The sequence below is a fragment of the Adiantum capillus-veneris genome, chromosome 30, assembly GCF_014529385.1.
Source record: "Adiantum capillus-veneris isolate H3 chromosome 30, ASM1452938v2, whole genome shotgun sequence".
Taxonomy (NCBI): Eukaryota; Viridiplantae; Streptophyta; class Polypodiopsida; order Polypodiales; family Pteridaceae; genus Adiantum; species Adiantum capillus-veneris.
In genome coordinates, this window is record NC_140960.1 from 100,212,579 (window position 1) to 100,273,526 (window position 60,948).

General features: G+C 42.8%; 3 protein-coding genes and 1 long non-coding RNA gene across 4 annotated transcripts; 2 read left to right on the forward strand and 2 right to left on the reverse strand.

Moving 5' to 3' along the window:
• The first annotated feature begins 24,807 nt into the window (after positions 1 to 24,807).
• On the forward strand, positions 24,808 to 26,152 carry LOC147418502 (uncharacterized). Its single transcript, XR_015187264.1, has 2 exons — positions 24,808 to 25,044; positions 25,143 to 26,152. It is a non-coding gene; the product is annotated as an uncharacterized LOC147418502 (long non-coding RNA).
• A 16,211-nt stretch (positions 26,153 to 42,363) lies between these two features.
• Positions 42,364 to 44,522, forward strand: LOC147418503 (non-specific phospholipase C2-like). Its single transcript, XM_086506645.1, has 3 exons — positions 42,364 to 43,748; positions 43,859 to 44,038; positions 44,153 to 44,522. Exons 1-3 carry the CDS (start codon positions 42,587 to 42,589, stop codon positions 44,422 to 44,424), a joined length of 1,614 nt encoding a protein of 537 aa, XP_086362771.1. The 5' UTR covers positions 42,364 to 42,586; the 3' UTR covers positions 44,425 to 44,522.
• A 286-nt stretch (positions 44,523 to 44,808) lies between these two features.
• On the reverse strand, positions 44,809 to 48,570 carry LOC147418504 (uncharacterized). The gene has a single exon (XM_086506644.1). It carries the CDS (start codon positions 47,511 to 47,513, stop codon positions 45,159 to 45,161), a length of 2,355 nt encoding a protein of 784 aa, XP_086362770.1. The 5' UTR covers positions 47,514 to 48,570; the 3' UTR covers positions 44,809 to 45,158.
• A 15-nt stretch (positions 48,571 to 48,585) lies between these two features.
• LOC147418505 (uncharacterized) lies at positions 48,586 to 51,854 on the reverse strand. The gene has a single exon (XM_086506646.1). It carries the CDS (start codon positions 49,964 to 49,966, stop codon positions 48,596 to 48,598), a length of 1,371 nt encoding a protein of 456 aa, XP_086362772.1. The 5' UTR covers positions 49,967 to 51,854; the 3' UTR covers positions 48,586 to 48,595.
• Between the last annotated feature and the right edge of the window lie 9,094 nt (positions 51,855 to 60,948).

Here is a 60,948-nt window from a genome sequence, read left to right on the forward strand (position 1 = left end):
CCTGCAATGACACCATTAGCTTTTTCTACCAAACCATTTGATTGGGGATAGTAGGGTGTACTGTGACGATGTAGAATGTGAAGTTCTTCACAGACTTCTGTGAGCAATCCCTTTCTAAACCCTGGACCATTATCAGAAACAATCTCCAAAGGTGTGCCAAATCTACAACAAATGTGAGTGTAGACGAATTTGCTCACTGTCTTCTCATTTACCTTTGCCACACTTTGTGCTTCCACCCACCTAGTCATATAGTCTACAGCCACTAGAATGTAGAGTTTACCATTTTTTGTCCTAGGCAGAGGACCCATAGCATCAATGCCCCACTTTTCAAACGGTCCATTTGCAAGCACGATTTGCCTTGGACCATAAACCAATCTTCTATTCCCATTTACCTGACAATTGTGACAACTTTTACACCAATGTTGGACATCCACATGCAGACTTGGCCAAACGTACCCCGCAAGCAAAATCTTCTTCACAGTTAATTCTTGGGCAAAATGACCACCACATGCTTCTTCATGCAAACCTTTTAGAATGGCTGGAATTTCCTCAATAGTTGGTACTCTTCTGCATACTTGATCCCTCCCTCTTTGATAGAGGGAGCCTTCTAGGAAGAGATATGCGCTTGCCTTCTTCATGAGTCTCCTCTTTTGAGCCTTCGTGAAGTCTTGTGGAAACTCGCCCTCCAAAATGTAGCTAATAATGGGAGTCAATGACTCCAATCCCTGGTATCTCGGTTGCTTGACAGTTGATGCCACCATGATGACCTGCACTTCTTTCTCAACACATGTAACTACTTGCTGTGCAAGTAAATCGGCATCTTCATTCTGTTTCCTAGGAATATGATATAGTTGCACTTCTTCAAATTGATTAAACAATCTACGAATGGCATGAACTTTTGTCCGTAAGCTTTCATTCTTGCATGCCCAAATGCCTAAAATCTGTTTAACAATGAGAAGTGCATCTCCCTTTACCATGAGGCGTTGTATCCCTTGGCCAATGCACATCTTCAAACCATGAATTAGTGTGTCGTATTCTGCTTCATTGTTGCTAGCTGAACTTGGTAGATTGAACTTCTCTTTCATGACCACCTCTCCACTTGGGTTGAGCAACACTAGCCCTCCCCCTGCTTTTCCTGTGGCTCGACGAAAAGCTCCATCAAAGAACAAGGTAAAAGCATTAGGAATACTTTTTGGTGGTGGTAATGGTAGGGTCTTTACTTCAGGCACCTTAATCTCCTTTTCATGCACCCTATAAGTGAGAATCCCTGCCAATTGTGCACGCACACTATCTTCTACCTTGAAAGAGTATTGAAACTCTTGCAACTCCATAATCCACTTTGAGATCCTAGTACTAAGATTCATTTGAGATGACACCCAAGGGAACAAATTCTCTGCAGTGAGAATTACAAAAGGTTTTGGTAGCAGGTAGGATCTAAACTTTCTCACCGCAAACATGAGAGAAAGCATCATGAGTTCTGCTTCTGTGTAGTCTCTCTCCAAAGCATTCATGACCCTACTAGCAAAGTAGATGGGTCGCATCCTTGTACTGTGGGGATCTTGTTGTAGCAACACAGCACCAATTGTTTCCCTTCCAACACTAGAGCTAACAAAGAATGTGTACTCCCAACAAGGAGTCATGAGTGTTGGTAGCTCTGACAAAATGACTTTAATGTTACAAAAATACTCTTCAATCTCATCAGACCATGCAAATTCTACTTGTTGTGTTAACTTTTGCAAAGGATGAAGCAACTGCGAGGCTAAGTGAATGAAGCGTGACATATACTTCACCTTCTGAATGAAAGAGATGACCTCCTTAAGACTCTTGGGTGATGGTAGCTCAATAAGAGCCTTTGCCTTTGAAGGATCCACCTCAATGCCTTTATAGGAAACCTTGTGACCAAGCAAGATCACTTCATCCTCAGCTATGTGACACTTGTCGGGGTTGAGTTGACCTCCCATGTCATAGAGCTTCTTTAAACCTTCTTCTACCCTTTGTAGATGCAATGATTTTGAGCTATAAATGCAAAAATCATCAATAAAAACCCTAATGGACTTTCCAAAGAATGCTTGAAACACCATGTTCATGAAGCGTTGGAAAGTTGCAGGAGCATTTGTCAGGCCAAATGGCATGACTCTAAAAGCATAACAGCCCCAAGGAGTGATAAAGGTTGTTTTCAATTGATCCTCCAATGCGATACCTATTTGAAAGTAACCCGAGTAGCCATCACACACAGTGTACTTCTCATGACCAGCTACTTCATTTAGTATCTCATCCTGAAATGGGAGGGAAAAGTGATCTCTTTTTGTTGCCTCATTGAGTGGACGGTAATCCACACACACCCTCCACTTTCCGTTTTTCTTAGGAGTGACAACAACCGGAGAGACCCACTCTGAATTCTCCACTGGATAAATGAAACCTGCTGCTAGAAGCTTTCTTACCTCCTTGAGTAAAGCCTGCTCCTTGATGACTCCTAGCCTTCGTAGCTTCTGAGCCTTAGGTGTGGCCTCTGGCTTCAACTCAATTTTGTGTTGAACAGCATCTACTCCACGCACATCGGTGTAGTCTTTAGCAAAAAGCCTAGGAAACTTCCTTAGCACACATTTGAACTCCTCTCTTTCATTCTTTGTAAGTGTTGTAGACAACATACCTTCTAACATTCCTTCATCTTCCACCTTTTGGTTCTCTTGGGAACCTACCTCTTCCAAACCTCGAGAAGAGGTCTCCTGGTTGTTTGGCTTAAACCTTACCCCCATGACTTCGATGGAAGACTCCTCTTCAGTAATGCTGCCGCTACTTTCTTCTTCTGAAGTGCTATCGGTCCAACCTTCTTCCGTCTCACTTTGAGATGATTCTTCATGGAGCTCCTCTTGGCGTTGCTCCTTCATGTCAAAGACAACCTTGTTATGATTGTCATTCCTGCAAATTAATTTCCCACTCTCCCAATCCTGCAAAGCTCGCATTTTCATTAGCCATGGTCTTCCTAGGATAAATGGGTAACCATTTCCCTTGGTAGACATGACATAGAAATCCACTGCCTTCTTAATGCCAAAGGCCTCCACAAAAACATTTTTACAAATGCCTACGCACCTAGCCTTGCTATTGTTTGCCATCTTGACCCTAATTTCAGGTGTCTCATGGATGTGCATGCCTAGTTTTTGCATGAGTCCCTCTGTCATGATGCAAATTTGTGCACCCCCATCCACTAGACCTTTCCTAACCAATCTTCCTTTGATGTAACAGTCTAGCACCGGTGTAATGTCCTCATTCATTTCAGCTTGTGCAATTTTTACAACAGGCACACTCTCTTTTACGTTTCTCCTAGTGCTAACTGCCGTTGTTAAATCCCTCCTAACTTGTGGACATAATGCAAGAAATTGAGGCCATGAAATATCAGGACCCTTACCTCTCATGTCTTCCAACAAGTTGTACGGAGCCATACCATGTCCAAGAGGGAAGTCTTGGAGGTTGATACGACGTCGAGTCCTCTTGGTTTCCTTGGTTCCCTTTGCCTTCTTGCCTTGTCCATGGTCACTCTGTGATGTGACTCCTTCTTTCTCTTTACCTTTTCCTCGGCCACGCTTAATTCCATTGGCTTCCATGTCAACCTCATTTGAATTTGTCACCTCTACCACATGCACATTTGGATCTGGCAAAGGTGGAACTCCTTCTACCCCTTGTGGAGGTGGTCTTGGTCCATTTGACCTTTGTAGAAGCCTTGGTTGTTGACCAGCTCCTTCTCCTGCATTCATCACTGGGTAATTCAAGTTAGGTCTCCCTGGCTCCCCACGGGGCCAAGGACAATTATACATCCCATGTCCAGACTCTCCGCAATTCCAACATTGCAAGACTCTCCTAGTTCGTGGCTCTCTCTCTTCTGACTTCTTTGCTTGTCCCTTTGGACCTACAGCTTGTGCAAGGTGAATTGACAGGCTGCTTAAAGATTCATTTAGCTTCTCAATCACTTCAGCCGTTACATCAGGAAGCTCCCTAGATGTTGATGCTTGTGACTTACCTTTGGGTCTAAGAACTTCTATTGGAACCTCTCCCCTTAAGCACTTGAGTTTCCTATACTTCTCAGCAGCCCTAGTTTCCGCTGCATCAAAAGTAGCAGGTGCACCCGCCTCAACTTTTACCTTAAGGTCAGGAAAGAGTCCGGCTATGAACCTCTCCTTCTTTAAAAATTCTGCACCATCACCAGGGTTAGCAACATTTCGTATCCATAGAGCCCAAAGACGTAGAAACTCTTGCTTGTACAAGTAGTAGTCATCTAAGTCTTTTTGCTTATGAGAAACAATGTCTTGCCATAGTTTTTGAGTGTTTTGGGGATCAAAGAAGTATCTCTTAAAACGATTCAAAACTTCTGTGTAATTCCCCTTAACTTCCTCAGGCAAAGAGTCAAACCAAGTGCTAGCATCTTTCCTAAGGACCACCTCAAACATTTCTACACGTTCTTGATCAGTTATTATCCTCTTGATACGGCAAGACATCTTGAAATTTGCTAAAAATAATTCTGCATCCTCTCCAGGCTCTCCAAAGAAAAGAGGATACCCAGACATTTGGCGTTGGCTTTCCATTGAATTGATTTCAAAGTGACACCCGTTTTTGTTTTTCTTTCTTAAAAGGATTTACACAATAATGTTTTATAGCTTGCAATCTATTCTACAACAAAATAAAGATATTCACATCAAACGACCTATGATAATCAATAAGAGGTAGAATGACAGGGTTTGGTGATGCGAGAATTTCTCCTACTCTTTGGGCACCAAACATGAACACCATACGTTGTTGAAAATGGATTTTCCTACTAATTGCAATGTTTATTCTAATGTGTGGAGTGAAATGGAAGGGAAAAACCTTTATTCCTGGGCCATTATCCATGGCCTATGCATGTCCTAATGCTTAAAACAAAACAAAAATATAGACATCCAAACTAAGGTCGTACCTAATGAGAGGCAAAATAAAAGGATTTACTGAAGCGTTTATCTCGGCCAACCTAAGAGGACCTAAAATTCTACGAATGACACGTTGAAATTGCAACTTAGTACTAACAATTATGTGTACCTTTTGCCTTGCAATGGGAATGAAGGGATCATACAAATTCTCGTGATTCATGCAAGCTACTTGATTATGCTAAAGGTTGAGCCTTCACAAAACATACACAAGCCTGTCCTCGGTGGGGGCACCAATTTGAGGCGGTCCGGGGCGGGCAACAAGAAGAGTGGCCTCTAGACACCCTTCAAGGCTCCCGTGCTGCTCAATGGGGCTGGGGCACAACACAACACAAACCAAAACAACAAACCCACAGCCAAATCCCAACTACACAAGGGGCACCACCTAGTTTAAGAGCGAACTAGGACGCAAAAGAGGAGAATCGTTAGAGCAACCCACAAACAAGCAAGGAATTTACACTAACCCTAACACCAATGGAATACTCTCACACCCTAAAACACGAGAGAGAGAGAGAGAGAGAGAGAGAGAGAGAGAGAGAGAGAGAGAGAGAGAGAGAGAGAGAGAGAGATAGTGCTCGGGCTGCTTTGAAACGTATCGGCAATGATCAAGCAAACACAACTATATATTTAAGAAAGAGAGAGAAAGGGGGAGGGGGTGCTTGTTGCATTAATACCTTCTTACAAATCTGTCATTACAAATCAAAGTGAAATTAGTATCTGTTCAACATAGCTTGCGTAAATTTCACCACGACACATCACAAGAAAAGCCACCCCAATCACTGTCTTAAAGCCAGGGGAGTCCTCTCCACCCTGTCGCCCTCTTACAGTATGTGGGATTTATGGCTAGGTTGATGACAACACCAGAGAACAAGCTATCAAGAACTTAACAAAAAACACCAAGACACTTACGCATCATTGTTTTCCATTACTTCACGTTGGAAGGGAGACAAAATATCCAAGCTTAGTCCAAATCCACCCTCCTTGATTCAGCAAATGTTGGGCTTACACTAGTAGGAGAAATGATAGATTTCCTACTCTCAATTGAATGATCACTCTCTCTCTTACAATGGCATAGAGTTCCCTTGCTAATCCCCTATTACAACACATGCACATGCATAAGACAATGAGCTTCCACTCAAGAGCTCCTTCTAGAGAGGTTGAGCTTGGCTTCTCAAGCTATAGCATAGTGCTCTTGCTTATGGCTCCCCCTTTGTGCTAGCTACACCCTCCTTTTATAGCAATTTTGAAGGCTAGGGTTACTCCTCTAACCATGGTTGGGTTAGATTTTCAGCAATTTATCTAATTTCTTTTGCTTGGAATTATCAAGAAGTTGGTGAGGAAAGAGAGAGGAGAGAAATGGAGGTGATAGGACTTTTCATAGTGGGTTAGTGTTAGTAGAGTTAGTATTAATTTACAAATGGAGTTGGATATTTACAATGGGAGTATCCATGTAGGATACAAATAAGGAAGAAAAAAACTCTTAAGAGGTAAGAAAAGGTGGCTTTCTTACAAGGTTGATGCTCCAAGTGTCTTGAGTAGGGCCGATTTTGACGCTTGTTGACGGTCCACTAGCTTTGACGGTACATTTCTTCTCCACTCTTGACCTTCCTTGAGAGACAAGGTAATTGAAGCTGAGTAATCAACCACCATGATGCTGTCTTTTAAGAGAAGAGGATGAATTTTGTGGTTTTTTTATAGATATGGGTAAATTGGAGGAGGAAAAATGAGACTAGGTGGTCAATTTTTGAATGGAATTGTGTGTGGGAGGTATGAGTTCACCATGGTTTCTCTTATTCTTCAAGGTTGAGGAGAAGGTGAGTAGTGTGCAGAGAGGAGTGGTGAGAAAGATGGGGATGATGAGTGGAGAAGTGTGTGTGAAAGAGGAAAATGATAAAGTGGAAGAGAGAGTGTGGCTGCATAGCATGGGAAAATTGGGGTCCACTAAAAAAATCATAGCTCACAGCTCGTAGCTCAAAAAAATATGAAAAAATTTGAGGCAAAAGTTCAGCCCACGAGCTACAACTTTTGTTTGTATCACCTTTTCAAATTCGGAGAGCAAGTGAACTTTAAAAATTCAACAAAACCGACCGTTTTTTTCCACTGCACAAGGTCTTTGTGGGGTCCTTCTTTGGATGATTCTTTTGAATACCTCCAAGAGTGAGCCCTCCATAGTGCATGTATGCATGCCACCTACCCTTGACCTTATTTGGTAGGTCTATAATTGAAGATATTGTTGAGATTAGGATATAAGTGAATAGTACAACTAAGAAAATCAAATATTGAGGAGTCTAAAAAATATGTACATGTCAAATATAAATAATATAGGTGGAAAAATATAAAGGGGTCAAAATAAATCTCTCTCATTATAAGTCTACCATAAAAAGATAAATATTTTTGGTGTTCTAATTTTTTAGAAAAAAACAAAATAGATGTAGGAAGGGAAAAATCAAAATAGTGAAAAAATATACACATAAATAAAACTAGTTTTTTTGGATTTTTGTTGGGATGGAGTTACACAAAATATAAGAGAAGCTTACATGAAAATATTTCTATATGGAATAAAGAGTATGAAAAATGGTAAGAAAAAATTGTGGTAATGGTGAGGCAATGTACAGAGCATAAATAACACACACCTACGTAGAAATATTTAAATAAATACCAAAATAATTATGAAAAAATCTTGTATTTAGGCCCTATATACAAAGAAATATTTACATACGCATGGGCCATAATATACTTATATTTTTTATATTTTTTATTTATTTTTATTTTTTTGGCTCAACTAGCCCAATGACTAGCTACTTGAGGGTTTTTGAAGAAGATATGGGAAAAGTCCCGTGACTCACGCACGCCTATGTACAGTGAAATGGTAGGGATAGCCACAATGTTTGGGTGATTTTGGTAGGGTGAGGTAACTCATTGTGGCAATTACAAAGAGCCGAAAAACGGCTATCAACAGTATTTGTATTCACTTAGGCGGGTATTGCTGGTTTTGTAGCTTTGGGAATTGATTTGGTACTAGCACTTAAGCATGGTATTTTTTTTCCCTTAAACTTCGTGGTTGGACTCAAGGCCTGGCTTATATCCGCTAGGGCTCCTTGCTACTTGGTTTGCTAAAGAGAAGTATAAGGTAAGTGGTATACAAATTGTCAGATGATTTGGAGTCCTTATACCTTGATGGGTATCTAACCTAAAAACAAACTTAAACGAGCTTGATGCTTTGCAAGAACTACAAATGGAACCTTTATATAAAAAACCTTCTTGTGTAAACTTCATATGGTAGAATTTTCATAACTTATAAACTGATAAAAATATAAAAAAAGAGGGGGGAATTATGACACTTGGATAAGAAGGGGTGATGGCCTTCTAATCAAAATGATATTCTTTTACTAGAAACTTTGGGATTAAAAAAAAAAACTGAAAACATTTTTTACATAAATACTATGGATTAAGCTTGTAAGTTAAAAAAAGTTTGTAAGGTGGACATGGATAAAAACTGGTATAGTCCATTGATACCTGTAAAACACATCCAAGGCTAACATATTTGTTGTCTTGTTTGGATGGAAGCAGGTAAGGACTCTATCTTATCTTTGGAAAGTTCTTTTGGCTTTAGCAAGCTGTCCAACACTGGATTACACATTCACCTACGCTTGGGGAGTTCTTCTTTTATTTGTATACTGGAATGGGGCCTCATTCTTATAAACATTGTATAAAAATACTTCTAAGACCGAGTTGTTTTTGTACTTATCATTTCCTTTTTTCTAAAGCCAGTTGTCTTTTGAATGTAAAAAGTTCAATTATGTCTTATTATTTATGGTAAAACAGCTACACACACATCCTAAACATAAGGTTTTTTCTTTTTTTAGAAAAACCGGGATGTTGGCTTTGGAAACTAATTCTATAACTTATCTAATATGGACCCACAGTCTATAATCCCTTGATTGGTTGACTGGTGTTGGGTGGTCCTTCATACACTATTTTTCTGGTCTCCTGCTCACGACTATTATAGTCTTTGACTTTGTCGATTTAAGGTTTGCAGGCCGAATCCACAATAACTGATCTCATTTATGTTTACATATTTTCTTTCAGGACCACAAACCTTTTAGAATGACAACCCGCATGAGTGTAAAACACAGCCCTGAGAATCATACAAAGATTCTTGAGCAGATTAAGTTGTATCTTAAAGACCATAAACCAAAAAATTCTTTGGTAATTAGAACCAGACCCTTCTTTGCTAGAAAGGCCAAGGATTGTATTACTTACTATAGTAAGTAATCGTAACCTCACTAAACTTTTTTGATATATTGCAGACCCTTGCTCTCTCACAAGGATTGGAATTGACCTCTCAGCCCCTCTCTGTGGTCACGTCTCTTGTCCTCATATGTATTAACAGCTTGGATGCTTCTCAACTAATATATGACTCTCTCTTACCACAGACAAGAAAATGTCTATCTTGCACATGTTATCTTGACTGGGTTAAAGTTTTGGCTACCTTAGACAAGGACTCCAAGGAAGGGTGAATTTGATCTCCCAGTACATAGCCCAACTTTCCGTACTCTCTTAACAATACCAACAAGATCTTGCCCTATTCTCTTTGTCTGGGGATGATCTGTCTAAATTTTTGAGGAACCTGTGCGGCTTCAATCCATCTTTGTTTGTACCCCGGCTACCCCTACTATCCCTCAAACTGGTGATAATTTTACAGGGATAGTGCGACTCTTGAATCAGTCAAAGAGTTTCAGAGTAATCTTTGTTCCCTCAATGACTCTAACCTCTTGAAAATGGTGCCATAAATCTTTAAAGTTTTTCCTTTCTTACATGTTAAACAGATTGAAATCGAGTCTTTTGGGGTGGACCATCAGATTTGGGTTTTGCCCAACAAGGCTTTCTTAGCACCTATTTTAAGTGAAACCTGGGTGTACCTTGCCAACCTCTGTGCCTCTACTGTCGAAGACTGCAGACTTAAAATCTTAAAAGGTGGACAATTTCTTGATAAAGGAGAGCTCATCAAAGCACCCTTCAATCTCAATCTCATTGGCCTCTACATCCGCACAAAAGGGAACATGGTGTTTGCTAAAAGTAACCCGGACTTCTACACAGAATCCATTTGGAATGTTTTTCGACCCTATGTTAAATGTACCTGCAGATTTCTTGACCCTAAAGCCTCGTGCGAATCCAACATCATGTGGTTTGATCATGCCATTTGGTTTATTCTCAACCATTTTGACCTACTCTTCCCAGAAAAACCAGTGGATTTTCACATCTCCCTTATTTGCTCTTGGTTGGGCGGCCAAACTAAATAGATAGTAATTGCTCAGATTGCCTTTAACATCTTTCATGGATTAATGCTGGATATCTTGAAGGAACTGAAATATGATGAACCTGGAATCTACCTAACCACTTCTGCTAACTACAAAGGTGTAAAGATTTTGACTAGCTCACTCAAAACATGTATTGATGAGGATGATTCCTCTGCTCTAAAAAGACCCAATACTCTTACTACCCCCAACTCTGTCACTTCTTTTTTAACACCTAGCTCTTCCTCTAACCGGGGGAAGTCTCGTACATACACTAAGGGAAGAGGCAAAAACTCCCCCATCAGGAATTTTCTTGAAATGTAATCCTTGGTGGAATTGCAGGTTACTACAAGCCCTTGCAGACGAAGGTTTCTCAACAAAGTAGCTTTAAACCAAGGCTATACCTACGTACATTGTCTCTTTCACAATGTACTTCTTGATTGGATACAACCTACAGCTCTTTTTTGTGAGTGCTTTGACCTACTTTTCGGCAATCACAAACTGCTTGATAATGTACTCATTGGTTGGATGTATCAACAACCCATAAAAAACTTGGTTTACGGTAATGATTTTCTTCGGCATGAATTAGTTCCCAAATGTACATGCAGTCAATTTACCACATTTTGCAAAAACTTTGATACATATGGTATGCATGTTTGTACTTGTGATCTTAGCATTATTGAAAATATCAAAATACAAAGAATGGCCAATGGGCTCAATCACATACCTAACTCTCCCAAAAACCCTTAGCTCGCTTTATCAGCTGTACTTAGCTGCCTAACTGACCTTGTCAGGTCTCTCCAATTGGAGAAGACAGTCCTACTGGACTCAACAAAAGTTGTGGAAGAATGCTTCTTTCAAAAAATATCAAAAATTCCTAGAAAATGGTTATCCACTGATAACTCCTGATTAACAACACAGCTTGCTCTTGATTTTCAAAAAATATCAAATAATTGGTTCATAGTCGGGTTGGATAAAAGCTCTAATTGTCCCACTCTTATCTGCAAAAACCTAGCTTGGAATGCTGCCCGCGATCGGGTTTTTGGGAAAGAATTTATTAGAATTAACTCTTTCTTATAAACAGTTACTAGTAGCATCTCAAGACACTTAGAGAATTTAGGCTATATTTTATAGGACAATAAACTACCAGTACTCTTTTCCACCTATAAGATATATAAACATAAATTCAGATGGATATCTGACGCTTCTAATGGTATCTTTAATGATATCACCAAGGATATCACTCTATGCCTTGATATAATATTAGTTGAGTTTGAACAAAAAATCTGCCACGACTTTCTACGAATATTGTACAACCCTTTCTGGATAACAAAAAACTCTACTGAGGTCTCTCTTAACCTCCCTAAAAAAATCTTCCAAATTTTTTCAGTAGATATCACACAATGTTATGAAAACATTCCCCTTGATGGGGATCTTGGCCCTAAGAATGCTCTAGCCAAGGTTATGGCTTTCTCCAATGCAAGAAAGAAGAGTATTTTCTACATATCACTTTCCAAAAAACCTAGGTGGTTAAAAAATACTTACTCCGTACACCCCTTACACTTCAACGAAGAGAAGCTTTGTCGTTACATCTCATGGTTTCTTCATAATTGTACTATCCTTGCTGGTGGACATCATTTTAACCAATGCCTGGGCATCCCCATGGGGTTCTCCTGTTCCCCACTTATGTGTAATATTTACCTGGCCTTCTTCGAATAAAAATGGTTTCTCAAAGCAGGAATAATAGGCTTTCACTGTTCGAACATACTTACGAATATATGGATGACATACTAAGCATCAACACAAAGGCATTCCTTGAGAAAATCTACCTTATATATCCTCACTGCCTAAGGATTGAACCTACTTCTTTACATGAGTTCGTAACACCCAATGGGCCTTTTTGCACTTCGGTACAGTTCCTTAACCTTTCTAATTCCTTCATATTCCTTGTGTTGGAGGATACGACCTAAGATATGTGTGGAAAAGAGGTCTTCTTAAACTGACACCTTTGGAGTTCATTAAGAGGAATAGTAATAGGCCTCACAAAGTAGTACTTAGCACTTGTATCAGCCTGCTATATTTGATCATCTACTCTTCCTCCAACTATCTCCTTGCCTGGGAGGATATAAGATTACTAACAAGAAAGTATTGCCGTAATGGCTTTAGTAGAAACCAAATAGTCAATAAAATTATACAATCTCTTACTTAGCATGACTGGCCTGGGTTACACTTTAACCGTAAAAATCTTATTTCTCTAATAAGGTAGTAGGCCCATTCACAATGGGCCTACTATCGACTCATTGTGTTTGGTGCTTGGGACAGGGCGGGTACACACACACACACACACACACACACACACACACACACACACACACACACACACACACACACTGTATTACTTAAAAAACCCTAACTTATTGGACACATACTTTCTAAGCTTCATTATGTTGGGTCTCCACCATGGGACTTGGCCCTTCTGAGATACAAGTAATACATTTTGGTAAAAAAAGGGGGCGGTTTACTGCCTTGGGTAACATAGGCCGTGAAGGCGCTAGGGTAGTTCTCTCATACTGCATTGTAGGCGGTCTTGTAGGCGGTCTCGCAGTCTCGCAGGAGGGGGTCTCTCCACTCATGGCGCTCTGCTCATTACAACAGGATTGGCGGCCTTTCTCCTTCCTCTATTTAAAGAGGTGAGGGCACAACTCTGCCCCTCACTTAGCTTGGGTTGTTGTTCTGCTTGCATAAAGTAGGATTGTGTGTCTTTCTTACATTGAAGTATGGAGCTCGCAACACAAGTTACTCAGGCTTTCCACTCTACTCAGGCATATTTCTTTGCATACCTACTTTTTTAAGGGGCATTATCATTGTTAAAATGGTGCTGTAGCAAGTTTTGATAAAGTGGTTCTTTATGTGGATTTTGCTCTGTATAAACAAAACCTGGTTAAGGTCCTTTTTGGTCGGTGAGTATATATGGTGATGGTGTTTTCGCATGGCTTTGACCCTTCTACTGGGTTTTGGGTTGTTGTTAACACTACGTTGTTACTGTTCAAGGTGGTTTTGGGGTATAAGTATACCAGTTGTTGCCGTTTAAATTCTTTGTAAAAGCTTTTTTTTTTTGGGATTGCTCTACGTTAACATTGGTTTTTTTAGGGGTTTTGCTGCCGCTTGACTTAGCATGGTAGTACTCTGTCGATAGTATCCGTACATACTATGGGGGCTTACTGAGCATTAAAATGTCTTGTGATTCACTTGATACTGTTGCTTTTTCAAAGGTTTTTTCATCACTATCATGAGAAGCCTTGATAGGCTCTATATATTGGTTGGCTATGGGTACATACATGGGGGGTGGTGTTTTCTGTCCTACTGCGCATTGATATTGAATGTTTTAGAAAAAAGGGTTCTTAGGGGTGTTGGGCCCGGTTGCACACCGTTGCAGTACTTGGTCTTTACTTTATTGATTGGGTTAGGATATGCTTTACAATATTTGTATTCACTTAGGCGGGTGTTACTCCTTTTGTAGCTTTGGGAATTGATTGGGTACTAGCACTTAAGCATGGTATATTTTTTCCCTTAAACTTCATGGTTGGACTCAAGGCATGGCTTATATTCGCTAGGGATCCTTGCTACTTGGTTTGCTAAAGAGAAGTATAAGGTAAGTGGTATACAAATTGTGGGATGATTTGGAGTTCATATACCTTGATGGGCATCTAACCTAAAAACAAACTTAAAACCCCGGGGCGATCACTTTTTAGAATGTGTATGCTATCACGTGCGTTAACCGGAGAGGATTATTAAAAGATCAAAATGTATGAAAATGTATACATACAGAGGGGGGTGGGGGTTTTTTAAATAGGCACGTAGTGTAAATATAGTATGTATATTGAGGTATTATTAATAACCTCTTGAACGCACGTGATATAGGAAGCTTTTGATAAGTGACCGCCCCGGGACTTAAACGAGCTTGATGCTTTGTAAGGACTACCAATGGAACCTTTATATAAAAAAAACTTCTTGTATAAACTTCATATGGTAGAATTTTCGTAACTTATAAACTAATAAAAATATAAAAAGAAGAGGGGGGATTCTGACACTTGGATTAGAAGGGGTGATAGCCTTCTAATCAAAATGATATTCTTTTACTAGAAACTTTGGGATTCTTAAAAAAAAGAGAAAACATTTTTTACATAAATACTATGGAATAAGCTTGTAAGTTAAAAAAAGTTTGTAAGGTGGACATGGATAACAAATGGCATAGTCCATTGATACCTATAAAACACATCCAAGGCTAACATATTTGTTGTTTTGTTTGGATGGATCCAGGTAAGGAGTCTATCTTATCTTGGAAAGTTTTTTTGGCGTTAACAAGCTGTCCAATATTGGATTACACATTTACCTACTGCTTGGGAAGTTCTTTTGTTATTTGTATACTGGAATGGAGCCTCATTCTTACATTGTACAAATATTATTCTAAGACCGAGTTGTTTTTGTACTTATCATTTCCTTTTTTCTAAAGCCAACTGTCTTTTGAACGTAAAAAGTTCAATTATATCTTATTATTTATGGTAAAACAAAACACACACACACACACACACACACACACATGGCAACAGTTTCACTTTGCCATTATAGAGTAGTATTTGTAGCCTCTCTTGGAGGTCATGCCATGATGGATGCCGAGGTGTAGATTCTCACATGTAGCCCTCAGTACAGGTGATAGGCCAAGAAAGATGATACTCTCCACAAGCAATTAAAACATTTTTCTTTGGCACTCTGTGTAGGGTGACTAAGCTATTGTTGGAAGTGGCGTCGCTTGCTACAAAGAACAAATAGAAAGAGAAGAAGAGATAGTGTGTGTGTATGAGAGAGAGAGGGTTGAGAAGGGTGGGGACTCTAAAAAAAGTAGGTGTCTACAGCGAAAATGGGCATCATAGAACTCAAAGAGCCGTTACACTTGTCCGTTTGAAATATTGAGTGCCTATCAGTTCTTGAATCATGAATTCTAAAGCTAAGAGCAATGAGAGTAGCTCTGCATGCAGGCCCCCTAATTGCATGATGGTTGCAAGATATACATACTATTGTAATGCTGCTATTTGCAGAAAAGGTGAGGGATAGAGGTAGCTCTACCACTTCTCTCAAAATCCCTGTAAGCCGTCGGAGTGAGGATTCGCTAGCACGTGGTAAAAACACTGGCTTTGCCATTATACTGTAGAGAAGCCACTTAGTCACCAGCCAAGTCGACAACTTTGTCACTAGGCCTTGCAAGGTCATGCACTATAGCTGGAAGTTAGTTCCCACCCAGTTCAAGTGTTTCACATTCGTGGAGATGGTGGGCGTTTTCTTGACTTGAGTCTCTTCTTATCGTCATACACATGTCTATTTCTTCCCCTTGCAAGGTCATGCAGTATAGCTAGAAGTTAGTTCCCACCCAGTTCAAGTGTTTCACATTGGTGGAGATGGCGGGCGTTTTCTTGACTTGAGTCTCTTCTTGTCGTCATACACATACACATGTCTATTTCTTCCCCTTCTGCTTCTACTTTGGTCCCAGACCGCAACACCCATTCAAAACCCATGATATGAGCCATGCTACATCCTCACGACACACACCTGTGTCTCCTCATTATGAGGATGCATCCATGAACCCCGAATTTAGTAGCCCATAGTCGATGCAATTAAAACATATGTTCCAAGGCTTGTTGAGTATGTTGATGCGAGTAAACCACACAACCAAACCCTCATTGATTTCATGGCCTCTAATAACACACACAAACCCCACACATATAGCAAAGTTTGGCCAAAGTCATTCTCAAGACTTCCGACAGAGGATATTCTCACATGGCTCGACCACTTCGCTAATGTGGCTGAATAACATCTATGGAATGACAATCGCAAGGCTATGGAAGTACGCACTCTTCCTGAAGGAGTGGCGGAAACCTGGTTCGTGCAACAAGGTGACCAAGTTAAAGGTGAATGACACATACTGAAGTCTCTACTAATTCAAAATTTTGCTCATCAGAACATTACACAATCTACATTGCAACAATTAAATGCTTTAAAACAACAACAACATGAGCCTATAGTGCAATTTGTTGTGAAGATGGATCAATTGATGATAAGGGCATATCCGATGATGTCAAAGAAAACGAATTTATTCTTCTTATGGCCCCGATTGCATCATGATATAGCTTGAAGAGTGTGGGACCATGGTCCCACATCATTCCATGTAGCAATTTAGATTGCTTAGCGGATTGAAGGTAAACACCAGACACAACCCCACTTCTCCCTACACCAACATCAATGACCAGAATCCCTCCAAAACTCCCAACCCCTATTGACATAAATGTCGAGAATACTCAACTCCACGAATGGTGCAACCTACCAGATCAAGACCCACAGGGCCGTCCTCGATGTTTCTCTTGTAATAACTATGGTCATATTCGTAGGTATTTGCAAGAATTGCAGGTCATGCCAACAGATTCAACATGCTCAAATTCAAGTTAGCGACTCAACTACTTTGGATTTTCTACCGAAAAACATCTAGACGGGTGGTTGGTGGAGGGCACCCATCTGCATGTTCAAGCTGCATCAACTTCCAGCCGCACGGTGTGCTCGCCTATAATCCAACTGGAAGGCACATCTCAAGAGGCCCTTGGAATTAGGAAGTACAATTTTGTCTATCAGTCACAACTTAGTGACTCAAGTAGGGTTGCACACAATAACAACCACTCCAATCTCTGTTTTGTTTGGAGATAATAAACAAACTTACCATTCCAGCCAATTAGTTCATTGCACGTTTAGGATTGCACAATCAGAGTTCACACACACATTTTATGTTTTACCTCGCCAACTTTTTCCAATCACCATCGATTGCTGCGATTGATTTGTGATAGTTTGAGCACGATTGCAATTCAACACCCACCATCTTGTTTTACCTAATACATTACCAATTCCATTGATGTACTCGCAGAAGGGTCCAAATTTTGTGCACACACAACATGCACTAGTGGATGTCACAACACACACTCAACAACTCCGTAATTTACTTCATCAATTCCCCTCTTTGTTCAACAACCCCATCTATCCTTCAACCATCAATTTGCCCACTACTCATTCAATTCGAACCAGGGATGCACGGCCCATTAAAATGGTGACCAGACGGAGGTCACCCAAGGAAATGGTAATCATAAATAAAGCAGTACGGGAGATGCTTGAGAAAGGCATAATCATACCCTCTTGTAGTGATGGGGCTTCGGAGCCACATCTGGTAAAGAAAGTTAATGTCTCATATAGGTTTTGCATAGATTTTTGACCCCTCAACAAGGTGACCATGCACAATCTCTACCCCTTGCCTCGGGGGATGATTTAGTTGACCAATTAGGCAAATCCCATTACTTCACTTCCCTCGATCTAGTCTCGGGGAAGATCTTTTTAAGCCCACATGCTGCACACAAAACAACATTTAGAGCACCCACATGACTCTATCATCTTACACGAATGCCCTTTGGGCTATTTGACACTGGTAGTACTTTTTAGTGGACAACAAACTTTATCTTCTAGGATCTGATTCTACAAGGTGCCGTCGTAGTCTATATGGATATTCTCATTCCTTACGGCCACATGGGTTCAACATGAACGGATTATCCACGAAGTTCTCAATCGAGTGTAGAACTACAAGCTCCAATTGCAGCTCACAAAATGCAAATGGGGCTCCACTAAACTCAAATTTCTCGGCTTCATTGTCTCAGGTGAGGGTATACAAGTAGATCCCTCAAAAGTACTTGCCATTCAGAATTACCCACCCCCGTCTAATGTCAAGAATTTTCAAAGTTTCGTAGGGATGGCCAACTTCTCACTTCGTTTTGTTCCTAACATACACACCCTCACCACTCAACCCAAGAAGCAAGATGCGGCCGACTGGTTGGCATACCTGCAACAAGCCCAACCCCTTCTTTGCAGTGCCATTCGATTTTGCTACCCCGAAAACGGATCTATGATGATGATCGCCGAGCAGTTGAATACCTTGACAATGCTTCAATAATGTTGTATTACCCAGTTCGTCGCCTCGGGCTCAATGAGTCTCTTCTCCATCGTTGGATTGGACCTTACAAAGTCTTGCAGCGCCTTCGCACCAACACCTACTTCCTGCAACGCCAATCAAATGGCTCCATCACCACAACCCATGTGATGTGTATGAAGCCTCATTATGCTCCCATCTACCCACAAGTCTATTACCCCGGAGTTCCCAATTAGTGGGGAGGTGTAGAGAAGCCGCCTTATCATCAACTAGGTTAGCAACTTTGTTACCATGCCTTGCCAGGTCAAGTGCTACAGCTAGAAGTTAGTTCCCACCCACTTCTTCATGTAACTCGATATTGGGTATAAACAGAGAGGCCTCTGCCGAGTGTAAGGAGAGGTAGTTGTGTCGAGTATTGTTTTTGCGCCCATTTCAAGTATTTCACAATACTATATATATATATATATATATATATATATATAATATGGATCTAAAAATCATTGCATGCTCTTGAACTGGGATTCTCTCTCTCTCTCTCTCTCTCTCTCTCTCTCTGCAAGATGTGGCCAAAGGTTACTTCCATTTATAATTGGATTTGTAAGTGAATCTGCTGCCACTTTGGGACACAAAACAGGCTACACTTCAGTGCTTGAAAAAACTTTTTTGAAAAACTTGAAAAACCTACATATGAGAGATGCAAAGAGGTAAATTGAATGTATTTGAAGGCTTTTACCTAAATTTCTCAACACTTTGTACGTGTTTTATCACTTTCAAAATTAAAATCTAAGGCAAATCTCAAAATTTGCAGGTGGGATTACGCTTATCCTAGGTATTTTTTAGCACCAAATGGGTTGTCATTTTATAAAGGTAGAGTCGGCTGGAGCCTCGTGATTCGCGATCCTTCCCATCTCATTGGCCCAGCTTGCATGTTTACCTTACCCCGCTAGAGTCCACACGAGAGAGAGAGAGAGAGAGAGAGAGAGAGAGAGAGAGAGAGAGAGATGGCAACAAAATCAAAAGCCTGCGAGAAAGAGAGGGCAGGTAATTCGACCCTGCTCCTTTTGAGGAAGAGAAAGAAAAAGAGAGAGGCCCAGGCCCCACCTGATGAGCAGCTGAGCCCACTCGCTGCCAGAGAGAGAGAGAGAGAGAGAGAGAGAGAGAGAAGTAGGAATCCTCTTTAGGCCACCGTATGCAAGAACTCTCTCTCTCTCTCTCTCTCTCTCTCACACACACACACACACACACATCACAAGCGTATCAAATGTCTTCTGCTATTTCCTTGCTCTAAAGTGTTGGTAACACTCAATCACACAATAATGATGGGGCTTGGGATGAGTAAAGTGATGTGAAAGAACTATACAGTTGCTCACGAGACTCCTCGCAGGCTTGGAGAGCACCAGGGCTAGAAAAATACATTTTTCCTAGCCGATCAAAATAAGGGAAAACTTGAAATTCTTCCGGTTTTCAGGTCAAAATTTGAAGCTTTTGCCGGTAATTACACTAAAACTTGTGTAAATTTGCCGGTTTTCTTAAAGGCAAGCTCAAAATCTAACCAAGATTTTATAATTTCTGCCGGTTAAAATACACTAGACCCCGGTTTTTTTCTAACATTGGAGAGCACACGTGAGCTCTCTCTCTCTCTCTCTCTCTCTCTCTCTCTCTCTTATAACATAAGCGCAGAGAGATTGTATTAGATAAGCAAAAAAGTTACAGAGGGCTATTCTGGCAGGCATAGCTCATATACATCATACTTCATGTCCTTTAGATCCTGAATCCTGATTACAATTAACCATAAGGAGACTACTCTTGAACAAAAAGAGACTAGGGCCCATGTCACATGCCCTAACCATCCACCTCTTCAACCTCTGCTTGAAGCCTTTCAAAGTAAAAGTTACCATCCCGGATCCGCCACTCCAGATGGGCTATCTCGATGTCCAGTTTCTTCTCCCACTCATCCCTGGTGAGCTCTTTGTCTTCGAAAAAGATTACAATTGAGGAACCCGCCTTGAGCTGGTTATAAAAGTAATGAGAATCCTTTAGAATATCCTTCTTCGTTCTGTAGAGGGTCACCTGATCATTAGCAATCTTCATGTCCTGCACATTGGGTTTTCAGACTAGGAGTCTGGTAAGATTTTTCAAATAAAGTACAATTACGCAACCGCCAAATCATCCAGAGAAATTCTGCCCTTGCTTTGTTCCAACATACACTAATGATCCCCACATAATCACCTAGAATCAACTGTTTTCCATGATGGAGCAAAACCTAGAGACTTTGCTAATGGGGCGAGTAACATTTTATTAGAGGGACAGGCTACAAACAGACGGCCAATGTCCTCCACATCTTTATAACATCTACAACAAAGACCTGTTCCTAGATTAGCTTGGAGAATTCTCTTGCCAGTCCATATAGCCTTATGTAGTAGAAGTCAGAGAAGGATGGACTTCTTCGGTTCTATAGCAGAAGACCAAATATTTATGGACTTGTACTCCCATTGTTTGGGGGAGTAATTAACTTGCCATCGCTTGTTCAGGGTTAAATGAAGAGAAGATTGCATGGGGGAATAATTCCTAGATGGATTCTGTAATTTGAACTTGCCTGGCCAGATAAAGGCTCTAAGATCAAGAGGAGAAGGTGTTTGAAGGGTCCAAGTGAGCTCAGTTGGGAATAAGTTGATCCTGGAACGGAGTAACTGGAAATCCCACGGTTGGACTCTGTACTTGAGAGACACAGCAATGTTAGACAGCCAATCCCAAGACTCAGTATCCCAAAGTTGAGACCAAGTCTTTAAACCTTTTTTGTGAAGGGTAAGAGCTTTCCTCTGGTCCTGCTGATTGACAGAGGGGAGTTCCATGCAAGGCCACCAGATGGAATCATGGGGGGGAAGTGAGTACCTATGTTTGGATAGAGAGTTAAGAGCAAGCTTGCTCCTATGCTTGTTCGAAGCCTGGAATATAGATCTGAGCATGTCAGAGCTGGCTGGGAGGACTCTTTTTTTTAATTAAAAAAAAAAAAAAGACTGAAAGGGGCAGGTGAGACCATCCTTTGGCATCTTCTAACCTGAATTGCTTGGCCTTTCTGAGTAAAAGTCTTGCCCATTCTTCCTTTCGGTTGCTGGAGAGCTGCCACCAATAATTTGACTCCCATCTTATCAGCTTTAGATTGAGGTCTTGAATGCCCAACCCTCCTTTGCGTTAAGGAAGAGTGCACACATCCCATGCAACCTTAGCATTCTTGCGAACAAAGGGGTCGCACGCCCATTAAAAAATCCTACAAATTTTGGATATCCATAGTAGATGACAGTCGGCGGGCCTCCAACAACCAAAGAAAAACAGGACATAGGCATTGAGAAAATGGTTGATGACAACCACCCTTCCAGCCAAAGAATGTTGGAATCCTATCCGTCTATTCAATTTGGCTCGGAACTTGTTGTTGCAGACCTAGTCCCACCTGGTTTTAAGTGGGACACCAAATCCCTTGGGAACTCCAAGGAGCCTGAATATTTCCCCTTCTTTCAATATTTTACACCCTATGTTATCCAGCCACCTAGGTAGAGATTGAGTTGAGAAGACTCTTGTCTTGTTGTGATTAACCTGCGAACCTGAAGCCAAACAAAAAATCTTCATAACATTCCAAAATTCATAAAGTGAGGATTCATCATTAGCCAGCAGAGCATTCGTGTCTCAGCGAATTGAGACAAGCATTGTTGGTCCATAGCACTAGGGAGAGTGATACCTTTAATGAGCCCCTTGCTCATCCTATCTTTAACCAAGTAGTTTAAGGAATTTACAGCAATAGCAAGTAATAAAGGGGCCAGTGGGCAGCCTTGACGAACTGTTCTAGCTAGATCAATACTCCCAATAGACTTCCATTTAGAGACACCCTAGCTCTTGCATTACCAAGCAGAGTTTGCACAAAGAGAACCATCATCTTGCCAAAGCCCATTGCTTCCAAATAGCTTAAGATAAAGGACCACTCCAGTCGGTCATAAGCTTTGTCAAAGTCGATTTTGACGAAGATGAAGTCTTGTCCAGACTCTGTAGCATGTTCAAAGCCCTCCCATAATGCAATAACAACCTCCATAATCTTCTTGCCTTTGATAAACCCTTTTTGCTCAGCTGAGATCCATTTCATCAGGAGGACACTTATTTGGTTAGCCACTACCTTGGCAAAAATCTTGTATGCTATGTTGAGCATGGTAGATCTGCCTTGACTCCTCTCTTGTGCAAAAGTTTGATGACCCCAGTGTTGATGGAACAAGGGGGAGCTTTGTGGGCTAGAGATTCCTCCCATACCAATAGAAGGAATGGAGAGAGCACTTCTTTGAGTTGCTGATAGAATTCAGCTGGAAGACCATCTAGCCATGGAATCTCGTGTGGCTTCAACCCCTCGATGGCTAAGTAGATGTCAGAGATAGATAGAGGAGACTCTGCTAAGGAAGCAGCATGTTCAGGGGTAACTTTGACTCTGCAAGCGAGAGTTTCAATTCGGCTTCCACTGCTTCTAGAGGGAGCTTCTTGGGAGTGCTGAAGAGGGCAGAAAAGTGGCTCCTTACTAACTCGAGATTTTGAGTGTGAGAGGTTACTGGGATGGGGGAAGAGAAGAAGGGGACTTTTTCTCGGACATTCTTCTTTCTCAGGGATTTGAACATTTCTTTGGTAGGTCGATCCACTTTCCCAGCCCACCAATGCTTGAAGAAGGCTGTTGAGTGCTTAATGATCACGTCCTCCTCATGTTGAATTTTTTGGCGAGTAGTAGCTATGAGATTCTGGATGCCCTCATTCGGGGGAGATGCTTCAAGAATAGACAGTTCTTCATAAAGCGAGTCCCTATGTTTTCTCCTGATTAGAGCCACTTCCTTTCTAACCTGGATAAGCTTGCTTTGTGTGTCCTTTACTGCTTTGCTCCAGGCGTGGGCGGGCTTAGAACAATTCTTGCAAGCATGGGCCCATATTTAACTAATGTCTTCTTGGACTGAAGGTCGTTTGAAAAGACTCGAATCCGTGTGGAACGAATTATTTCTAACTTTGGATTCTTTGTCATCAATGGTTACTACCAAGGGATAGTGATCAGAGATGCAAGTGTTGTACCTGGGTTTAGCTTTAACCCTAGTAAAGGAGTTGACAAGAGAGATATCCATGTAGCATCGATCAAGTCGAGTTCCTTGCTAAATTGTCCGAAGCATAGTTTTGCCAAGTAAAGTCACCCGGGGATCCCACATCCCAGAGTTGGAGCTTTTGTTTGAGGGATTCCCATTTTAGAAGCTCAGCCCCTCGAATGATTTGACCTAGGGCCAAGAACCGGTCATCCAGAGTTTCAACCATGTTAAAATCACCCTCTAAAATAGTAGGTCCTTGAAGGAGAGCTAAGTCGGTCCATAGCTTGGTTTTGTCAGACACTGAGCCTCCTGCATAACAACATACCAACCTAGCACTTACGGGTGAGGAAAGAGCAACCAAACACCAATTGAACCCAGAATGAACAACCAATTCATTGATGTTGAACTCTTCTGGAACACCAATGGCGCAACCCCCAAACACGTGCGTGTGGGAGTCAACCACCCACTTGTGGACCTTGGAGACACCCTCTAATGCCTTAGTGATCTCATGTCCAGTAGTCTTGACCTCCTGAAGCATAAGCACGTTGAACCGGTTGTTCTTGAACCAACTGGCAATTTTCATGACTTTGATAGGGTCAGAGAGGCCCTTTACGCTCCAAGAGAGAAGCTGCCTGATTGTCTAGGTGGGGTTTGGGCCACACTAGCATGATTATGTTTGTTATCCCGAAGGACTTCCATAGGAGAAGGCCCTGATGTTGGTTGAACTGGAGGGTAATCTTTCAAAGGGATATTCTCCTTATTCAGAGCCGGAGGGACTTCATAGTCTAGCTCATTAACTTCCTCCTCTAGCGTGGAGGGTTGGACTTCCATGTCGGTTGACTGAGGGTTTACTTGAGCTTGGGTAGGAGGAATAAACTCACCTGATTCGTCCGAATCAGAGTCAACATAATCCTGAATAAGGGCCAATATGGAGAAACGGTTGTGCTGTTGGGACTTACCTTCGGGGTCTTGCTTTTTGGGGTGAGCCTGTTTAGCTCGAGTATGGTTGGGCCTAATAGGAGCTTTACCTCTGTCATTAGGAGGATGGCTTTCTTCCTGAGCCTTGGGGATAGGTTGAGTGGGCTGATGAGTTGATTGGGGTACTTTAGGGGTAGGTTTAAGGGGGGCATTCCCTCATGTAATGACCTTTCTTGCCGCATAAGAAACAAGTATCTGGAAGATACTTGTATTCAATAGCCTCGTCTAAGACTTCTCCGTCGTCTATATTAATTTCTATGTAGGAGGGAAGGTTATCTGGGTGGGAGATATTCATTTCGACCAACACCTGAGGGTGCCAAGCAGGGTTATAGAAGTCCTACCTTGGTCTGCCCCCCCGCCCCCCCCCCCCCGCCCGAACCCTACCTAGCTTGCCTGCTATAGGCCCCAAGTGTTGATACAGGTGAATAGAAATTGGAACCACCGTTGTAGATAGGAAAAAGGGGGAGGGGAATCTTTGTGGGTAGGCAAATGGGTAAGAGAGAGAGTTTTCTTCTCTGAGAATCCATGGCGTAGCGCGCCCGTGCCACCCGTACCTGCCTGCTTCAGGGCAGGATGTTCTCGCCATCATGCGCACTCACTCCCTCTGTACTGCCTCATGCAGCCAATGCATGGGACCCAGCGAATGTGCTCCCTCATCGTACTTCCCTCCTCCTCCCCAATGCTCCATTCTACCAGTCATCACCTGTAGGGTATGTAGGACCTCAACCGTTTTTATCTTCCTCAAACCCTCTCATATGCAAAATTCTCCCATCTGAACTTGCTGACAAACTCCTTCAAGCTATTGCAGCGAGGTAGCAGCTCATATCCAGCCACATTCAACATCGGCATGGCCCTAGCATGGTCCCACGAGCGTCAAGCTCAGGTCGTGCAGTTGCTGCAGGAGCTACCAGAGGAAGCTATGTCTCCCCGCCCCTGACTTTCACCCCCCGCCCCCGACTTTCACCATGGCCACTGCCCAGAAATTGCTCATGCAGGCGATGGACAACCTCTAGAAGGTAAGCCTTCGATCATGTTACCCTCCGATCAAGTCAGAAAGGTCGAAAGGGATCTAGAGAATAGGGCGTTAATAGGGTTTCTTGCTAGGCCTCGCCCCCCGCTTCACACTTTGAAGACCTGGCTAAAGCACCAATGGGCCTCTAGAGGTATAGAGGTGGAGTCAATACAGTGCTTGCCGCGCAATCATTTTCTGTTTGTGTTTAGAGAGGCTGCCATGGCTTTTCAAGCCCTGACCTCAAGACAATAACGTATAGATATGGAGTCCTCGCCTCGGCCATGCTTGATATCAATGTCAAAACTCTAGGCATGCTGCACTTGAGGAGACTACTTTAATATTGCAGATCATCAGGTGGGTGTCTCACAAGGTCAAGCTAAAGTCTTCCCTCAGCGCTTTGCAGAGAAGATGAGTGAAGAAGCCTCCAACAATATTTGACATTGAGTATCTATTATGAAGGTGGACGAGCTTCTGCACAACAACCATCTGCGCTTCCTCGACAAGGCGCTCATGATGATGATGATTGGATGGCACGACATGCAAATGAGGGGGAGCAACATCTAAGTTTTGAATTGAGTTACCACTTCCTTCAAAATTGCTACTGCTGCATCCCCAACACACTTCCTTGAGACCCTTACCATCATATCAAACAATGCATGTTGCATCGCTGATAGCAGCTGGCTTTGAATGCATGTATGCACATGCACCCCCACTTGATTGTGCTCTTGCCTCATATAATTTTTGCATTATGTATGTATTCTGTCCACTGTATTTTTTCCCTATTAATGCTATATAAACTGACCCAACCGATGGCTGCCTCCCCATAGTGAAGGGATGGAGAGATGGGTGTTTTAATCAAAATGGTTCCATCTAGCTAGAAAGGAAACACACATGCACAAAATATCCTGAGTAAGAAGTAGCCATGCGGGAGGTGACCAAGTTGCCTGCTATCCCCGAACTTTTTTCTCACTGCCTTCCTTCCCTGCGATGAACCATCATTGTTGTTTTTGGTTGCCTCACTATGTAGCCAAAATATTCGCCACTTACACCACCCCAACCGAGCCTCATCAGCCTTTCTCCAAGAGCTTGCTCCACTGTGTAGCATAGGCTAAGGGTAACAAAGGAAACATTGGGGACAGACATGATGGTAACCGCCCGACAATGTCTGTAGCCCAACATTGGGTGCTAGCTTGCAGCCGAGGGAGGCAACCAGCTTAGAGTAAGAAAGCGAGAGAAATACCACTTCCACGTGGGGTTTTCCACTCTCAACAAGGGCGAAGAGAGACGATCTGTTACCATATACATGTGGTAGTGATGTATGTGAACACACTTAGGACCGTCGGGGCATTTTTTCCTCACTAGGAGCTTTTTTCCTCCGTGCGTTGTATATACGCCCATTCATTCTAGGGCTATATATCTTTACATTGCACACTAAGTAATACACTCTTTGTTATGTGCCTTGAGCTTCCTTTGTCTTCTCCAAGCTGTGTGTGTTTTCCTGCAACCCTAATTCCAACAATTAGTATCGGAGCAAGTTGCATCCTCCCGGGCTTAGTCGTCAGCAGCTCCAGCACACACTTGCTCACTTTCTCCGATTTCGTGAGCTTTGGCAAGCGTTTGTAGGTTGACAAAATTTTTGGGAGAGCTCGTCGAGCTTAGTCTGCTCAGATTTCTGATTCAGGCTCAATTCGGCCTCCGTTTCGACTACAGGTAGCATTGTACATGCTATCTTGTCATTTTGTGCAGAATTTCTATCAATGTCATTTTTTTCATAACAGGTCCCTTACAGTCTTCTAGGGTTTGTGCTTTGTTCTCGCTTCATTTCTCCTTTTTTCGGGCAGTTTTCACATCAGGTGCAACTTTTACCATGGCTGACAACAACACAGATGTGTTCAAGATGTTTGCTCCTTAGGACAGATTGGATGGAGACAATTATCCTATGTGGGCTTACATGAGGCAACATGTTCTTGTGTCAAAGGGCGTCTGGAATATTGTGCAGTGCATTGATGTACGTCTTGGTTCTGAGGATGTAGGTGATGTTGAGAATGTTGCAGGTCTTGCTGCAAGGATTGTCAATGTTAGAGTTGTTTGCCTACGACTGAACAAGCTCGCTGGGATGTAAAGGATGCGCAGGCTCATGCGTTGATTGTGTTGTCTGTGTAGTGCACCATTACTTCTCACATTTGTTCAGTGAAATCTACAAAACAGCTTGGGATATTCTGGCTGGTCTTTATGCAAGCCGCAATGAGGCAAATATTGCATTGTTGCGTAAATAGCTGGAATCGAAGATTACGCATGTAGAAGATGATATGGACACTTTCCTTGCTGGTGTCAAGGATATCAATGAGCAACTTATTTCTATAGGTAAAGTTATTTCAAATAGTTTTCTTGTGCAGGCTGTTCTTGATGCCTTGCTAGACTCTTACCAGACTTTTGCTAGTACTTGGAGCCTTATGATCCAAGGAGATCCTGAAGTTGTCAAGTTTGATGCATTGTGCACACTGCTGTTGCAAGAATCACTTTCCAGAAAAAACAGGACTAAACAGCGAGCAGTTGAATAGGCTTTTATTGTTGCTCAAAGAAAGGGTGGTAATAGCAATGTAGTCACTTCTTATGGTTCTTCTGCGAGTGGAAAATCACATGTTTCTAATGCTTCTGTTGGCAACAATTCGTTTTGAAAATTCAGGTGATAAGGGCAAAAAGAAGATGCGTTGCCATTATTGTAAAGCTAATGATCATTTGATCAAGCAGTGTCCTAAGTTGAAGGCCAAAGAGACTAAGAAGAAAGAGAGTGGTTCTACTGCAAATGTTGGTTCCACTACAAATGAAGCTATTGTCGAGTCTTCTGTGAAAGAAGACTGTGATGCTGATGTTGATGCAGAATGGGCTTTTAGTGCATAGAGTACCTATAATCCTATTGTCCATGATGCATGCATGTCAATTGCTACAGATTCACATGTGTGGTACTTTGATAGTGGTGCTACAAAGCACATTACCTCACATCGTGATTTGTTCACCTAGGCTTGAGACAATGTCTCATGGGAATTCAGTTACTTGTGCCAACAATGCCTCTTATCTAGTTCAGGGAGTTGGAAAGATTGTGCTTACTGCTGCAAATGACAGTTCTTTTACACTTGTTGATGCACTTTATGTACCTGGGATCAAGAAGAATCTTTTGTCTGTATTTGCACTTGCTAGACTTTGTCTTGTAGTAAAATTTGTGGATGATAGATATACAATACATGATCTCAGTTTTGGTGATGAAATTGTTATATCTGGCATTTTATGCCTTGGGTTGTATAAGCTCACTTTGTATGACAAGTGTGGGCAGAATTTTGCAAATGTAATTGTGGATTCAAAGGCTATTTCAGATGCAAAACTTTGGCATGCATGTTTTGGTCATCTAAATTTTGCCAGTTTGCTGCGTTTGCAGAAACCTAATATGGTTGCTTTTTTGCCGCCTCTTGAAGCACCTGTCAAACACGTTTGTGAAGGCTATATTTTGGGTAAGATGTAGCGTTCCAAGTTTCTAAGGGATTGTTCAGTAAGGGCCATATGTAGGTTGCAGCTTGTACATAGTGATGTTTGTGGGTCCCTGCAAACTCCATCCTTGGGCAATTGCCTTTACTTTGTGACTTTCATTGATGATTACTCCAGGCATACATGGGTATTTCCGCTTAAAGCGAAGTCCAAAGTATTTATTTGCTTCAAACAATTATGACTGAAAATGTCTCGAAATGTACTATGGGCATTCTCCGTTCTGATCGAGGGGGGGGAGTACATGTCTCATGAATTGAATGTATTTCTGGCTAGTCCTGGGATAAAATACCAATGTACAGTGCCTTATACGCCTCAACAAAATGGTGTTGCCGAGAGAAGAAACAAGCCACTTACGGAAATGGCACGATGTATGGTCAAAAGTCAAGCTTTGCCACATTCGTTTTGGCTTGAGGCCATCATGTATGTCACTTATGTACTTAACAGGTGTTCTACAAAAGTTTGCAGTCTATTACTCCATATGAAGCATGGCATGATAGAAAGCCTTCTATTGAGCACATGCGTGTTTTTGGTTGTTTGGCATATGCTTTGGTGCCATAAACGCAGCGCAAAAAATTTGATGATAAGATTGTCAAATGTATTTTTGTTGGTTATAGTTCTGAAAGCAAAGGTTACAGGTTGTATCATCCACAAACAAAGCGTATCTTGGTCTCACAAGATGTTGTGTTTGTGGAAGATTCTGTTCAGTCCTTACTATCATGCACTAGAGACAATAATGTCAGCTCACAAGACATTTATGAGACTCTGTTGCCTCTTTTCAGTGGTGGAAGTATGAATGCAAATTCCAATGAGGCAAATGTACAACCTATGGGGTTTTTTGAAAATATTATAGATCAGTCTATTACTGATGTAGATGTACATTGTACTTGATGAGGAAAGGGTTGAAAATGAGCAAGCTAGAGGTATGCCAAAATGGCAAGTGCATACATTGCATGACAGTAAATTGGATGCACCTTTGTCTAGTCGTACTCGTTCAGGCTCTCGCCATGCATCTTATGCATTAGATTGTTATGCTTGGGCTGTGTCCAACTTACAAGATGTTGAGGAACCTCTGTCTTTTGATGAAGCATAGAATTCAAAAAATTGGATGGAAGCCATGCAATCAGAATATGATGCACTTATAGAAAATGACACATGGACTTTATGTAATTTGCCTCCTGGCAAAAAGGCCATTGGTACAAAGTGGGTTTATAAGTTGAAACGCAAGCCGGATGGTGAGATTGATCGCTATAAGACTCGACTTGTTGTAAAGGGTTATGCACAACAAAAAGGCATAGATTATGAAGAGACTTTTGCTCCAACTTGTAGTATGACTACTGTGAGTTTTCTATGTGCATTGGCAACTCATTTTGGTTGGGATGTATATAAATCATACATTGTTACTGCTTTTTTGAATGGTGACATATTTGAGGAAGTTTATGTAACGCAGCCTCACGGTTTTGTCAAGAAAAGACAAGAGGATAAGGTGTGCAAATGTAACAAAGCTTTGTATGGGTTGAAGCAATCTCCTCGTGCTCAGTATGAGAAGACTGACACTCATTTGGTCAAACGAGGCTTTCATAACAATCCAATAGAAAGCACATTGTATGTCATGCGTAAGGACGATGTATTTATCATTGTTGTTCTTTATGTGGATGATTTGTTGATCACTGGTCCCAATGAGATACATATTAATGAATTTAAGGCTGATTTGAATGCTACTTTCAAGATGAAAGATTTGGGACTGTCGCATCATTACATAGTCATACAGTTTAAGCAGTGTGATGGTGGTATTGCTTTGCATCAGAAAAGTTACATAGAGACATTACTATGTAAGTTTGGACTTGAGGATTGCAAACCTATTGCCACTCCCATGGAAACAGGTCGAAAATTGAGTCTTCGTGATGCTGGTGATCTTGCAAATGTCACTCTTTACCAAAATGCTGTTGGATGCCTCATTTATGTATACGACACGTGGCCGGATATTCAGTTTACAGTCTGACATGTCATCAAATGTATGCATAGCACAAGGTCTAACTTCACAACTACGGTTGAGTGTGTATGGCTCAGACGCCTTATGGCTGATTTGGGTGTTGGACAGGACACTGCCAACATTATCTACACTGACTGTCAGAGCGCATTGGCAGTTGTGAGGAACCCAGTTTTTCATGCTCGCACAAAGCACATTGAGGTGCATTGTCACTATGCCAGGGGGAGGCTCTCAGCAGGAGAGATCAACTTGGCTTATGTGCCAACACAAGACAACCTTGCAGATATTTTCACAAAGGCATTGTCTCCTGAGAAGTTTGAAGCTTTCCGTAAAGCTTTGGACTTACTCCCCCTTGTGGACTGATTATGTCCTCATGGCATTGCACTTCCCTTTACTCATGTGCCAGGTCTCATTCACCGCATCACTCCAGGGGGGGATTTGTTACCATATATATGTGGTAGTGATGTGTGTGAACACACTTAGGACGTCGAGGCATTTTTTCTCTCACTAGGACGTTTCTTCTCCCGTGCATTGTATATATGTCCATTCATTCTAGGGCTATCTATCTTTCCATTGTGCACTAAGTAATACAGTCTCTATTGTGTGCCTTGCACTTCCTTCGTCTTCTACAAGCTGTGTGTGTTTTCTTGCAACCCTTATTCCAACACGATCGGCTACGACGGTGGAAGCTGAAGTGCGATGATATGAAGCCCCTGCATGTGTAGCCAGGTACTCCCCAACAAGGCCTGAGAGAGAAAAGCAGGGAGTTCAACAATCAGTTTTGTGTGTGTGTGTGTGTGTGTGTGTGTGTGTGTGTGAGAGAGAGAGAGAGAGAGAGAGAGAGAGAGAGAGAGAGAGAGAGTCGCCTTAACGATAGTTGGGGAAAGCGTACACTAAGGCCATAATATAGCTGGAAAATACAACATCTACATCATAAATGGAGTACTTATCATTGATAGATTCAAAGGTGACGGACTTGATGATTTCTACTTGCAGATCCTCAAATTTGTGCCCACCTTTCTATGTAGCCACCACACCCTTTTTCCTATGGTTGAGCTTGCATTACTACAAGTTGATGAGCATCATTCTCCACGGCCACAGGTGGTGGGTGAGAGGGCTACAACAAAAACCGATCTCAAAGACATTGCTCTCAACACAGCTTCAATTGAAATTCATTGTAATCCATCAACAAGAGTAAACTTATAGTTAGTTTAATACCAAGCATTTGGGACCTTCTAGCATTGCTTAGTAGGTGGGATAGTCACAAAGTAAATACTGCATAATATGTAGGAGCTACATATTGGTAGTGGAAAATTATGTTGATAGAAACAAGTGGCTCATGCTTAAAGTGATGCATCTCTCTTGCTCTCACATGTTGCTCAGAGCTTCGAGAAGAGGAAAACATTTAATTGCACGACCTTGCACGACCTTGCAGCAAAGGCAAGACATGGCCTCGAAATTGCATGTAGGTGGGTCACAAGGGCTATTTGTAGCAATATGTGAAAAATAGGCCTCAATGCTTTGCTTATTTTTGGTAATATAAACTCTAAAGGATGTAGTTGTTTCTTGATTTTCATGCTTTTAGATTACTTCATAAGGATATAATTTTGTATTTCAACCCGGGTACGCCATGATGTGAAAGCATGGTGGTGTATACCTTTTGCAAGGTACTCCCCCAAGATGTACTACTATCTTTTTATTTTCTAAGAGAGATGGCTGTGTGTGAAGGGTAGCAATGCCATTGCCCTACATCATGACTTTGGATCAGATTTGATCCACATGGAAATGGAGACATAATAATTCTCTAGTGTCCTATGAAAATTAAAAGAGAGAAACATACTGAGCAAAATGGCTTGAAGGGTATGATCCACTCCTCCAACACAATTTTGAGCATTTAGCGGTAGTCATTGTCTTTTGTTTCATTAGGAGAACATATATCCATGTATATTTACAAAGCTTTAATCCACTAATCTTTGTTAAATTCTATGATGACCGAAGTTGGCTAGCTTCTACGCCATGTCTATGCTCTCCATGCCTCATAAAGCATTGGTCCCTACAACTGCTACTCACGAGATTTCTCTCGCTAGGCTCGTGATGACAATCCTTTGTTTTTTTTGGTTTCCCAACACCAATAGCGAGTCCCACCAGTAGTTTGCACCACCCCACCCGACCACCTTGAATAGTCTCATATGCTTTTAGCCAATAGAGCTGGCCCATTGGTAAGAGCAAGTGAGACCCGTCGGAGGTGGGTCACATGAGCTCGTAGAGGGGGTATAGACAAGGTCCTCAGATAACACTATCGAGAGTTGACACACTTGGTTGGAGATAAAAAATGGAGACACGAGGCAATAGGTTCACTTTGCAAGTGATTATAGAGTAGTATAGATGGATGTTTTCTCACTTTCAAAATTTAAATTTATAGACAAATCTCAAAATTTATAGGTGGGATTACAGTAAACCTAGGTTTTTTTTGAGCACTACAACACTAGTTGGGTAGCCATTTTACAGAGGTAGAGTTGGTCGGAGCCTCATAAGTTGCAATCCTTTCCATCTCATTGGCCTCTCTTACATGTTTATTTTATCCTGTTAGAGTTTGCATAGAGAAAGAGAGAGAGAGAGAGAGGGAAATACAAGCTCTCTCTTTGTATTTCCCTCTCTCTCTCTCTCTCTGTGTCTATGTAGTGAGCAAGATTACGCATGGGCTATTATGACCAAGGACATGATTGGCAAAGCAAAACTATTCTCTCAAGGTGGCCAATGGAAGCCATGGAGGTGCACAAGAAGTTAATCACCCCTTGGTGGTCCAGACTTAAACCTGGAGGAACAACATGCGAGTTAGTACGAAGTGTACTAGAGCTTTGGAGGTGTTGGAGTGGGGAGAGCTAACTAGGTATTTCCAAAACTCTATTAACCACTCGTCCCTTTGGCTCTCTAAATCAAGAAACACACCGTTGAACCCTTTTTGAGAGATATAGCTAGAAAGATGAACAATAAAGGAATCAAACAACTGGCCCCTTTTTGGGACAACAATAACAAGAGATGAAAAGTGATAGACCAGCTAGCTTCCCACGTCAATCTCATTAGAATAGAAAGATTGATGACCATCAGTGTTTGAGAAGGGCTATAAAATTATTATATGCCGATGTGTGAAACCAAGTTTGAGTGGAAAGCCTAGTGCTGGCCAAGAGCAGTCACTTTCATAAATCAAAAACCAAGGATGTCTACCTCACTCTTGTGGCATGGTCTGATTAGTTCTCCCCTCTTAACAAGCAATGGGGTAAACAATGATCAGAGACAAGATGAGGGTGATTGCAAATAACATATGGTTTCCACAATGGCCACTGGCGATGAAGTTCTTTATACGGAAGGTATTATGGGAGGCTTTGCCGACATGAGTAAAAATCCATGCCAGAGGGAATGGCTTGGAGAGATGTTCGGGCAGAAGATGGGTTGTTGATTGCTCTTTGTGAGGCCTGATAGCATATCATTGTAGTCTGATATCCCTCAAGGCTAGACACGAACTTGAGGTTGCTGTGTACATTCATTTTGGAGATATAAAACATCTACATAATATTGTGAGTTTGGAAAAAAAAAAAAGATGAGCAACAACTAACATTTGTCCATGGTTGAAGCATGCCAAGCCTATATATCAAAGTAAAAGCAAATGATTTACAACGTGGACAAGAAACTAAAAAGTTTTTTTTTTTTTTTGCCCAAACTCACAATTGTGAGTGATTGTCTTATAATGACACAAAAAATTACAAACCAGCCTCAAGCTCAAACCGAGCCTTGAGTGACATAAGGTTACATCAGAGCTTAGTCAAACCAGACGCCCAAACCTTTACAAGGCACGGCTCTACCGGAGGGCGAGGATCTCACCCTAAGCCAATATTCATCAGAGTTATATCTTTTACGTACCACATAAGTTATCCAGCCACAGAGAGGTTGCTATGAAAGACACGACAGTTCCTGACCTTCCAAATATTAATGAAGAAACGATATCTGACAATTTGAGTACAGATTAGAAGTGCAAAACTTAGAAACTGTTTCCTGTTGGAATTAGGGTTGCAGAGAAACACACACAGCTTGGAGAAGACGAAGGAAGCTCAAGGCACACAATAGAGAGTGTATTCCTTAGTGTGCAATGGAAAGATAGATAGCCCTAGAGTGATGGGCGTATATACAATGCACGGGGGAAAAAACCTCCTAAAGAGGGAAAAAATGCCCCGGCGGTCCTAGTGTGTTCACACACATCACTACCACATGTATATGGTAACAAATCCCCCCTGGAGTGATGCGGTGAACGAGAGCTGGCACATGAGTAAAGGGAAGTGCCATGCCCTGAGGACAGGATCAGTCCACAAAGGGGAGTAAGCCCAAAGCTTTGCGGAAAGCTTCAAGCTTCTCACGAGACAATGCCTTTGTGAAAAGATCTGCAAGGTTGTCCTGTGTTGGCACATAAGCCAAGCTGATCTCTCCTGCTGAGAGCCTCTCCCTGACATAGTGGTAATGCACCTCAATGTGCTTTGTGCGAGCATGAAAAACTGGGTTCCTCGCAACTGCCAATGCGCTCTGACTGTCAGTGTAGATAGTGTTGGCAGTGTCCTGTCCAACACCCAAGTCAGCCATAAGGCGTCTGAGCCATACACACTCAACCGTAGCTGTGAAGACTGCCCTGTACTCAGCCTCACAACTCGAAGTGGCCACAGTAGGTTGCTTCTTGCTCAACCATGATATACATGAACTGCCAAGCATGAAACAAAAACCACTTGTGGACACTCGCGTGTCAAAACAACCAGCCCAATCTGAGTCCGAAAAAGCATGTAAGTCTGGCGGCAATGATCCCCCCTTGGGATAAAACAAGCCAAGATGTAAAGTGCCACTAAGGTAGCGGAAAATCCTCTTGACAGCCTGCCAATGCTTAGACCCTGGGCTATGCATAAATCTGCTGACCTGCGAGACTGCAAACTGAATATCTGGCCTCGTGTTGCATACATAAATGAGGCAGCCAACAGCAGTTTGGTAAAGAGTGACATCAGCAGGATCGCCAGCATCATGTAGACTCAACTTCAAACCTGTTTCCATGGGAGTGGCAATAGGTTTGCAATCCTCAAGTCCAAACTTACATAGCAATGTCTCTATGTAACTTTTCTGACACAAGGCAATACCACCATCACACTGCTTAAACTGTATACCCAAGTAATGATGCAACAGCCCCAAATCTTTCATCTTGAAAGTAGCATTCAAATCAGCCTTAAATTCAGCAATATGTCTCTCATTTGGTCCAGTGATCAGCAAATCATCAACATAAAGAACCACAATGAGAAATACATCATCCTCACGCTTTACATACAATGTGCTTTCTGTTGGACTGTTACGAAAGCCTCGTTTAACCAAATGAGTGTCAGCTTTCTCATACCAAGCACGAGGAGATTGCTTCAACCCATACAAAGCCTTCTTACATTTGCACACTTTGTCCTCTTGTCCTTTTATGACAAAACCGCGAGGCTGCGTTACATAAACTTCCTCAAATATGTCACCATTCAAGAAAGCAGTAACAATGTCTGATTGATGTACATCCCAACCAAAATGAGCTGCCAATGCACATAGAAAACGCACAGTAGTCATACGACAAGTGGGAGCAAAAGTCTCTTCATAATCTATGCCTTTTTGTTGTGCATAACCCTTTGCAACAAGTCGAGCCTTATGGCGATCGATCTCACCATCCGGCTTGCGTTTCAACTTGTAAACCCACTTGGTACCAATGGCCTTTTTGCCAGGAGGCAAATTACATAAAGTCCATGTGTCATTCTCTATAAGTGCATCATATTCTGATTTCATGGCAGCAATCCAATTTTCTGAATTCTGTGCTTCATCAAAAGACAGAGGCTCCTCAACATCATGTAAACTAGACACAGCCAAAGCATAACAATCTGATGCATAAGATGCATGGCGAGAGCCTGAACGAGTACGACTAGATAAAGGTGCATCCAATTTACTGTCACGCAAAGTGTGCACCAGCCATTTTGGCATACCTCTAGCCTGCTCATTTTCAGCCCTTTCCTCATCAAGTACATCATGTACATCTGCATCAGTAATAGGCTGTTCTAAAACATTTTCAGAAACCCCCATAGGCTGTACATTTGCCTCATTGGAACTTACATTCGTATTTCCACCACTGAAAAGAGGCAACAAAGTGTCATAAATGTCCTGTGAGCTTACATTACTGTCTCTAGTACATGACAGCAAGGGTTGAACAGAATCTTCCACAAACACTACATCCCGTGAAACCAGAATACGTTTTGTTTGCGGATGATACAACCTGTAACCTTTGCTTTCAGCACTATAACCAACAAAAATACATTTGACAGCCTTATCATCCAATTTTCTGCGCTGCACTTGTGGCACCAAAGCATATGCCAAACAACCAAAAACACGCATGTGCTCAATAGAAGGTTTTCTATCATGCCATGCTTCATATGGAGTAATAGACTGCAAAGCTTTCGTAGGACACCTGTTAAGTACATAAGTGGCACACATGATGGCCTCAAGCCAAAAAGAATGCGGCAAAGCTTGACTTTTGACCATACATCGTGCCATTTCCGTCAGTGACCTGTTTTTCCTCTCAGCAACACCATTTTGCTGAGGTGTATAAGGCATTGTACATTGGTGTTTTATCCCACGACTAGCCAGAAATGCATTAAATTCATGAGACATATACTCCCCCCCTCGATCGGAACGGAGGGTGCCCATAGTACATTTTGAGACATTTTTAGCCATAGCCAAAAATTGTTTGAAGCACATAAAAACTTCGGACTTCGCTTTAAGCGGAAATACCCACGCATGCCTGGAGTAATCATCAATGAAAGTCACGAAGTACAGGTAATTGCCCAAGGACGGAGTTTGCATGGGCCCACAAACGTCACTATGCACAAGCTGCAACCTGCATGTGGCCCTAACTGAACCATCCTTTGGAAACTTAGAACGCTGCATTTTACCCAGAATACAGCCTTCACAAACATGTTTGATAGGTGCTTCAAGAGGCGGCAAAGAAGCAACCATATCAGATTTCTGCAAACGCAGCAAACTGGCAAAATTCAGATGACCAAAACGTGCATGCCAAAGTTTTGCATCTGAAATAGCCCTTGAATCTGCAACAGCATTTGCAAAATTTTGTCCACACTTGTCATACAAAGTGAGCTTATACAGCCCACGGCACAAAAGCCCAGATGCAACAATTTCATCACCAAAACTGAGATCATGAACTGTACATCTGTCATCCACAAATTTGACTACAAGTCCAAGTCTAGCAAGTGCGGATACAGACAATAGATTCTTCTTGATCCCAGGTACATAAAGTGCATCAACAAGTGTGAAGGAACTGCCATTAGCAGCAGTGAGCACAATCTTTCCAACTCCCTGAACTGGATAAGAGGCGTTGTTGGCACAAGTGACTGAATTCCCATGAGGGACAGACTCGAGAGAGGTAAACAATTCACGATGTGAGGTAATGTGCTTTGTAGCACCACTGTCGAAATACCACACATGTGAATCTGCAGCAACTGACAAGCATGCATCATGGACAGCAGGATTGTAAGTGCACTCTGCGCTAAAAGCCCATTCTGCATCAACATCAGCATCACAATCTCCTTTCACAGAAGACTCAACAATGGCTGCATTTGTAGTGGAACCAGCATTTGCAGTGGAACCACCCTCTTTCTTCTTAGCCTCTTTGGCCTTCAACTTAGGACACGACTTGATCAAGTGATCATTGGCTTTACAATAATGGCAACGCATCTTCTTTTTGCCCTTATCACCAGAATTGCCAGACGAAGTGCTGCCAGCAGAAGCATTAGGAACAGAATTTTTGCCACTCGCAGCAGAACCATAAGAAGTGGCTGCATTACTGTTACCACCCTTTCTTTGAGAAGCAATAAAAGCCTGTTCAACTGCACGCTGCCTAGTCCTGTTTTTTCTAGAAAGTGACTCTTGCAACAGCAATGTGCATAATGCATCAAACTTGACAACTTCAGGATTTCCTTGGGTCATCAGTCTCCAAGTACTAGCAAAAGTCTGGTAGGAATCTGGTAAGGCATCAAGAACAGTCTGCACAAGGGAACTGTCAGAAATGACTTCACCTGCAGAAATGAGTTGCTCATTGATATCCTTGACACTAGCAAGGAAAGTGTCCATATCATCTTCCTCATGCATAATCTTCGACTCTAGCTCTTTACGCAGCAAAGCAATTTTAGCCTCATTGCGGCTTGCATAAAGACCTGCTAGAATATCCCAAGCCTGTTTTGCAGATTTTGCTGAACGGATGTGAGGAATAATGGTGCGCTTCACAGACAACGCAATCAATGCATGAGCCTGCGCATCCTTAACATCCCAACGAGCTTGTTCTGCTGTAGGCAAAACAACTCTAACAGCTGCAATCCTTGCAGCAAGACCTGCAACATCCTCAATATCGCCTACATCTTCAGAACCAGGACGTACATCAATGCCCTGCACAATGTTCCAGACACCTTTTGACACAAGAACGTGTTGCATCATATAAGCCCACATAGGGTAGTTGTCCCCATCCAACCTGTCCTCAGCAGCAAACATCTTGAACACATCTGTGTTGTTGTTGTCAGCCATGGTAAATGCTGCACCTGATGTGAAAACTGCCCGAAAATAGGAGAAATGGAGCGGGAACAACTTGTGCTATATAGCACAAACCGTAGAAGACTATAAGGCACCTGTTATGCAGAAAACGGCACTGATAGAAAATCTGCACAAAATGACGAAATAACCTGTGCAGTACTGCCCGTAGTGGAAACGGAGGCCGAAATGAGCCCAAATCAAAATTCTGAGCAGACCGAGCTCTTCGAGCTCACCCAAAATATTTGTCGACCTGCGAACGCTTGCCAAAGCTCACTGAAATCGGAGAAAGTGAGCAGGCGTGTGCTGGAGCAGCTGGCGACTAAGCCCGGGAGGACGTGACCTGCTCTGATACCAATTGTTGGAATTAGGGTTGCAGAGAAACACACACAGCTTGGAGAAGACGAAGGAAGCTCAAGGCACACAATAGAGAGTGTATTCCTTAGTGTGCAATGGAAAGATAGATAGCCCTAGAGTGATGGGCGTATATACAATGCACGGGGGAAAAAACCTCCTAAAGAGGGAAAAAATGCCCCGGCGGTCCTAGTGTGTTCACACACATCACTACCACATGTATATGGTAACATTTCCCACCAAGACACGAATCCTGCTTGAAAAACCCTATCTTCCATGTTATTTGTATCCATTTGCACATCTTTCCTGCTAGGCCTGTAATAGCCAGGCATTCCATGAAGAGGTGGGCGAGGTCTTTGCTAGCCAATTTGCACCCAAAGCATCCGTCAGACTCGATATCGCGTGCTTGAATCTTGACGCATGTCGGAAGGCCCCCACATAGTACCTTCCACAAAAATATTGTCATAAAACAAGGCAACTGTGGATTCTAAATGTTCTTCGTGAACTCAACTTATGTAGCCTCCTTCCATTGTCTCTTCCACTCCTTGTTCAAAGGAGCGAACCAATTAGCCTCGTGTACTAACACTTAGTAGATGCCCTTGGTACGAGGTTTAAAGAATTGGCTAGATTCACAGATCGCCATCAGAATATTGTCCAGAAACTAAAAAGTTAACAACATCTAGACTAAATTAGGCCTCCCCAACCTCGAAAAATGAAAAACCTTTTAAAACATCTTGAGTGCATAATTGAAGGGTTGGTGTAGGAAATGAAAAGACCCATGAGAATAGAAAGTCAAAAGACTTTTTGTGTCCATATAAAGAGATGGTCGATACACATTGATACATATGTGTTTTTCTTTTGTTTATTTTCCGTTTAGTATTTTCTTCTCTTTAGAGTGCATCCTTCCACTATACAGGTATTGAATATATATTTTTGAAGCCATTAAGTAGAACATACCATCGATAAAAAGCAAGAAATTTGGCTTCCTCCTTTAGAAAATTCTTAACTTTTGTGGGTGCTCTCAACAATCATTCAATACATCTTATGCCTCAATTTGGCTTCCTCCTTTAGAAAATTCTTAGCTTTTGTGGGTGCTCTCAACAATCATTCAATACATCTTATGCCTCACCCTCTCCCTTTCCCTTTGTAAATAGACTATTCTTTCTAGACCTATCCAAGGGTTGAATGCGATGCATATAACAAAAATGTTGGTATAAGAGAGGTGATTGTTGTATGTAGTTGCAATGACACTATGTGTGGATGTTGCTGCTCGTGCAAGTGCCAAATTAATGACATGTTTTCACGATCTCAATTGCAAGGATCATTATCCTAGCCATACACAAGTCCTTTATAAGTTGTTTCAGAGAGGAAATTTTGAAAATTCTAGCAGTATATCATATCTTTATACTATTTTGTTTAAAAATTGTGCATTTTTGTTTTTTTAACTTCCGCTCTTAACTCGCATTATTGGATTTTCAATTGTAGGATGACACATTTTTCCCAAAGAATGTCCCTCACCATCCTGATCTATATCCGTCTCGTCCTGTCCCCCCCCCCCCCCCCCCCCCTTCTCTCTCTCTCTCTCTCTCCCCAACATGCATGGATCCCCTTGTCACTATATGACACAATGTCCCTCATTAGGAGGGATTTAGAGCCTAAATTAGACGGTGTTGCGCGACTTTGATCTTCGTTGTCCGATCGCACGGGTGACCTTGGGTGAACTAATGTACATAGATACCAACGTGCGATAGCATGGTGCTAGGGCATTGGGAACTGGGCTCAATCCCACGCCACATGTGAGCAAAGAACTACGAGGTGAATTGGAAGTGAACTAGGGGAGCCATTTTTGGCCCTTCTTCCTTGTTCCCCCTCTCGTACACCCTAGTTCACTCGTAATACACCTTGGTGATTGGATAACTGAGATAAAAATGGTGCAATGCTGTCAAATTTAGGCCCTAGATTCTCCTTGGTGAGGGACCCTATGCCATATAGCGATGAGGATTGTTCGGTACTCTAAGGGGGCGGGATTTATTAAATGCGCGTTAGAAGAAGAAGAAGAAGAAGAAGAAGAGAATTTTAACGGCGCAAGAAACTATTCCAAGAGACCTCAAAGATCTATCCGCCCAGGAGAGTTGAACTCAAGACCTGTTAACTATGGTTTTCAAAGTCCCTTAGGTTGGAATTATACCACAATTCAAGAGAAGGTACATTTATGATGTCAAAACCCCTTCTTGTTAGTCGATAGCGAATAGGGATCGGAATATTTGGGCTCATTGCAAATCCATGTGCCTTTAGTAGCCTAAAGGTAAGAGTGAGGTTACCAAACACACACCAGGCGTCATCTGGGTTCGATTCAAGCCCTCAGGCTCTTCGTGGCGCGCCGGGCAGTCACGTCGGTACTCTCTCGTGACTTTCATTTGTCTGCAACAGCAGCATCCGCATCAGCGCTCCACATGCATCAAACCTCACAGACTCCTTTTACAATAATACAGACGCTCGAGTCCCACTCACACACACACTCTCTCTCTCTCTCTCTCTCTCTCTCACACACACACACACACACACACACACACACAACCACAATTGTAGCTGCTCACTGCTCAGTAATACAGACGTTCGAGTCTCTCTCTCTCTCTCTCACACACACACACACACAATTGTAGCTGCTCATGATTTGCCCTTACCTGCATTGTCTGCTTCATCATTGGAGTAGAAAATGCACAGTACACGCCACCTGCTGCTATGGAGGGCTTTGAGAGTAGCCCTCACCTTGCATCTGTGCTTTATGCACCCCCCTGCATCCGCAGGGATGCTAAACAAAATTATAGGAAAGCTTGAAGGCAGAAGCCCCCAGAAACTCAGCATCAATGGCCCCATTAAGACCATAGTGGTGCTCGTCATGGAGAACAGGTCCTTTGATCACATGCTTGGATGGATGAAGAAACTCGACCCTGACATCGACGGCGTTACCGGCCGTGAATCCAACCCCCTCAACTTGACAGACCCCAACTCCCCTCTGGTCTACTTCTCCGACTATGCCGAGTTTGTTGACCCTGACCCCGGCCACTCCTTCCAAGCCATCCGAGCACAGGTCTTTGGGGCGAGCTCCGAAAAGTCAAGTTCTGATGGATCACCTCCCCCCATGTCCGGCTTTGCTTCACAAGCAGAGACAATTGCTCCCAACATGTCGTCCACCGTAATGAGTGGATTCCGCCCTGAGGTTATCCCTGTCTACACATCCCTTGCCCAAGAATTTGCCATTTGCGACTGCTGGTTCGCCTCTGTCCCTGCCTCCACACAGCCCAACCGCCTTTTTGTCCACTCCGCCACATCTCACGGTGCCACTAGCAACAACCAAGCTAGCCTTGCAGCCGGCTACCCCCAGCGCACAATCTTCGACAACATATACGACGCAGGGCTCTCATTTGGTATCTACTACCAAAATGTGCCTTCTACACTCTTCTATCGCAGCCTCCGGCAAATCAAGCATGTCGACAAGTTCCGGCCCTACGGTCTCTGGTTCAAGAGGGATGCAAAATCAGGCTCTCTGCCCAACTATGTCGTCATCGAGCCTCGGTATTTTGATGTTGCTGGGGCTCCTGCCAACGATGACCATCCGTCGCATGATGTTGCGGAGGGTCAGAAGCTTGTGAAGGAGGTGTATGAAACCCTCCGCGCTAGCCCCCAGTGGAACCAAACTCTCTTTGTGGTGACATATGATGAGCATGGCGGTTACTTTGATCATGTGCCCACTCCAGTGAAATCTGTTCCGAGCCCCGATAACATCACGGGGCCTGCTCCCTTCAATTTCACCTTCAATCGCCTGGGTGTCCGGGTTCCGACTTTTCTGATTTCTCCATGGATCAACAAGGGCACTGGTAGGGCCGGGTGTGCATGTGTGATCTGTGCGTCAATCGGTGAATATGTGCATGCGCGAACATGTGTGCAGCGTATCTGTGTTCCTAATTAAGCACTGCTTCTGTTGCAGTCCTTCATGAGCCAATTAATGGACCGACATCCTCCTCACAGTATGAGCACTCGTCTTTACCAGCAACGGTGAAGAAGCTTTTCAATCTGCCGTCGGACTACCTTACACAGAGAGATGCATGGGCGGGCTCATTTGAGCACCTGCTTTATGAACGCAGTACACCCCGAACTGATTGTCCAGGTAAATTAAGAACAAAATTAAGACATGATTAAGAGAATTAATCAAGGATAACCCTCCTTGCATGTACGACATGATCCTGACATAATGTGACTTTACCCTGATTGGATGTGACAGAGGTTTTGCCAAGCTCTCCGTGGTCGCTGAGGCATGCGGCCATAGATGGAGAGCGGGCGACATCGGAATTTCAACAGGAGATGGTAGAAATGGCGGCAGCCATTAGCGGGCCGGGGTTTGGTACAGAGGAGGACGCAGTCCTCGCCAAGAAAAGTGTGAATGCTGCTGATGGGTTCGTAGAATTGGCAGTCTCGCACTTTCTCAAGGTTGGGGAGGACGCACTCACAGCAGGCGTGGATGGCAGCATGCTTGTACAAGCCATTCAACTTTGACGCAGATTGAGCATGCCACCACAACTTTGGCAGTGAGTGTCCAATGCAAGGCTTGAACTCACGCGCTCAGAGTCACCAATACTAAAACATTTGTCTCACCTACTTGTGTCATAATTGTCTGCACAAATGACATGATAGCATAGCAAGTCATAAGATCAAGGAGGCCTAGGACTTCCTAGCCTAAAGACTAAATAACACATCTCATTTAATGATGGGTGGTGAGGGCTCACAAGTCCACACACGAAAATTAATGCAATCGCAGTCGCATCCGTCATATCAAAACTAAACCTGAGCAGATAAATTCCCTAAACCCAGAAAGACCATGTTGGGTCACAATAAAAGATCATAAAAACGGGAAGGGAGACATTGTGTGTGTGCGGGTGAGGTGGTTAGCAGGGTGGTTAACCCATGTGTTTCAAAGCGTGCGGCGTGAGGTTGTGGATTCAAAACGCTTCGCATTGCCTTGCTTTTTGCGCCAGGTTTAGTGGGCCTTGCGTTGGTCGGGTTTAGCTTGCCTCGAGATTTTGCCATCCACTTTTTTTTTTAAAAAGAAAACCAAATACGCTTTTGGATTAATTAGAGAGACAAAATGTTACATCTGTTCACCCAAGGAATGGGTAAATAGGGAGTATACAGCGGGGAAGTTCCCTTGAAAAACAGGGAAGGGGTAGCTACCGAAACTTTTTTCATTTGGTACCAAATTTTTTTTTACAGAAAAGGGGGCCAAATTTCCTTTATAGCCAGTCGATCTCGTCCTGCAGCCTGTTGGCGAAGTTCACCGCTTCTTCATATTTGATCGCCAGCTCAGCCACTTCGTCCCTCATTTCTTGCACCCAATTGTGGATGGTGTCCAGAGTGTTGTTGTCAATCAGCAGGTTCTGCAGGTTGCCGTTACTTCTTGTGTACCAATCAATGGAGTCTCTCAGGACGGCCACTCTCTGTCGGTAAATCCTCATTTGCTCGAGCTTTAAGTTGGCGTCCTGCACAGAGCACCCGGCATACAAAGATTTCACACTGGGGAGCTTAAAGTTAGGAACAAAGATGAAAGAGTTTCTAAGCTTCCAAATTATCCACAAAATTTCAGCTCTAAATCTATTCCAGAAGTCAGACATCACGCCCACAGAGTCTCCTATAAGCAGTTGCTTCCAATCCATTTGGTACCCCAGGGTGTTGACTAGTGGGGCCAGAATGGGGGGGTTGAAGTGGCAGTTGAGAAAGAGGTGGGGAATGTCTTCCACCGTCCGATTACACCGTTTACATATCCCATCTCCCTGGTGTGCTTTTTGACTTCTGGCCCCAGTCCACACGGCTTTGTGGAGGATGAGCCACAGGAGGGCGGCTTGTTTGGGTTGAATACTTTTGTTCCATATCGACTGAAACTTGAAGAGCCATTGCTTTCTGTCGAGCTGCAGTCCCCACTTTCTGTTGAGGGTGATGTGGAGAGGAGGGACAGACTCATAGATAAAATCTGGGGGGTTGTTAAGAGTAATCCCTCCATTCCATCGAATGCACTTAGCTGAAGGGGTGACATCAGCTTCAAAGATCCATTGGAAGCTTCTCGGGAACTGTTGGATTGTGGTTTCCAGCAATTGGATTTCCCAAGGTTGGAGAAGGCCTATCGATATAAGTTGCTCGTTGGTGAGCCAGGAGTGATTGGTGTTGCACCACAGATCCTCCCACACTCTAAAGCCTTTGAGGTGAATTCTCGAGGATGTTCTGGCCTGATGGATGGTGATATTAGGGATAGGGTCTCTGGTCCACCAGATCGATTCCTCCTTTCTGATGCTCTGATCCTTTATGTGCTCCTGGCTGAAGCCCAACCTAGGCCTTCCTCTCTCCCAAGCTTGCCACAGAGAAGTGAGGAGAGTAGACCCAATGGGGGTGATTTCTTGTGTTCCAAAGAACACTGTGAACCACGGGAGGTGGCACCAGAGTTTTTGCCCTTTTATGTGGAACCTATTGAGGTGTCTGAAAAGAAGGCAGGCCCATTCGGCTTTTGGTTGTTCTAGAGCTCTGATAACGGTTTTGATAGCTAATTTGTCAGCCCAAGCACATATGTTTCTGACTCCCAATCCACCCAAGTTCTTGGGTAGTATGCAGATTTCCCACTTGACTTTTGCTCCCCCCTTTTTTAAGGGGTCCCCTGCCCACAAGAAGTTCCTGCATATCTTGCTGATTTCCTTGAGTTGGGAATCAGGGGGTCTCCAACAACTGAGGAAGTAGAGAAGATAGGCCGTGATGAAGTGGTTGATTACCAACACTCTTCCAGCAAGGTTACTTTGAAATCCCTGCCACCTGTTCAGTTTCCCTCTGAACTTTTCCAGAACCCAGTCCCATCTTTGTTTCATAGAGACCCCAAACCCAAATGGGATGCCTAGCAGCCTGAAGATTTGCCCTTCTTGGATGACTTTACATCCCTGTTCAGCCATCCAGTTTGGAATGGGGGAAAGAAATGCTCTGACTCCAGTTTTTGCATGGTTAACTTTGGAGCCAGAAGCAAGGCAGAAGATGGAGATGGCATTCCATAAGTTCTTGAGGAACACGTCCTCATTTATTACCAATCCGTTAGTGTCATCTGCAAATTGAGACAGACATTGCTGTTTTTGAGAATTGGGGAGGGTGACCCCCTTGATCAGGTTGTCCGACATCCAGCCTTTGACTAGACAGTTCAACCCATCCCCTGCAACAACAAATAGTAGTGGAGCCAGTGGGCAGCCTTGTCTGACTGACCTGTTGAGGTTGAAAGCCTCAGAAAGGAGACCATTGATGGCCACCTTGGCATGGGCATTGCCGAAAAGGGTTCTGACAAAGCTCACTAGGTTGGTCCCAAATCCCATGTGACTCAAGCTATCTGGGATAAAGGACCACTCCAGTCTGTCATAGGCCTTGTTGTAATCGACTTTGATGAAGACAAAATCTTGGTTGGATTCTTCTGCATGCTCTACTCCTTCCCACATCGAAATGACAGCCTCTAGTATCCTCCTCCCTTTTATAAATCCCTTCTGTTCTTCATTAATCCATTTGGAGAGATGAGTGGTTAATCTGTTGGCAATGGCCTTGGCGAATATCTTGTAGCCAGTGGTTAACATGGTCAAAGGCCTCCAATTGTTGAGGTCTTCCTTCGACCCTCTTTTGTGGAGCAACTTGATCACCCCTGTATTTAGGAGGTTGGGCAGGGCTTGGAACTTCACCGATTCTTCCCAGACTCACAGGAGAAATGGAGTGAGGAGTTTTTGGAAGCATTGAAAGAATTCAGCAGGTAGTCCATCAAGACCAGGGGTCTTGATGGGCTTTAGTCCTTCTATGGCCATGTTGAGGTCGGCTAAGCTCAGAGGGGAGTCGAGGAGTGCCAGGTCTTCCTGTAGGATGACCTTCTTTTTGAACTTCCAGATGGTTTCCTTGCTTCTGGTGACTTCCTCGGTGAGGACTTCCTTTGGGCTAAAAAGTTTCTCAAAGTGGCACCTGACGAAGTCCAAGTTCTGTGCTTCATTGATGGCTTCCCCTGGTCGGTGCTGAGCATGGGAACCGTATCTCTAGTGTTTTTTTTCCTGAGGCTTCTGAACATTTCTTTTGAGGGTCTATCTGCTTTGCCTGCCCACCATTCCTTGAAGAAGAGCTTGGTATTTTGCAAGGCCTTGTCCTCCTCAACTCTTAATTGGTTTCTGAGGGAGAAGATTTTGTTTTGAGTGATAGAAGTCGTGGTTTGAGAATTTTCCAACTGACCCAGTTCTGCATACATTTCCTCCGCCCTTACCCTTCTAGCTTGCGTGGCTTCTTTTCTGGTGGCAATGAGAAAGTGTTGAGTATCTTTCACGGCCTTGTTCCAGTTCTTAGCCGGGGTGTCTTTGTTGGTGAAGGCCCTGGTCCATATTTCTGTCATTTTTGCCTCGACTTTAGTGAGAGCAAACAAATGGGGATCCGTATGGAACCAACTGTTCCTCATTTTGGAGGACTTGTCATCACATGTGATCATCAGTGGGTAGTGGTCAGAGGCACATGTGGTGAATGAGGGCTTGGACTTGACTCTGTTGAACCTATTGGCAGTTGAGAGGGAGAAGTAGCACCTGTCCAATCTAGCCTTCCTTGCAAGCTCACCCTTGCTGTAGTTTTGCCAGGTGAAGCAGCCCTCAGTGCCAGAGTCCCAAAGGTCGTGTTTCCCTTTGCATGCTTCTCATTTTGTTTTCTCGTTACCTTGGAGGGTTTGCCCTTTCCTGAGAAATCTATCCTCCCTGGCCTCGACCATGTTGAAGTCACCTAGGAGGATAATCGGCCCTGGAATTGCAGATATTTCTTCCCAGATCTGTGCCCTGTTGGCTGAGGTGCCTCCAGCATAGACAGAGACCAGCTCGCAGTTGAAGGGGGATGGAAGCTGGACCGAGCACCAATACTGGTGGCTTCGACTAGCTGAAATCCCGTCGGCTAGCTGATTCTTGATTCCAATGGCAGTCCCTCTTGAGCCCCTGTTGTGGGAAGACGAGTACCACCTCACCTCGGGGTGTATTTCCTTGAGTCTTCTGAGGAGTTCTTCTCCTTCAGCTTTGATTTCCTGAAGAGCGCAGATGTCCCAAGTTTGGCCTTTGAGCCATTTGTTAAGCTTCTTTGTTTTGTTGGGGTCCGTGATCCCCTTGACATTCCAAGATATGAGCTTCATCTGTTGGTCTTTTTTTTTCCCCTTGTTTTGCAAGGTCCTAGTAGGCGTCTTTGCTACTGAGTCGTGTGACCTTTTGCTGAGCTTCTGGGTTTCCATAGGCATAATGGAGGGGTCACCTGCCTGCAAGATGGCTTGGGTGGTTTGGTTAAGGTCCAACACCTTGTTTCTTACTTCAATTTGCATTTGACTGTCTTCCTCTAGGGCGTCTTTGCCTTGCTCCTTTGGAGTGGCCCCTATATCCTCCACCTTGGTGTCCGACTCTGATGCGGGGACGTCTGACTCCACCCAGTCAGGAATATCGGCTAGCAGGGCAAACCGGTTGTGGTTCCTTGATTTATTCGTGCCTCCTCTGGAGTCCCTAGACAGGGGAGCAGGAGGGGCTGTAGTAACTTCAGGTTTCTGGGAGGGCTTCTGCTTGGCCCCTTCCTTGTGGGGAGAGGGAGGTTGACTAGGGGCTGGCTTCGGAGTGGATTTAGCCGGGCAGTTCCTAACAAAATGACCTGTTCCCCCACAACTGAAGCAAGCATTTGGCAGGTACTTGTAAACGATGGGTTGTTCCCAGCAGTCTCCTTCGTCAGTTGCTATTGTCATAGAATCGGGAAGGGGTTTAGAGAGGTCCAACTCTATGAGCATCTGTGGGTGCCATGAGGGGTTGAAGTCCCTTTGGGGCTTGCCCCCCAGGACTTTACCTAATCTTCCTCCGATTTGACGGAGGTGATGCTGAAAATGGAGAGGAAGGTTGGGTAGTTCTACCCACACTGGGTAGTTTTCGAGGGCCGATTTCTCAGGGTTGAAGCTGTGAGACCATTTGAACAAGCAGATGGGTGAGGACCGGAGCACCCAATGTCCCGAACTTAGAATTTCAAAAGCCATCTCCGGGGTTTTGAACATGAAGAGGTAGTGGTTTTTGGGAAGGGCTTGAATGCCTTCCACCTCGCAGCCCCTGTTTCCCCATTGATTCCGAACCCATGCTCGGAGCACTTCCACCGGTGGCCGTGGTCCCGCCACAAGGCCAATGAGGGCCCTATTTTCTAGGTCCTTTTCAACTTTTCTAACTTGTGTTGCAGGAAGGATGACTAAGGGTTTACCTCTAGTAGTAGCTCCATCGTCGACGTCAGCCACTCCTTCGCAGTTTCCATGGTGAACGCTTGGGGTATCGTCAAGGGATGGCCAATGGGGGACATCAAAAGAAGGGACCGTATTCGGGCTTGATGCCGCAGTGGGAGGCTCCTTTGGGAGGACATTTCCTTTCTTCCAAGCTTCTTGCACCTGTTCGGCTAGGCCCTGGGGGAGGTTTTGGAATAGCTGTTGGGTGAACAAGCTTGATGGACACTCTTGGAATGCAGGGCCGATATACTGATTGAGCAGGGATCTATGCGGCAGGGGGTTAGAAGATCTCCATGCGTTCTCATGAAAAGGGGGAGGTACCCCCCCCCCGTTAGAACAGGGGTGATGGGAAGGAGGGACATGACAGGCTAGGTTACCATAGCCTTTTCGCTTCGTAGGCTAGGGTTCTCAACCCAGCCTTTTTAGGTCTTATACGTGTAAGTAATTTCTTTTCCATCCACTTTTGAGTCGTCGATGCCTTCACCCCTCATTAAATGCATTGTGTTACTTAGTCTCGAGGACTTCCTAGTGGAAGAAGTTAAATATATCTCAAGTTAAAGTTTAATAATAAAACATGGAGTACGCCTGTAGAAAAAGAAATAATATTCAACCTCATCCTTTATTGATTGTGAAGAGATAAATAATGGGAATTATCCAATGTTTGGGAAGAGTGTGTCACAAGTTAGTCTTTAGCAGGTTGAAAAATCAAAACAGTCAACTAAAGGGAGGGGAAGAAGCAGAAAATCTACTTGAAAAAATTAAGAAAATAAAGTTAAATTGATAACAAAATGCTGGTTATTTTGAAAAATGAATCTACCTAAAGAAAAATATTGTATGTTTGTGAAATTGTTTGCTCGGACATTGGAATTATCACAAATGAGGAGAGAGAGAGAGAGAGAGAGAGGTCTACATCCAGACACAGAGAAATATCTCCATTGGAGTGTGTGAGTACCCACGTTGACAAAGAGAGAGAGAGAGAGAGAGAGAGAGAGAGAGAGAGAGAGAACCACATTTCCTTGTCTTTTTGTGTTCGAGAAAAATCAATTTCACAAATATACAAATTTCCCTTTAGGATGGATTTTTTAAAAATAACACCTATTTTTTGCAATTTAACTATTTTTTAAAATCTTGCAAGTGAATTTTCTCCTTCTCCCCATCCCAACCGCCTGTTTTGATTTTTCAATTAGTTCAAGGTTAAGCTGAGGCATACTTTTTCTGAACACTGCCTCAGGTTTGTGAGCATCTCTGAAAGATTTTGCTTAATCAAACACCTCAGACACGTGCAGAGAGAGTGAAACAAAGAACTCAACGTCTCCTTTCATCCAACATAAAGTGTCTTCGATATTCCATCTAATAACATCTCCATAGTAGACTTGAATGCCAGCTCATTAATGGTCGGCTAAACAACACACCCGAGACCCGCATTCACCGTAAGTGTGGCCTTTGCTAGCAAGAAAAAAAAGTAACACGACCTCAACCCTCATGACACTCCTTCGCCGTTACATGGCCACCACGTGCAACCTTTCTCCGTTCTAACATCCTTGCACCTGCTCTTGTTCTGCGTGCGGCCGGCCATTCACAACATGTGGTAGCTCCCTCCACACTTCCTTTTCTTTTACATTCTAATCGAGGGCATCTACCATAGATACCATCCAATGAAATCCCAAAACCATGTTTGGCCCCACCAAAATACTACATACATATATACTCATATAAAGAAACAAAAACTTAGCATCTAGCTTTTTCGTTCCGGGGCCTCACGCGGCCCTTTTTTTTTCCCGTTTAGTTTCCCAAAGAGTATTTCCATGCGATTCCCCTTAATGAGACCTTTTGGAACACCTAGGTTCTATATCAACTTTATTAGCATGAATCTTTCACTCCTCTTCTCGTATTTGAAAGCAAATGCAAATTTCATGCATTATGCACCCCCCCCCCCCCCTTTCAGACTTGGGCTCTACCTTCCTTGGCTTCCCTGCATAGGAATAGTACCCTATCCTACCCTACACGCACATTGGTTAGCCCTTACGTGCCAGCTTGGTTCAATGCAACCTTCTCTACTGCCCTAGTGCTAGCCCTCAGCTCCAACAACATTGCCTGTTGCCATGTTCAACTTCGCACACGAGATCTGGCTGCTCCTTCTCCAGCCCGCGAAGTGTCGTCTGAGAGAGGAGCACTGCCTTGCCATGTTCTTGCACGAGCCTGAGAGAGAGAGAGAGAGAGAGAGAGAGAGAGAGAGAGAGAGAGAGAGAGGGCTCTGCTTTGCACTTGTTTGCACAATTGAGGCATGCAACTAAGGCGTGTCCTACCCTTCCTTTGTTTCTGCCGTGAGGCTCTCACCAATGTCATATGTCACCAAACCTTTTAGAACCTGCGGACCTATGATCATAGCACATGAGCTGTCTATGTGCCCCCCCCCCCCCCCCCCCCCCGCCACACACACACACATTTACTTCACTTTTCACTCAAAGCTCAAATTTGGAACTTGTTAGATTCCCACTAAGACTTGTATCCCAAAATCATACCAACCTACTTCTAAATTGAAGAGTATTCCCCTAATGGCTTTAAAACAATACAAGGTGAAGAATCACGTTGGCCACTTAAGGAAATGCAATGTAGCTCCTATTCTTGAAGGCCTGCCCTCAAGTTGTTAGGAGAGATCTGGAGATTGTGCAAACATTTGCCGTGGCCTCGGGATTCAAGTGCAATATAGAGAAGTCAAGACTAATCTCCTTGTCGGAGAATGACTCTTTTGACCCTGCAGTCTGGAAAGGAGAGATTATCTCAAAAGGGAGTGTATTTAGACACCTGGGAGGCCCCGTAGGGGTGGACGTAACCCACAGTCAAAGATTTTAATGGGTCATTGAAAAAATAAGTTGGAAGTTTGTTCTCCTAACCTTCCAAAGACGGATTAGAGTGATCAATGCTTTTATGATCTCGTATATTGCTTTTCTCAGCCCCGTGCTCAAGATGGCTAAGTGTAACTGGAAACAATTCTTAAAACCAGTGAAAAGGTTTCTTTGGAAGAACAACATGAAAACCTCCCGGCCATGGTGGTGGGCTAGATGGGAGGTAGTTGCTCGACCGGTAGACCAAGGAGGGCTCGACATTCTTAACCCTGTCTCTCATGCTGAGGCCCTTTTGCGCCAAGTTTATGGTCTCATTGGCTAAACAGGACCAAGCTTGGGCTATCATGAACAAAGAAATGCTTGATGCAACAAAACTGGGATCGAAAGGGGGAAAGTGGAAGGGGGTTGTGATGCACGACAAACTTCTCGCCCCGAAGTGGTCTTATCTTAGATCTGGTGGACTCTCAAGGGAGCTGATGAGGAAGTGAAAAAGTGCTGCTGAGGCTTTGGAATTGGAGGAAGTAACCAGATACTTTAAGAACTCCATATTGCACTAGTCCCCTTGGCTCTCTAAAATATTGGGGCCGCCGCAAAGCCCTTACTGGATAGAAATGGCCAGGAAGGTGAATAATAAGGGGCTCGTTCGACTAGAGCAATTCGGGGATGGCAGCACAACAGGAAGTGCTGGAAAACTGCTAACTCTTTAGCCATCCAATTTCAACTGGTCTAGATGGCTTTGAGATCTTACTAGTCTATAGGGTGATTAAAGAGCTTGATAAGGTGGTGATGCCAATTTGTGAATCCAACTTTGAATGGGACGCTTGGAGATGGCCCGTGAGTAGCCTCTTTTGGAAACCACCCTCTAAAGGCATTTACCATGCATTAATGCACGAAGCTAATCGATGTAGCCTCCTCACAAATTATGGAAGAGGCACTGGACGGAAAAACGGTGGGGGGGAGTCATGGAGAACATCTGGAAGCCAAGATGGCCTCAGTATATGAAGACATTTCTGTGGAAAGTGATGTGGGGTGCTCTGCCGACGGGCGTAAAGATACAAGAAAGAGGCATCGGGTCCGATCGTTGCTCGGGGTGTAGAATAGCCAGCGAAGACCTAGCCCACCTTTTCATGGGATGCCAGGCAATCAGGGGAATGGTTGGGAAAACATGCAAGTGGATTCAAAGGACATGGCAAATTAAGTTCTTCAAGAATGATCTGTTCTTTGGTAGTAATAGGATGGGAAGTCCTGCCCTTCTCGTCTGCACTCAAATAATCAGGTACTACTTCTTGCACCATATTTGACAAGCAAGGAACCGCCGCGTGTTTGAGGGGGATCTAGCTGTGGCAAGCTTTTGTGAAATCATGCAAGAGAGTAGAGTGATGATCCATATGATCGGAGGCAAACAAGCCTTAGAACAATACATAACATGTTGTAATAAGTAAAGCCGATGAGTAGTAGTGGTTTTTCTGCCAACTTGTAATCCTTTGACCGTCAAGGCTCGGTCTGAGCTCGAGGATTGGTGTATATTTCTGTTCTTAATACTATCCACTCACAATTGTGAGTTGTGCAAAAAAAAAAGAAGGGAAATGCAATGTAAAAGTAGATGAGGGTTGTGTTTGTAAATTTTATTTTTTCACAACAAATATTTTGAAAGGTTACAGAGAGGGTACATTATAAAGGGAGTAATATATATATATATATATATATATATGGCAAAAGGTGATTAATAGGTCAAGTTATTTCATTAGGAAACATGGAGAAGCTACTTGTTGATCAAATTTGGTCAAACTTGAAAGTTTAGTTTGTTGCTTTATTGAAATAAATGTTGTAGTGAACTAAGTAAAAAAATCAATTGACTATTTTAATATAGGTTGGGATTTTATAGTGAATATCGACATTTAAATGACATTGAAGTGTGATCAAGTGACATAGATCATTGGATTATAGAAACATCTCTAAGAAATGGTGGACCCATAAGTAATTTTGTGTGAAAGTTAAATTAATAATAATAATATTTCATGAAGATGACACTAATTAATGTTATTTTTCTTTTTGCAGCATTCTCTTGATCAAGTGTTGCTTATGACATGTATATATAATTTTTTTTCTTAGAATGTATTTTGTCAATATTGAGAATGTCTTAGCATAGTCCTTAATAATAAGACATATTACACTAAATTAACAAGGTGACATTTGAATATTAGTGTCAAATGTAAAAAAAATCTTAGTTGTGAAAAAATTCTTTTATTTTAAGATAATTTATAATTTTTTAAGTTATAGATAATTTAAAAAGTATGTTCTAAATCAAAAAGTTGAAAGAAAGTCGTTAGATTCTTAAATGAAAGGACCCATTTACAAAGTAAACAAAGACAAAAAAGAAGGAAATAATTTGACCAAGTTACAATAATGAAAAGACTCATTTATATTATAAAATGAAGATATGATTTTTATTAAACTTTCTTTAAAGAAAAAAATTTGACCAAATTATAATAATGGAAAGACCCATTTATATTGTGGTGTGTGGATCCTTTAGGTTGTGTGTCTGACCAATGTGGGAGGACACTTGATAGTTCTTGATGCTAGCCATCTTGGAATGTAACCCCGCCCTTTAGTATAATAAGAGGTGCTCTCCTTTGAGAGAGGACAGGCTGATTGGGTCTCAATCTTACTCTACGTTTGGGTACACCACATTGGTGGAGGAGACGAGCACTTAGGCAGTTAAAGGACCCACACACCACAATATTATAAAATGAAGATATGATTTTTATTAAACTTTCTTTAAAGAAGAAAACAAGGAAGTTGGTGAGCATTAAAAGAATGAACCAAATTACAATGATGAAAAGATCCATTTACTCCTTTAGCTAACTCATGTAACTTCTTTGTTTCTTTTCTAATACATTCACACTTTTCTTTGGTAAAAAGATCCATTTATATTATAAAGAAAAATATAATCTTTATAAAACCTTACTTTTAACCAAAAAGGACACATATCCACCATCGGCAACCTTTGCATCAACAATTGAAAAATTACATCATTTCTTCACCACAGTCCTATGGCCTTATATAGGCAAAAAATACTTTCTGCATAGTAGACTATATAATGCAAGGACATTTTAAAGCGCAAAAAATGCAAAAGGAAAGACAAAGGAGGGAAAAAAAACAGAAATGGACAAATTGAAATACACCACTTTTTTATACGAACACAAAAAGTCTTTTGACTTTCATGGGTCTTTTTATTTCCTAAACGAGCCCTTCACTTATACGAATGTTTTGGAAGGTTTTCTATTTTTTTAAGAGATTGAGGAGACCTAATAGAGAGCTTGCTTTGGCTTTATTTGTTATGCCTTTTTGGCCTAAGAAGGCCATAGAGGAGTAGTGGAGAAGAGTAGTAGTAGAGAAAGTGCAAATCTTTCACCATCACTATCATATTAAATGTAATATAACTTTTCTTTGCACTTTAGTCTTTTTTTTATCACCATTAGTTAGATGCAATAAGATTTTTTCTTCATTTTAGTGTTTTTAAAAGGTGTCTCTATGTTGGTGTTGATGTGAGGCATTAAACATGTATAAAGAGATCCTCTCCCTCTGCCTCCCTCCACAGCTTGAAAAATAGATTTTCCCTAACCGGTGTAAATAAGGACAAACTTGAAATTCTTTTGATTTTAGGTCAAACTTTGAAGCTTTTGCTGGTAATAACACTAAAACTTGTGTAAATTTCTCAGTTTTCTAAAACTCAAGCTCAAAATCTAATCGAGATTTTACGATTTTCATCGGTTAAAATACATTGGACCCTGGTTTTTTTCTAACACTACCTCTCTCTCTCTCTCTCTCTCTCTCTCACACACACACACACACACACACACACACACACACACCAACCAGTGTTTGAAAAAGTGTGCCTCAACTTAGCCTTGAGCCGGTTGAAAATCCAAAATAGCCGCTTGAAGGGAGGGGGAGAAGGAAAAAACCCACTTGGAAAAATTATAAAAATAGAGTAAAATTGTAAAAAACACCGATGGTTTTGTAAAATTTCCTCTTTGAATCTACCCCAAAGGAAATTTTGTATATTTTTGAAAATGATTTTTTGTAAACACTGACACACACACACACACACACACACACAATTTATTATAGCTAAAAATATTTCCTTCTTGAGTCCACTGCAAAAGCTTTACCTTTTTGTTTGGTGAAACTCACAATAGTGAGTAGATTATATTAGCAACACAAAATAATTACAATTACTAGTCATGCTCGTGTCGAGCCATGATGTGTTCGGCTAATATGGGGGCCACCCCGCGGCAAGGGTAAAACACTTGACTGGCTAAGGATTAGACTCTTACCCATGCAGTTTCAAAATTGATGCAGTCACAGTCTTGTCCCATTCTTCATAGTTCCTCCGTTTCCCAATGGCAATAATCGCTTCCTTGCTTTCTTGAATAATCAGTGAGCCTTGTTGTTTCAGTGAGTTTCTCAAAAAGTCGACAGTTCTTGGCCTTCCATATGTGTTTAAAGTAATAGAACTTGATAGTTTGTGTACTGATTAGAAGTGGTTGTCTAATGATCACCTTACCACCCAAGAAAAGATCGTTCTTGCAAAACCCAATCTTCCATGTATTTTGAACCCACTTGCATATCTTTCCTACCATATCACAGATCCTCGAAAAGTCCTTGAAAAGGTGGGGGAGGTTCTCACTTGCTGATTTGCATTAGCTAGGCCTTTACCCTAGATGGCAAGGCCCCCCGGAGCACCTTCCAAACAAATACCTTCATCCTAATCGGCCATTGTGGGCACCAGATGTTCTTTACAATTGTCACCCATCTTGCCCTTCGGCCATTGCCCCATTGCTTGTTCAGGGGGGAGAACCAATCCAGTGAGACCATGAGGGTGCTGTAAACCTCCGTGTGTGTGGTTTATGGAAGTGTCCGTCTATAGGCCACCACCATGCTTTCCAATCAAACCTAGACTCATAGGTCAATAGATAGCAACTGTCAAGCCGTTCTAAGACTCTATTTACCAGTAATCTCTCAGTCCCATTGAGATTGAATTGGGAGGCTAGTTGGTCCGATCTTTCCACTCACTGCTATTGAAGTCCCAAAACTGGCCCAATCGATGGATTAAGAGTGTGTGTGCACGGATGCATGCACAGTTGTAGATGCAATGCAGTGCGTGCATACGAGAAGGAGAGAGGGAAATAGTAGGTGTGTGGGTGGAGTCAACCTCAAGTCAGGATTTCCTTATTGTTTTATATATGTACAACCAATAAGGTGAGTAGTGGGCAGGCACCCATACCCTGCGCGGTCGGGCAAGGCACATCGCCTTTACCCCAACAATCTCCCACTTTAAGGCGAGTGTGCCGATAAGTGGGTCATACTAGCTAAACTACTAGTATGTAGAAGAAAACAGGTGAGAGACTCTCTCAACCTACGTCCACTAGCTCGCTCAATCGATCTACATGCAGTCGTATCGGCTATGGTGGTAGGCAACCGTGCGTACCCACACTAGAGCCTCCATGTAAATCCTATAGACAACCATGCATGGTCTGCAAAACTCCATTATGCATCATGCTAGTGTCAATTATTGTACGACTGACGATCCCTATTGCAAATGCTCCCAATGTAGTTGCTAGGTCATACCTCGACACTAAAAGGTCGTACATGAGACACACGAATGCTGACAAAGTATACGCAAACTTGGTTGTACTCGCCTCCCCTGCACTATCTACAATCACTGCATCATCAGGACTACCATCGCGTATGGATGTGTCAACACCGACACTGGGATGTCTCTCTCACCCATAGGCGGAACCATACAGGGCACCAACTCATTAGCCTCTAGCATGAACATATGAACTCCATATATGTCATCTCTACCTGTGTCTCTAGGGAGCATAACTGCTCTACCTCTACCTGCACAAACTCTAACATCAATTGTTGTGTTTCACTAGAGTATATCGCTCTACCTCTGTCTCTACAGAGTCTATTGGCACGTCCTACACATCTAAATGCTCTCTGTCGTGAGCATGGTGGAGCTCACCCGCGAAATAGACACATCTTGTCCCTCGCTTAAAGCATGCTAGCAATAAAACCCACACCATGCCATTTCAAATCTGATCCACATGCATAGGGTAAACCATGCCATCCTTGGTACCTCTCGCAAGGACAAGTGAACCCAAATGCATTGTAGAAATTGCTCTCAAAGAAAAGTATGGCATCCACAATCTCTAAGCTAACCAGTTGAGATCAAACTCACTGTCATGTATGGCACATACACACATGTCTAAGCACATATGATGCACCACTCACTAATGACAATCTCACCTCTCCTACACTAACTATGTCATGCATTGAACCATCAGTCAAGCGTACACTGCCAAGCATCCCACTAGAATAGCTACAAAACCAATTACGATGTGAAGTGACATGAAATGTAGCATTTGCATCTAGCAACCATTGCGAACGAAGTGCACAATCCATAGACATAAGACCATCAAGAGAAAAAGATGAAGCAAATGTGACATAATTGTCACTGGCATAGAAAACCACTGCTCTAGATGTGTCAAAGCCTCATCTGCACCATGCCTAGATCTCCACTGCTATCTCATATGCATGAAACAACGACATCTAATGTGACACGTGTGACCACAATGCCAACAATGCAGGCATCGGCAACTATATGACCGTCGTCTCTCTCGAGTCATCACTATGGACTCTAAATTGTCACACAAGAAACTATGGGGAGAAAACCTAGGAAAGATTTGGCACAGTCTCCCCTATAAATTGAGCAAAAACTCAAGTAAAATCTTGTAATGGAAATGGCCTATGAACTTTGAGAGTAGCGAAATTGGGAAATTAGATAAAACACTTTTGTAAGATTTACTTTGTGAGCATAGAGGGTGAACTTAATTGATGGTAGCAACATAAACATGGTACTTAGTTAACTTGGCATAAACAATACTTTTGCAAGAGAGAGAGTTTAGAGAACATGATAACAGTTGAGGACCGAATTTACGTGGAGCCGGTCCCCATTTCATCATTAGGTATTTGTATTATAGATTCTCCCATCAAGAGAGACTTGGTACAATACAATCTTTGTGTTCCTTGTGACCTAGGTGATGCAATGAAGATGGAAAGCTTCATGCATCATGAGCATAACATAAAATTTGCAAAAGAAAGAATTAACTATCCCAAGCCTCAGTCCCAAGGCCTCAAACACCTTCTAAGGTGGAGAGAGCTAGCAGGGAATGAGGGTAGGGAAGAGGAAGAAGAAACATTTCATGGGAGAAAGATTTAGTTCCTCACTTATCATCACTCTTCTTGCTAGCATACATAATAACATGGTAATGAAGATGGAGAAGATGGCAAGCTTAAGCATTCAAGCATGGCACGTATTTGGATTTGCATTCCATAGCCAAGATTGTTCTTGTAGGCTCTCAACTTCTCTTCTAGCTTGGAGAAGGAGATGGAGCTCTTGCACTTTGCACTTCACAAAAAGAGAGTGTGTGTAAGTGTGTGTGGAAGAGTATACCTGCCAAGATATCCCCCTTCTTGCTTTGGTGGACCCCCCCTTGTAGCTCAAGCTGAAGCTCATTGGAAGATTAGCCAATCACATGCAGGATGTATTACAAGCAACAGGGGTAGTTATGGGACAAGTGTCCCCCTTTCCCCTTTGAGAGAGGACTTGATAAATGCAAAAAAAATTAATTAAATCTAGCAAATTATCATTGGAGTCCTTGGGAGGCTAACCAATAGGCTTTAGGCACACCACGAGGGAAACATGAGGAGGAGCTTGACAAGTGTCCTAAATGCTTTCTTTGTACCAAGCTTACCTTGTGTGAGGGTGTGTGTGTTCTCTCTCTACCCCCCTCTTGTAGGGCTTGCCCCCTCTTTGTAGGGATAGGATTTGAATTTTTCACACCTTAT

Coding starts and splice junctions, on each gene's coding strand:
- LOC147418503 (XM_086506645.1), top strand. CDS start 42,587: ATGCACAGTACACGCCACCTGCTGCTATGGAGGGCTTTGAGAGTAGCC. Junction 43,749..43,858: donor ATGGATCAACAAGGGCACTG/GTAGGGCCGGGT, acceptor CTTCTGTTGCAG/TCCTTCATGAGCCAATTAAT. Junction 44,039..44,152: donor ACCCCGAACTGATTGTCCAG/GTAAATTAAGAA, acceptor TGGATGTGACAG/AGGTTTTGCCAAGCTCTCCG.
- LOC147418504 (XM_086506644.1), bottom strand. CDS start 47,513: ATGTTAACCACTGGCTACAAGATATTCGCCAAGGCCATTGCCAACAGA.
- LOC147418505 (XM_086506646.1), bottom strand. CDS start 49,966: ATGTTCAAAACCCCGGAGATGGCTTTTGAAATTCTAAGTTCGGGACAT.